Source organism: Fringilla coelebs, assembly GCF_963513975.1.
Source record: "Fringilla coelebs genome assembly, chromosome: 6".
Taxonomy (NCBI): Eukaryota; Metazoa; Chordata; class Aves; order Passeriformes; family Fringillidae; genus Fringilla; species Fringilla coelebs.
Window position 1 is genome coordinate 8,442,983 of NC_140034.1, and position 58,982 is coordinate 8,501,964.

At 44.4% G+C, this 58,982-nt stretch overlaps 1 protein-coding gene across 1 annotated transcript; it reads left to right on the forward strand.

Moving 5' to 3' along the window:
* Positions 1–14,183: 14,183 nt before the first annotated feature.
* On the forward strand, positions 14,184–41,835 carry GPR132 (G protein-coupled receptor 132; the record flags this gene model as incomplete). Its single annotated transcript, XM_084207979.1, is given in 11 exon segments — positions 14,184–14,316; positions 18,100–18,224; positions 18,883–19,029; positions 24,365–24,475; positions 25,857–25,862; positions 27,605–27,714; positions 28,782–28,904; positions 29,208–29,313; positions 33,505–33,529; positions 33,532–33,590; positions 40,708–41,835. Coding segments are annotated over 11 exon segments (2,073 nt in total).
* Positions 41,836–58,982: the final 17,147 nt, after the last annotated feature.

The following is a 58,982-nucleotide window of genomic DNA, read 5'->3' on the forward strand; positions in this document are numbered from 1 at the left end:
ATTTATACACAGGAACAAAGTACATTCCACTAACCCCTTGTGGCATAACTCCACATGCTGACTGCTAAGCCCTGGAAAGGTGTACTGAATGTATGACAGAGAGCTTTTTATAGGTATTGAATACCCACTGTACATCAGCTCAGGAATACCCTTTCAAAATTCTCTGTGCTATCATGTCTTTGGGAATATGAAAGGCAGACCTTTCAACAACCTCATTCCCTCTGAGTCTAATCTTGATCCTGTTGAGAGGGATAGGTGCCAGATAACCGTATCTGTGGAAATGAAGATAAGAGGGCTGTGCATATCATAAGCAGCTGTACTGCTTGAATTATGGCCTTGGACAGATGCAGTGACAATAACAGGACTGCACTAATAGGTGAATGACTCGTTTACCTGCCTGGTATCTTTCAAAGACATCAAATTGGGCTTCATTACTGGAAAATTCCTCAGGACATAAAATGAGTCAAGAACAAGTGTGTTATCTCAAAATCACCCCTCTGACAATGCAATACAGTGGGCATCTCACAAGGGGAGGTTAACCTAAGTGATGCCTCTGTGCAGCTCACAAAAGGCACTGGGGCTGAAACAAGATGTCAAAGCAACCTTTCAGCTGAAGAATAGAAGGATCCTTCAGAGAGGATTTGGGTGTTTGGGTCTGTCTACTGCTGGAATGCCTTTAAGACAAAAGGTTGGTGCCCAAAGTGCAATTCAACATTTTTGCTTTGATTGTCACCTTTTTCATATTCCCATCAAAGGATACATGATGCCCCCTCCAGTTCACAGCTGGTACATTGGTTTCAAAACCCTCTGAACTGCACTTTTAATCTTGGTAGAAGCTTCTTCCACCTGCCTGCCCCAAAAGTGTTTTACTGTATGCACAGCTGTGACTGCAGTTCCATCTGGCATTCACCCACCTGAGTGTTTTCTCTGAGACTTCAGGGTGAAAAAAAGCTGCCCACACAATTGTGTCTTCACAGAGCATCAAGGCCCTGATCTCCAGGAGGGGATTCTGGTAAGACCACGTTGTGATTTGGTCATGAGGAGCAGAGCGGGTACAGCAATGCCATTTGAAGTCCCAGCCTCTAAGGACAGAGGCTGTGATGCCATCCCACCTCGTTTGTAGAGACTGACCAATGCATTTTCCAGCTTTTGTAGTTCCTCCTCATACTGTGCTGGCACAGACTGATTCAGAAAGCCTTGGCAAAAGAGAGCAGGAAAAGTAGCCCTTCTTAACCCAGTTTACTTGACAGTTTCCATAACAACTTGACACAGCTATTTATAACACAGGAGAATATCGTTTCCCTCTCATCATTTTTAGAACCTTTGTTGCCATATCAACCTCAGCACCACGTAGCAGAGCACAGCCCCTTTCAATTCTCTTGTTCGCTCAGAAAGAAACTTTCAATGAATTGAGATTCAGTTGGTCTCAGAAAGACCCTTGAGAGGCTTACAAGCCATTTAAAGCATGATTCAAGCCCTAATTTAAATGAATTTTTTCCTGTGTGACTTATCTGCACCAGGTGGGTGGGATCAACTGCAGTGGCAAGCAACAACGAGGACAGGGTGCAGAAGCAAACCAGCATCCCCATTGTCTGGGGCAGCAAAACAAGGGAAGGATATGGCAGCTTCTTACTCTCTCTGTGATAGGTGAGGAAGGAAAAACTGATTTTGAAATGTCAGAGTTTCAAAGGCTAACAAAGTGTTAGCATTCCCCATTTTTGGGAGGGTTATTGGGTGTCAGGGAGTTCCAGCACAGGGCAAGGTCGGGATGCAGTGAAAGTCAAGACAGGTAGAAAAGTGGCAGAAGACAAGAACCAGGGGAGACACCATGCTCCCAGAGGAGGAGAGGAACATTCTCTTGGTGGTCTCAGGTACTGGATTAATTCCCCACAATGCCAAACACCAGAAAGCAACCTTGAAGGATCAAGACAACCCCAAAGCATAACTGAGGTGGGGATTAGGTGTCTCCCACTGCCTCTCTTTGGAGGATGCAGTGGTGCTCAGGCATTCAGTTGAATCCTTACAGCCAAGTAAAATGAAGCTGGGCCTCAGTTTTTCTCCAAGGCTGTTTTCCTGGCTCCTGCTAGCAGGTCCAGTTCATCACTTGCACAGCCACAGTCAGTCTGGGGAAGTTCAGCTTTGGCAACCCATGACACCCAATCCATCCTTCCAGGTCAGAATAGAATTAATTTAAAAATACTCATGCAATGTCCAATCAGGAGTATCTATAATCCACCTGACACCTTGGGCTGACTATGCAGCACTCCAAGAACCTTTTGGCTGCCCTGCTTTGTGTCACTCACACTTCCTCCTCCTGCTGAGAGCTGGCAGGTCTGCTGCCCGTGCCCTGACACCTCACTGTCTCAGCCTACTGTGTTTGCCATTCTCCCAAGATGCTTCTCTTTAAAATAGGTGTCCCCCATCTCCCCTCCTTGTGAGATCTGGAGGTGTCCATGCATTCCCTGGAATAAGCATTCACTTGGCAGAGTAATTTCATACAAATAAGGCAACCACTTGAGGCAGTTCCAGTGACTTGGTCTGCCTTCCACCAGCAGAAATACACACAGCAGCATTTTTAAGAACCAGCGTGGGTTCCTGGTTTGCATTAGTCCTATTGCTCTGTCTTGTTTTAATCACCTCAGTATTTCTAGAGGGTCTCCAGCGAGGCTGAGGAGCGTGTTAGCAGCTCCAGCACAGCTGGATTTAGCTGCCTGTGTCAGCAGAAGAGAACCTTGGCCTCAGGGATGTGTTCTGTCCTGTAGCAGTGCTGAACACAGACTCTCCAGCTTTATTAATAGCAGCCCTATTATTTAACATGGTGTTCCACCACCCCCTTGGACTGGGGACAATGGGAAATGGCACTTACATGTTTAAATCTGTGGCACGCTGGGCTGTTTGAATGTGTGTGATTCACTGTCAGACACTGCTATGGCAGGCACTGCAGGCAAAATAAAACAGACTGGTTGTGCATCATCTATATGTGTTCTGCACCTAAGCTGTTTGAAATGCATCCTGCCCAGCCTCTGCTTGCAGAAGCCATAAATGAGCTCCATAAATGTGTCTTTTAAAGCATTCTTGGTGGGACCTTGGGAAGTTCCAGCCTGGTGCTTTTAGCCATAACCCCAGAGGCTGTGAGGAGCTCTCTCCTCTCCTGCCTGTGGGCACTTGGAGGTCGTCTGGTTGGCTACTGGAAGGGAACAGCTCTAGGTATGTACTGAAAGAGGTCATTTGATTCCTAAACCCAGCAGTTAGCATCCACACTTTGTCAAAATGGAAAGTTTTGGAGTTTCGGAATTTTTTTTTTCCACGTTGACTTTAGTTTAGCCCTGAGAAATCTGGGAAGCCCTGAAAGTTTGAAACTTGCACTGCTCACATTCCTCCAGCATCTGTCTTGGCTGATTGGTATTCCTGGATTTCATTTTTGTCCCCTCTCCTCTAACCCCTGCTCAATGTGCAGTAGAATTGATTCTATCTAAAGTCACTGCTTTCAAGGGGAGAATTCCCACTTGAAAAGCTGTACCCTGAACATGTGAGTGTTAGCATTGAAATTGTCATTCTGAAAGCTGTGACATTTGCTGAAAACTTGTGGCTAGCCCTACAAATGGACCTATGTAAGACTTTTCTAACTTGATTTGCTTTATTCAGACTGTATCTCCAGTCCTGGAACAGAAAAGGTCCTAAGAAAAACGTGTGCAGTTATTCCTTTAGCATCCTCAGCCCAAACACACGTGCCTCTTTCTTGAGGAAAACCTGTCTGGGAGGAGACTGGGGCAGAGGCAAATTACTCTGCTGCTAACATCACTTTGAAAGATGGAAATTCTCTGATCCAGATTAGGATTTCTTCAAAACTGAACAATGCCTGCAAAAGAGAAGTGATAAAACCTTAAAGAGTGTTCCCTGGCAATTCCCAGCCCAGCAACATGCTCTGCCTCTATTGCTGTTCAAATAGTGTCTTGCTCTCTGCTGCTTGCTTTCAGTGTGAAATTAGACCTTACACACAGTACCTCTTTTTGTACTTGTCTGCAGAAAATGATTCTCCATTTGCATTCACATGACAGTGATAATTACCATTTTGCAGAGAAGTCCATTTGTCTGAAAGCTGTGGCAAAATCTCAGCCTTTCCCTCAGCCCTCCATGGCACACACAGGCTTCTGCTCAGGGCACTCACACAGACACCATCTAATCCAGTTTTCCTTTCCTAGCCTGGCCTTCCTGGCCCTGCTGGGAGCTCAAAGCCATCCAAGAGAGCCTTTTCTTTGGGAAGCTTCAGGGAAATGTGGTGGCACTGTAGCCCCTCTGTCACCTCACAACCTGGGACGTGCCCTCCCTGCCGTGATGGCCACCACACAGGACCTTCGGAGACACCAAGCTCTCTCCACCTGTTGCTGACCAAAAATCTCATCCATAAACCTCCCAGATCTTGTGCTCATTTCCTCAGTGACCACCTGGGCCCTTTGGCTCCTGCCCTCCTGCTGCACATCCCAGCCAGCCCAGCAAGGCACCATCTCTGAGCCAAAGCTGCACAGCTCCCACCTGCCAGCCTTTGCCCTTGCTGTGTCAGCTGGACTCTGTATCTTTGGTTATCTACACCTAAAACAAAGAAAATGCTCCAAACGCCAGGCCAGAGCCTGGCACACTTTAACATGCTCCATCCCATTTATTTTACAGCACTTTAATGCCTCTCTCAGTTGTCTCACTACAGAGACTTCAGGCAGAGTGGAGCCGTGTTCCTTAGCAACTCACAGTACACACGACAAAATTAACCCAAACACTTTTGTTTATTAACTCTTAATAAGGAGCAAACAAAACAGCAACCTGAGAGTTTCACAACAAGAATGCTTTCCATTTTGGGTGCTTTACTAAGATTACAGACGACAATGTTATCTTGGGTGTTCTGTGGGGATTTTTTTAGCCCTTTTGTGAAGGCCTATTTGAAGCACAAAAGTCATCCCCTCCCTCCCCAATGCTGGGAGTTTCTATAATGGAAACACTCCATGTAATAATAGAAAAATTAAAAGACTACTGGAGCTAATAAGCTCTAGCTGATGCCTGCTTGGCACTGCACAATCCAAGTTTGGAGGATGGAGATGTGAATGTTATCCCCAGACACCGGATAAATTGCAGGGGAAGGGTTTTCAGTCTGCTGGGATTTACTCCAGGCTCTTCAGAAAATGTGACCTTATGTTACTCTGCCTGCTACCCCAACCCTTGAAATACAGTCCTGCTTCAGAGACATTTTATGAGAATAAAAATATTAACACATGCAAAGCAGCACAGGCTTAATTGGAAGAGATATTTAAGCAGCTAACTAAATATTTCAGCAGCAGCTGGGTGTCTGCAGATCTGGTGTTCAGGTGCTCTGGAGCCAAACCTGTTCCTAAGGAGACAATTGAGGAAATCACCTGTGGAATATGTTGGTTTATGTCCATCACAAAAAGTGACTGGATGTATTCTTTTTGTGATTTCTGTCATGGAGAGTTTAAAAAAAAAATTATTTGCTTTTCAAAAACATGTAAAACTTGCCAGGCTTTACCAAAGGATGAAAGTCCCTTGCTGTCTCAGGAGATTTGGAAGAAGGGCTACTGCCAAGAATTCAGGCCTAGGAGAAACTTCTACGAGATTATTTCCAGATATGAAACCCTTTTCCTGCTGTGCTGCTGAGCCCTCCCTGTCCAACGCTTCGTGGCAAGTGCTGATAATGAAAGTGCTGAGGCTCCCTCCCAAGAACTGGCCACACCAGCTGAGCCAGGCAGCCCTTTCCGGCCTTTATGGAGAAGAATAAGTGACTTGGGCACTCTTGTGAGAAACTACTGGGACACCAGCAACAGCATCTACAGGTTCTTGTGGAAGCAGAATGCAGATTCTTATCACGCTCCATTTATTTAGCAAGTAATGACAAATGAATTCCTCGGAAACTTGCTCCTGGTAATCCCAGAGCACGGAGCACGGGGTGGTCAGAGGCACGTACTCCCAAGGCCAGCTCTTCCTGCTGGTGGGAGGGTGAGAGGGAGAGGGACTGGAAGGGGAGCAGGGGATGAGGGAGAAGGTCCACTCATCCCTGCAGCTGGGCTCTGTCTCTTCAGTGGGTTTCTGCCCAGATGCAAGTGAGGAGGGTGCTGGAGGATACACCAATATACCCTCACTTGATGCAATGTGGTGTACAAACAAACAGGCACAGAGAGCCTGACAAGATTGTTTATCTTATCTTATCTTGTCCAGGTCATCCTCTGTCCTACACAAGAATTTTTTCCTTTTTGTACATTTTCAAGTGTGCTAAACCTCAGTGGATGCAAGCATTTCCCTTAGGAAGTCTTTCACAAGTGGCTTGCTTTCCCTGCCAGGAGGTTTTGCACAGATTGCAGTGACAGCCCCATGGCTGGGTGTTCTCAGCAGGAAAAGGAGAGGGGTGAGTTCAACTACACAGCTGGACAGTTTAGATCCCTGCTAAAACTGATCTGCAGCCTTGCTCACCTCCTCACCCAAAATTTCTGATAACATCTTCCAAGGCTCCCTGAGCAAAGAGTGTTTCCTCTTTCATCAGCACTCAGTGCAAAGTGGGAACAATCTCTCTGGGAAGGCACAGAGGCAGCAATTCAGGCTGTTCCTGCATACTGAGTGTAAGGCTCATCCCTCTCCTTAGTGCTGCTCAGGTTTGTGGGCTGCACACCCATGGACTCTTCACACTCTGCACCTCCTTATAAATTTGTTACTGGCAGCTATCACATCCTGGAGTGTATCACCAAAATTTGTCCTACCCAGTTGCATGGAATAGGCAAGGGCCTTGATGTTTTCCCCTGGAGCTTGCCATCTCTGAACCACTATAGCCTTGGCACAGTCCTGCTGTGATTTTTCCTCCATGGAACACCAGGTCAGCTTTGCTCCTACATCTCAGGTAAGAGCACATCCCTCCTTCCCCTCGTCTTCTCTCTGAGCTCCACATCCCCTGTGGTTCTTGACATTTGAATGAAGACATCTCTGGGGCACACTAGGCTCAGGTCTGCTGCCTGTCAGTAACAAAATCTTGGCAAACTGAACCTAAAATCAAACCTGAGGAAGTTTTCAGCTTTTTCTCTCCAGGACTGACATGTCTATGTTGGCACAACACAGCTCTGCCACAGCTGACAGCGACAGGCTGACCTAGCACGTCTACAACTGCAGCAGCAAAAGCTTGAGGCTATGGCTCTTTTCTGAGGACAGAAAGAAATAATGACCATCTCTCCCTGACACAGGCTGGGCTGCAGCTTTCTGACCTCAGCTGGATGCTCAAGTCAACTGGCAGCTGCTGGTTGTTGAGTGTTGATGCTCTATGACAGAGCACGAGAATCAAACTCCGCAGCTTATGAACCAAACTTGGCATTGATTTTCAACCTCTCCTGGCCTCCACAACATGAAATGAGACCATTTAGATGTGGAGCCATCCATCCATCCATCCATCCATCCATCCATGCATCCATCCATCCATCCATCCATCCATCCATCCATCATCCATCCATCATCCATCCATCCATCCATCCATCCATCCATCCATCCATCCATCCATCCATCCTCCATCTATCCATCCATCCATCCATCCATCCATCCATCCATCCATCCATCCTGCAGTTAAGTGTGGCTGTGGCAGGCAGGGCTCAGGACCTCAGCCTTGAGCTCTGCTCCTGCTGGTGCCAGTGTGCACAGGCTGTGAAAGGAGAGAGCTGAGAGGGTCATTTAAAAGCAGTTCAGTGTGTTTTCTTGCTCAGCTCCCTCACCATCACCAGCAGAGAAGAGAAGGAGCAAAAAATCCAGCCACTGTTCTGTCACCAAATCAGCATTTGAGAAGAGAAAGGAGAGCTTTCTTTGAAGCATTGCTGAAGAAAAGGACAGGATAACCTGGGGAAAGAAGGGGTCTTCCCCCAGAATCAAAAACACCTTACCTACATCCACTCATCAAGGTTTTTTTTTCTTTCTATTTTTGAATTTTTCCCCTTTTTTCCTGTGCACTTTCTCCAAGAGGAAAGGTGGAAGCTGACACTGCCTCAGCCCAGTTTAAACTGTTTTTCCTCCACAGCTCCCTCAGCCCCACCCATCTAACTCTAGGTCTTGCAGCAAAAAGACTTGGACACACATGAAGGCAGATTTGAACCATTGCCTTTGATAGTTACAGGGTCTGCTTGTGCCAACTAGGCTTAATACAAAGGTTCCTAATAAAATTTGCATCATCCATGTCCCTCCTGGCATAGACAGCACCTACAGAAGTCCCTCTTGGCCCAGCTCAGAGGGACATTTGCAAGTTTGGTTCAGTCTCCTGCCAAACCCTTCTCTTGTAGAGTTTGAGGAATGCTGGGATGTTCAAGCCAGCCCCAAGCACATTTATAGTCTGTTCATCACCAAAACTGTTCTGGTGGAAATGCCTAAACCAGTGAAAAATGTCTCCTGGGACTGGGTAGATGATTCTCCTCCACCCTTTTACCTTTCTTCCTTTCTTTGTCCGGGGCCCTGGTCAGCTCTGGCTCAGCACCATCAGACACGTGCACACACAGCTGGGCCAGGAGGGGAAATGAATCATTTGCAGTGGGAGATCTGGACTGCAGGATTCTTATCTTGAAAAATAAACATGCACATCTCCAGGAGCCTGGTGGAGGGAAAAAATCTTGGCCAACTCAAGTACTTCCAGACAAGATTTCTTTGGGGTCAGGAGCAAGACTAGTTTCCTACTCATCATTATCTCCCTCACCAAAAAAATAATTAAAAAAAAATGTTTAAAACATTAAAAAATCAACCTGTATACCAACCTTTTCAACTGTGAAATAGGCAAAGTGGGAACAGGGAGATGAGACAGCCCCTACAATACCAGTATCTTCAGGCAGGATATCCTCTGTGTTGTGAACTTGAGGCATCTTTCAGGTTCCCAAAAGCTGGCAGGCTGCAGACATTGTATCAAATTGGATTAAATGGGTAAGGATTCCTGATATGAATGTCATTGTGGCTGCTGTGTACAAGCAAACACTATATAGACAATGCTCTAAAAACCCAACAGGTCCTCTGAGAACTTAGAGCTTCTCAAGGCAAAATTAATTAAGAAGTAATGAACTGAGCTTTTGACACCACAGTGAAAGTGTTGCTGCAGGCACAAACACTAAGAAAAGGGTGCTTTTGACTGATTTTTAATTAGAATTTAATAGTGCCCTGAAGTTACATCTCTCATAAAAAAAAAAAAAAGCTTATCTAGTTCTATGCGATGAACAATTCAAATTAGATTTTAACATATGCAAATAACTGGTCTGAAAGATCTGCATGGGAGTCATAAAGATAGTACAGGTTAAGTCCTTGACCCTTTACAGTAGATTTTTCTTTAACTGATCCATCATCCAGTTTGTTTGCAATTAAACATTGGAATTAATGGAGTTTAAAGGAAGTACTGAAAAGCCTTGTGAAATGCAGACTTTAGCTGAGGTAAATTAGCACAGCCCATTGATTTTAACCACATTAACTATCTCACTGGAGTGTGCAGATCTTAACTATATGCAATATTTCCAAGTCATGGCCAGTCCCAAGTCCCCAGTCAGACTGAATGGCCTCTCACTCTCCAAGATGTCCCATTAAATATTGCTCAGCACATACAAGCCTGCCCACAAAGTCACCCAGACTGCCCAAACAATGTCAAGCTGGAAAACAGAGTGTGTCAGGATAACCCCATGGGCTCCTGGAGTGGCTTGGCCAAGGTTTGTACCCCTGAGACATTTGCAGGTATGCTGCTGCTACTGATAGCATCAACAAACCCATCTGAGCAAGAGCCCACAGGGTATGGCCCGAGATGAGTTACTGTGAGAGGAGGCCAACAAAATACTTTCATTCATCCTGAGCAAACAGCTCCTTTCACTGCTCTGCACGCAGGAGAACATCTGTATCATGGAAATCTAACTTACTCTTCTGTCTGGAATGCTGCACTCCTCTCGATAAACGCCCCCCCTGCCCCAAGACGAACAACGTCACGCAATGCTAAGCAGGAAAATTAAATAAAATGTGATTGCCCTCAAATGCAGAGATTACAATTTAGCTGCTTTCCAAATGCATCTCCAACTCATTCAGAGGCAAAACACAGCTGTTTAGATGGTTAAAAACAAAGGCAAAACCCCATCCTCATCTTGCAGCGTCTGGTTGTGACGGAGCTTTTCACATGGGTAAGCAGAAAGCAGTGGAGCTGTCAGGACACACAGAATCTCACCTTCTGCCCAGGACAAGGGCCATTTGGGTACCTAACCTAAGTTCCATGGTTGTTTCTCTCCACTCACTGTACCTGAGGCTCTCTGTCCTGGATCAGAAGTGACCTGAATCACGTAGAGACCCTCTGCAGCCACACTGGCTGCAGTGCCAGCAGAAGGCTGGGTACAGCCCACAAGCTCTGCTCTGGTCTGCCATGCTCAGGTGTCTTGTCTGCACATTTCTCTCATCTTTAGGACTTCATTAAACCTAGGGGGAGCAATCTAAAGTGGTGCTTGTTGTGGTTTGGGGTTTTTTCCTTGCTTGTCTTTAATTACACAAGAATTTAAAGGTAGCATAGGAAGGCCATGCCAAGAAACTCTATCTATCAGCAGTTCCACATTGGCTAAGCACTGATTCTGCAGCTACTGGAAAGCAAGTTTGCACCTTCTCTTTGATGGGACCATGGTCCACCAGGAAGGTTTCTGTTTACACATAGGGAAACATCCTGTTGCCATCCTGCCTTTAGGACACAGCACAGGGACAGGTGTTGATGCCAGCAGCTTAAATGTCTAGGCTGTAATCTCTTCATGTGACCCCTGGCAGGTTGCATTCCCAAAGACAGAGGCTATCTAGGGATGAGGGAATGGGCAGGATGAGAGTTTCAGGTCATGGGAAGGTAATCCATGGGCAGATAATCCAGGCAGCACTGGGCAGGAAGCAGAAGTTTGCTCTGTTTGAGGGGATGCTGTGCATTTGGTTTGTTTCTGAAGCAGTGGTGTGCCAGGGGATCATGCTTCACCTGGTTGTGTGGTATATGAAGTCTTTCCCCTCTTTCAATCCTGTTACATCAGTACCCATCCCCATCTGTGGTGAACTCCCTACAAATACTTTTCTAGAGACAACTTTTGCTTTTACACCCATGGGACTTTTCCACTCTTCATTCAGGTTTGATGCTGAAATAGAGGCAGTGATTTTCATTCAGACCAACTCTGTTATCTCAGTGCTTATAGAGACCCAGACCAGTCCCAAACTTTGGTTGGCTGTTTCTTTTAATCTTCTATCCCAGATCACTCCTCTGACCCTTCTCCCAGCAGTCCTTGGCCATTTTGCTCCTTATTCATAGAATCACAGACTAGAGTGGGAAGACATCCACTTTAACACCAACATCATCCAGTCCAACTGTTCATGCCAGGCTCACAAACCCTGCTATTTACCAAGGAAACACAGGGCATCCCAGCACACAGCACTGAGAGCAGCATCATCCAAACCCCTGGGTAGCTGAGCTATCAAGGTGAGTCCTTTGGGAACAGAGAAGGACATGGGTATAAATCTGACCTTGGGAAGCTTTTGGGCGGCAAGGACAGCTGGGAAAGCTCATGGGTAAATCACTCTCTTTTGGTGTTTACTGCAACCTCTCATCACTGGTTTATAATTTCTGCTTAGCTCAGACAAGGAAGAATGTATGGGGGCTTGACAGGCAGATGATGATAAGAGCTCCTCGGCGTTTTCTCTGCATCACCCCCAGCTCGATGTTTGGAGAGTGCCTGAAGTGGGTGTTTGTTTCAAAGGGGCAAAGCAGCTCCTCAAGCAGTTTTATGGCTTTGTAATTTATTTACCAAGGCAAGCTCAGGTCAGTCACACTATCTATTTCTTTTTTAATGAGGTGCTGTTTATTTTTCACTCTCATGTTCTGGATGGATTGAGACACAAGGAGGTCAAACAACTTCTCCACAAAGTCTCCAGGGCTTCCAAAGCAAAGTCATTCCTCCTTTTAATGTGTTAAGCAAGGAGTTTGACTTGAAATCAGGGGAATTGCAAACATGTTTAAAGGTGCTTAAAACCTTCCTAACAAGGAGCCTACATGAGAGCCTTGGTTTTCTGTGTACTACTGAGTTTTAACACCTGTGCAGCTCCGCTCATTTCTGCCAAGTGTCACAGCCAGCTGAGGTGATGTAAGGATATCCTTTGGGGAAGATCTGCAAAGAAACAATTTTCATTAGGTCCACTACTGATCTGGATAAATTCAGATACTCCTGCAGTTTTCCAAGTCTGAAATAGAAGCTTCTAAACTTAGGCTGGAGTTTTCTTCTTCAGGCCTGGGCACTTGCCTTTCTGTTCAAATATACCAAATGGGAAATACTCATTTTCCACACCTTGCCTCCTCTTTAAAATTGTTTCAACAGACTGGGGAATTGAGAGAACCTTTGCTGGAGGCTTATTTCAAGAAGAAACACTTTTTCTTTCCCCCTTTCTTTTTGCAAAATGAGCAAACCCAATCTGAGACTAAAACAAAATCACCTCAGATGGTCTTGCACACTCAGGTCATTAAAGAAAAGTACCAGGTGAAAAACAATAGAGACTGGTGTCACTTAGAGTGGCAAACCACAGAGGCAGACTTAGGTCTGTGCTGTGGTGGTGCCTGTGGGCCACAGATGTGCACAATGTTCAGTGCTGCACAGCAGCAAACCTGCAGACAAGTGTCTGTGCTCACCCCTGAGGCACACGGATGTTGGAACTCTGAAGGCTGAAAGCTTGGAGCTTTCTGAATTTAAGGGTGCCAGCCCTCAAGTAAACACCTTGTTTGACCTGAGACCTTGGAAAAGGCTTCAAAATGTAAGTGACAGCACAGAAACAGTGTATGTGTGTGGTGTGGGTTGTATTGTGCAATCTCACAAGGTGAAAAAACTTAGATTTGGGGTTTTAGTACATGGTAATATATGGGAGCCAAGGTGGAGAATTTTGGGTGTGGATTAGATGTCTTTTTGCACCTTCTTCTTCCTTCTTCTTCACGGATCTGGGTGATTTTCTCAAATTGAATGAAAGATGTCCATGTTGTGGGTTTAGGTGATCATAATTGGGTTAGAAACATAAATAATATAGATGTCAACTGTTTATTGGATAATTGGGACTTAAATAGCCTTGAACAGACACCATGTTAGGTCACTTACTTGACTTGTTAGAGAGAGCTCACATCTTGTGGGTTTGTAATAGATAAGGATAATAAACTTCAGAGTGAGACTTCAAAAACAACATCTCCTGAGTTTTATTCACCCTGACCTTGGAGCAAGAAAGAGCCTGAAATTCCAACACACAGCCACCCCAGGGATCTCCCAGTTAAGATTTGGCTGTCCAGCCCTCTGCCAGAGGTACAAGAAAACTAAGGGGCTGAAGTTTGTAGGAAATGAGCTAACTGGGTAAGGCACAAGAATAAACCATGGAGAACATCAGTGAGCTGACCAGGTGTTTTATTCACTTGGCTCCAGTGTGTATCTTGGGGAGGTATCATTAAAGATTTACCCTGTGGTTTTGCTCTTCCACCAGAACCTGCTGGAACCTGGTGGAACCTCAACCTCCAGTTGAGGCTGGAGAGAGACAAAGAGCTGGATGGACACTTCTGATCCTCCAGGCTTCGTGTCAGGTACCTTCCCACAGAGACATCTCACCTCTTAATCAGTAGTTAAGGGGCTTGAAGATTTTGCTCTTGGTTTTCCTTCTCTTGTTTCATGGAAATGCCCAAATGAGCAGGCCCTGGATGGTCCTGGGAAGGGGGGTCTCAGCCTCTCCTGGTGGAGCTGGTCCAACTTGTGCTGCTGGTTAGCTGTTCAGTGGAGCAGGAACCGATAACTTGACTTTCCCACATTACACATATGAGTGTCCTGACCATGGGAAAACAGAGTCCATCTTCCACTTCTCTCTGGTCCAGTGAATCTTTAATTATTTATACCACATGGAACAGCTTCAGCAGGAGACTTTGAGACCAGACCCCAGAGGATCTAACAGTTGGATGCTCACAGCAGGTTTTCAGGACATGGGAGGCTCCACATGGGAAATAGAAGTTCAGTCTGGGTTTCCAACAGCCTGAGAGAAGGCTTAGACCAGTGCCATCTGTTTCCAGGGAACAACACTGGTGTGCTGAGAAAGCTTATGGGATATAGCCACTTACAGAGCTTCTTGCACCCTGTAAGTTTAGAGGATGAACTCTTGGTCAAATCAGGAGGACGATGGACTTCCCGTTTGTGTCCGTGGGCTGGGAAGTCATCAAGCAGGATTTAGGCACGATCATTTCAGCCCAGCCAAGCTTTAGGCTGGTTTGCATTTATCAGCACGTCAGGAACGCAAACACTCCAGAGCTAGGTGGGACAGACACCCCACATTAGACAATTAGACACCTACCTACCTTAATCTGCAATAACTCCACCACATAAAGATGCAGAAATGTTATTAAAGTGATTGGGAATATACAGTTAAAACAGAGAGGAGGGAAGGATATAAAGGCCCACACAATGCAATGTTCCTGCAGCACGGGCCTGTTCTTGGGTTGTATATCACAGGGAGAGGTTTTATTAGAGCTCATTCAATTTTAAAGCCTTAATGGCACCTTCTGTGCCGTGTGATTGGTACAAGAAGGAGAGCTCGGGAAGACGCTAATGCAGCAGGACAGAAGGCAGCTCCACTGCAGTGCTGGCGGCTGGGAGATGAACTCCGGGCTGCCGAGCATCCGCGGGATTAGCGTGACATCGTCTGGCCAGAGCCGGTACCTCCAGCCGAGGCTGCAGCATCCCCCGGCTGGCACAGCCCCACCGGAGGAGCGGGGAATTGCGAGGGGAATTCACTGTTCCTGGTGCCTTGCAGGAGAGCGTGGGAGTGTGACAGTCAGGAGCAGCAAATAAAGCCACACAGTGCGGCAAAGTCGGTGTAACCAAGCTGTAAGCGACTCAAAAATTCAGATTCTCACTTTGTACTCATTGCTTCTGCTGTGGCTAAACCTGCCTGCTGGGTCTGCTGTTCTGCTCTTTCTTCTTTCTTTTCTCTAATTTTCCCCATGCCTGGCTTTTTTCAAACTTCAACGTTTTAGCAATCAGTTGACACTTTTTCTGTTTCTGCTTCTTTTCCATCTCCAGCCACACTTTGCAGACCAGGTGAGACACGCAGCCTGGAGGCTGCAGCATCATGGCCAGGAGCAGGAGTCAGTGCCAGCAGGCCAATGAAGGTACTCTGAGGCAGATGTTCTGTGCCTGACTTGAACCTTTGCATTTAGAAACCAACAATCCATCTGTAAGGTGTTTCTCTATTATCATTATTGCATTGTTGGGGTTTTTTTTTTAGGGTCACCAGGGCTGAAATTTTCAAAACATGTTTGATGGTGTTGCACATCTGAAACTTGGACTCCTTGGATGTCAAAGGCCTAAATGCACTTGGGCTCCTCTTCTCTGAGCCACACACACAGAGCTGTAATCTGAAACTGTGTATGCCTGTAACCAGGTCAGGCAGACAGCATAGGAGTTCATTTGCCTGACTCACTAACTTCCTTGCCAAGAGAACATGAAATTTTCATGACACTGCAAAGTAGCTGATCCACAGCCTCTTAAATGTTGCTGCTCCAGAGATTTTATACTCAGGAAGCACCCTGAATAATTGATCTGCTTTGGGGATACAGGATGATTGATTGATTGATTGATTGATTGATTGATTGATTGTAGTGGTGGTGTTAGTGGTGGTTTAGGAAAAATATTTTAACTGATTTGGGGAAAATAAAGTCTGTATAAAACCTTGGGTGGGATGAGACCACGTGCCAGCTCTAAAAATCTAGGACAAAGCATGGGAAGGTAATGCCTGGTTGTGATTTTAAGCTCGTCTCTGGGCCAGGGGAATTGTCTCCATCCTTGGAAATGGAATCCTCACCAATCCATATTTTTAATATGACAGGTGTCAATCACTCAAATGAAGCTACTGCTCCCCAAGATTACTCTGTCCAAAAACTTTGAAATGACAGCTGAAAGTGACCTCTCAGAATCGTTCACAGCTTTGTAGGCTTTGGGGTATTCTTTTAAATTTGTGGCCTCACTGGGTTTTTTCTTGAAAACACTAGTGAAAGAAAGTGAACGACCCAGGCAGTGAATCTGAGTGTTATGCCTCCTTTTCAAAGCACCTGGGGAGAACAACAAAGGCCTCAAAGTCTAAATGCTGGCACTGCTCTTCCCCACATTTTTCTCATTGTTGGCTCAAGCCACAGCCACAGAGGCACATGAGCCCGTTCTCTGTATCCCACTTTTGCAGCCTAAAGCTCACAGGGGCCTCCCAGACTTTGCTGACTGTACCCACACTCTCAGACCTTTTTCTGGTCAAGATGGAACATTTCCCAAGAGCAAGGTCATCCAGACAGGCACAGCCAAGAGGAGCTGTGGCTCTGAGGAGGGGATCAAGAGGACAGCCTGATGGCTCAGGAGTGCCCATTCCAAGCTGGATGGGGCTTTCAGCAAGCTGCTGTAGGGGAAGGTGTCCCTGCCCATGGCAGGGGGTTAAAACAAGATGATCTTTAAGGTCTCTTCCAACCCAACCATTCCATGATTCTGTGCCTGGAAGACGACATCCATTCTGTAGGAACAGTATTTGTAGAGTGGGCCTGGGCCATTCCTGAATTCCTATGGTTTGAGAGGTTCAGACAAAACATCACCAATCAGTCAGAGGCTTCGAAGGCACGTTACAAGCTGAGTCTTGCTTTCACACCCAGTGGGGCCCAGACTGGGCTGCTTTATTATTCAAACACACTACATCTTAGTCATGTTATTTTTTCAACATGGAAACAGCTACATTCCATCTACAAGCAGAAAGGTTGGATGTGCAGCCTGAACAGCCAAGGCATGTCTGAATTTGCCTCTTTTAAACTCCTTGATAACTTTCTCTATCCCTGAGTACCTTGAATAGTTTTACAATGAGTGACTCAAAAAAAAACCAAGACGCTATCCCTGACTGCACAAGCTGTGAAGGGTTCTCTTTGGATAAATACATTGTTATGACTTTTCTGTGCCATCCCCGAGTCCCCTGCATGGAAGTGTGTGAGATCCCTTCAGTCAAGCAGGGACAAGAGAATCTCAGCATGGACAACAAGCATTTGAGGGTTTTTATTGAGGCAGCCAGGTTGGCACAACACAGGGGAAATGTAAATGAGCACCAGCTTAGAGCTCACACACCAACAGCGTGCATGGGCTCCTCACCATCACTGAGGGGACTCTGTAATAAATAGCCAAGGAAAAAGTTAAAAACAGCTTGATGGCAGCAGCAGGTAGCTCTGTTGAGCTGCTCCTGGCCCGGTGTGAGGTTTCCTCCCCAGAGGCTTCCTGGGCAGAGCTGTGCTTCTCCATCTGTGGGAATTGTTTGGACATGTGGAAACAAATACATGGCCATGAGGAGAGAAGAGCTGTGATTATCCATGAGCAGTAAAGAAGCAAAGTAGCAAAGCACTGAAGAGGTAAAATTTCTACTTTTAAGAAGTAAATAAAATTAGAGTTTTTACTTTTAAGTATTGGAAGTTCTCTTTCCCACCAAATGCAGGCTACATTCACACTGCACATTATCATGCAGCTTTGCAGACCTGGAGTTGTGACCCTGGCAAGATGGCAGGGTGGGGACAGCCCTGGCTGTAGGTGCTAGGATCCAACCATCCAGGAGGTCCTGAATGGGGGCACACAAGCTGGCAGACAGACAGACAGACAGACAGACAGACAGACAGAAAACCCAGTTCCCATCGGACATGTGCTTTCCCAGTGACTACTCCATTTCCCAGACAGAGAGGAGCTAGAAAATTTCTTTTGGAGTTTTGATGCTCAGAAGAAACCAACCACAAACCAGTTTTGATGCATGTGAGAGAGCTCTCAGCAGGGCCTTGGGAAATTCTCTGAGTCAATGGGAAGACACCATGGGGCCACCAGTCACAGGGATGGAGGGAAACCCCACAAAACTCCCTCCTGGGGGGAGCTCCTGGGTCCATTTCCTCAAAGCCCTGGAGTAGCTCTCCCAGCCCTTTCCCCATTCGGGGAATGTGTTCTCAGCTCTCTTGTAGCCACATCTCATTTCCAAAAACTGTGGTTTCATGCTTCACCTCCCAGGACAACTGATAGTGCTTGTCCACCTGCCCAGTATCTATTTCCAAGTTCCTCCTTACCATTTTCATCTCTGAGGAGAAGCTAACAAATCCAGTGGTGACTCCATCCAGATCCTCCCTGGTGAACCTTCAGCCCAGTCTGCTCCAGGAGCTGGGCTTGGTGTCTGCCCCTCACATCAGCTCTGCAGGCCTTGCCAGTGAAGGTGCCATCACCATTTGCCAGTCCCTCCTCTGGCAGACTGATCCCAATTTCCCATCACAGTAACCACTTTACTGAGCAGGCTATTTTCATCTGCCCCACTATTCTGACCTCTCTGTAACTGTGAGTTCTTGCATGGCCCTTGCATGTTCTTGCAGGAAGAGCAGCTCAAAGACTGCTCTTCCTACACAAACCTTTCTTTTAGACCCATTGCCATTCCTATTAGTGCCTTCTTTCACTTTCATGACAAATTCACTCTCCTTTTCTTCTCCTGTCTCCTTAACTTCTCCTTGCAGTCAGATTCAATAACTCCTACCTTTGCCTACAGCATCACCATTCTGGGGCTTTTCTCATCTTGCCCACACTAATACATCCTGCCCACACCTCCTTCACCATCCCCACCTTCAGCAGCACAAAATTCTTCTCCCTCAACTTCCCATCCCAAATTTCATGGCTGTAGAAACACCCTTTACCTCCCTGCACCTGTCTTTTCTTTTTGTGCCTACTCTGGCTGCAATACCTACAGTTCTGTCCTGACTTTCTAGACATGGCACAATGATGACTCTCCTCCATCCTTCCATTCCTTACCATTCTCTCTGACCCTCTCCACACCACCTAGCGCAGCATCCATGGGATCTGGTCTCTCTCTGCCTCAGCAGCCCCCTGCCTGAACACAGAAGATGCTTTCACCTGGCTCAAGATTTCCATTACATTCCCCCAGCCCATTCCAGGCTCTGCAGCCAGAAGCAAGGATATCTTCACCTGGGTGAGTTCTGAGTGGACTTGGCTGCCCTGCAATGGGATGGAGCTGGGAGACAGCAGCTGGGATGGTGCTGCTGGACACTGTCCTGCCATGCTCTGCAGCAGCTCCACAGTGGGAAAGCTCTCTGGCCCAGGGTGGTTCTCACTTTGCCCCATACACACTCACTGTTACTGTCTTGTACTCTCCTCGCTTCCTCCTTCTGGAAAGACATTCCCACCACTACAGCTTGTTTCACAACCACTTTCCCTCAACCCAGATACTAGAGATGATGTTTCATTTTTCATTACTGTAACAGCAATGTGAGTCACTTCACTTGTCAATATTCACGTGTATCAACAGATCAGCAAAACTGTTCTTGAAACATCCTAAAACTGAAGATTTTTCTCATGAGCATTCAGGTCTTTCTTGTTTTCATCCTTCTAGAGTAGACACAAAATAATAGCCTGAAAACACACCCAAAAAAAATTGTATTTGACTGAATTCTGATGTACCAAAGCAAAACAGGAGAGCTGATGAATAAGCTGTGGATAGCCAGCACAATGGGTATGAGGCAAACAGATTTGGTTTTGCTTGTCTCCTGTCTTTGAGGAAGAGAGGTAACATCAGAAACAGGGAAAAAAAATATTGTCACATGTGGGTTGCCCCCATTTTCAGAGAGAGCCATAGAGGGCTGGTTAGAGCAGCAAGAACAAATAAACGCTGCCAAGAAAGCGTGTGTCATGCAACTCCACACACAGACAGCTGCTTGCTGAATGAATGATGAAAGCACTGAATGACGAAAAAAGAGAACTTGTGGTCAATTATATCGCTGCTAGAAGGGCCAGTAAGAAATGAGAGGAACAGAGAGTTACTTGTGATGGAATTTGATGCAGCTGATGTCACAGAAGCCTGGTGAGATGACTGTTCTGATACTGAAATAAAACAGTTGATTAGGAAGGGCAGACTGGGGGTGGCTCTGTTCAGCACCACTGTGGACTTGTGAGCTGCTAGGTCAGATTTACAAGATGCTCAGCAGAACAGGGAGAATATCTGCAGAACGATCTGCTACAGACCACCAGACAAAGTCACTGACTCAAATGCAGCATGATTGTACTTTAAACCCATTATTCATTTAACCCTCATCCAATTTGTGGACAGAAGAGTTCTTTATGCACAGAGAGCTTCACGTGGGAGACACACACTAGAGATGTAAGTAGCCAATAGCAAACCAGCATTTGGGTGGTACAGGTGAATTCTGTAACCCATGAGGGTCACACCCATGGTGAGAGCGTTCATTGCAACATAACGTGGTGAACTAAATTCTGGGTAGAAAGTTTGTTGACCTCTGAATGCCAGGCATCATTGTGACCTGATTGTGACCTGATTATTTACCTGCCCTAAACACTCAGCATTAAAAAGGTACATTCTCTAGCTCAAAGGAAAATTACTATCCGGGTTCATTGCTAGACAAAATGTGGGTAGAAGAACCCAGATGAAAGTTCAGGCCTTTGATGAAGGGTTTATCAGATGGTCAAAAAGTCGGGATTTCCAAGCCTAGAGTGCAAACAGATCAACTAAAAATCTCATCCTGGTTCAGCAGCAAAGTGAAGGAATCAATGTCAAACTGAAAAGCAAAATCACAGCTGTGAAAGGGGGAAACAGCTGCCAGTTAACATAAAATAGAAGTAACTGAGAGAAATTAGTAAGTAAAATTAGGACTGTATAGAAACACCTAAGAACAGAGCAAAGAAAGTCCTTTTTCTTCTACTAAGAACAAAAGGAGCTTAAAAATAATGCATGAATATCACTAGAGAGGGAATAGTAATGTAAAAAAGTACTAAATAGATATTTGTCTGTATTCAGAAAGAAGTGGGACCATGTACACATATAACACAGGGTTGTTGATGGACATTTTGGCTCAGTTACATCAAGAGTCTCATAAGCAAGATCTACTAGGGAAAAATATTTAAAATAAGCACTATGGCTAATTAGCATTTCCAAAAGAGATGACATGATCTCTCTCCCACTTAATTTTGAAGAAGTGCTCATAGTGTATCAATACTCCAAATGGGTAAAGAGGATGAATGGGCTAAGTACAGTCAAACAGAAATGAACAGGAAATGATAACTGGCATCTTTCAAAGAACAAGAATTACTTGCCAGAGTTTTGGTTTTGATGAGTTTGGCCCAGACATGACAGATTCAGGGTTTTCCAAGGCTGTACCAGGGAACAATGCTGTGTCCTGTAAAATACTCAAAGTTATCCCATAATTGATGTGAGGGATGGAGAAGTGAGAGACTGCAAATACTAATGAATGGTCACAGCACAGGATCCCAGTACAGCACTATGAGAAAAGGGAATAAAGAAGGCATGAGTACACTGTGTGAGATGTAGGGAAATTGTTTCCACACTCATGCATAGCAGTAGAAAGATCACTGCTGAAACAGTCCCTGATGTGCAGACTGCTGGAGTGAGGGAGCAGCTCTGGGGAGGGGACACTGGGAGCTGCCCCCCCTACACTGCTTTTCCCCAGAAGCTGCTTTAAGCCACCACTGGAGGCTGAATTTTGAACTAGGCAAACCTTTGGTTGCCCAGGAAAGCCACTCTTGCTGCCTTCTGTTGTCTGCACACTTTCCACGTGTGCAGTTTTCAAAGGAATCTAAAAAGAGGAAACCATGAACTACCTGCAATAGCAACCTGCAAAGACCAGAGCAAACACCACCCTGTGTGAGGTTCAGGACTCACTCTGCTCTTTGGTCTTTTATTTGCTTTGTCCATCACATTAAATCTCTTCTCAGTCTATTGTGACTGCATGTAGGCTAACTGCACAAATACTTTCACAAAACACCACTTGCATCTTGAGTTCCTAGCTATCACCACAGGCTCCTAACTGTGCCAGCACAGTTCTGGCCTTCAGCATGACCTTTGGCAGGGTGCATGGGCAGCAGGCATGTTTCAGACCCAGCTGTCAGGGCTGGTTTTCCATTTGATCCATTACAGTTGTCTGTTAAAAGATAAAAATAAACTCAGCACCAGAGACTGGGACTTCCTTCTGAGAGCTGAGTTCCCCAGCCACAGTCAGTTCCCCAACTGCTTCCCTTCTGAAACACTGATGTATTTTCCCCATACTTGGCCTGCTTTTGGTGGGAGAGGTACAGCTCTCACCCTCTTCCAGCCCTCCTCTCTTCATCATGCCCTTTCTCCAGAGCAACCCAGATCCCTGTAGGAACCCACAGGAACCTGACATTGGCTGGGGAGTCATGGAATCATAGATATGGATTTATCCAGCTGTTTGCTGGACATTTTGTCCAGAAGGATCCTGTGAGAGACATTGTCAAAAGCTTTACTGGAATCCAAAATTATTACATCAACTGGCTTCCCTTGCTCAAGGATTATTATTATGACTGGCTACCTTGTCATAAAAAGAAATTAAGTTTCTCAAGCAGGACTTTCCTTCATGAACCTGTGCTGGCTGTGGCTGGTGTCTGCCTTGTCTTCCAAGTGCTTTTCAATAACTCCCAGATTAGTCTCCATAATTTTACCAGGCACTAAAGTGAGACTGCTGAGGTGCTTTACTGCTCAGCACTGGCTTGTAGGAAAATTCCTCTGCAGGTATCTCAGGACCACAGAAGACAAAATGTGTGATTGCTAAAGAGGAAGCAGACTGTGGTTTAAGTGTGGTCTAGAAAAGGGGGGTTCATGATGAGTGTCTGACATTGTGCTAAGAATGGCTTCCAGGAGGAATGGCTGCCATTTTTTGTACCTTGAATTTACACAGGAGAAAACACCAGGAACTAAAGACTGCTTTGCTTTAGGTGGGAAGGTTGAAATAGGTGTGTTCCTTATGTATTAAGCAGGTGTATTCCTTTTCTATCAACAACACGCTGTGTTTGCTGGGTCCAGACTGGAAGAAAGGAGAGATTTCACCAGGGCTCTTTGATAACTGGGATGAAACACCAAACACATCAGGGGACTGGTGGGGTCTCCATCCTTTGCATCTCCAGAGCAAGGCTGCCCATCTCTGCAGGAGATGCTTTAACCCAGCAGGACCTCTGCAGACTCAGCACAGAGCCCAGACTCAGCAGCCACATGCTGGCAGGGATCTCCCAGTCACAGCCCTGGCCCACTGCTGCACATGCTGGGAATCCAAGGGAGGTTTGGTGAGAAGGGGATTGTTTGGGCTGGTTTTTCTTTTGAACCCTATAATAACACTGCTCACGTCTGGTTGTGCACACTCTTTAAAGAGCTGGGATTCCCCCTTCTGATAGCAGCTACACAGCAGCCACGCTTTTCTTTAATCTCCACCAAGCTATTATTTCAACATACCACCCACACAGCCAGATGAAAAAGCACTGGTAAAAGGGTGGTGCTGTTTTGTTCTTTCCTTCTCAGAAGAAAACCAAGGCTTAGAAGAAAAGCTCAGATCTGTCTATGTACTAACTCCTCCTTTCCGTCTGGAATTTCCCATCAGTTGTACCATAAACAAACTCCCTTCAAATATGCTAAAATAAAGTGAACTGAAATTCAGTAGCAGACACAGAATGAGGGACTACTTGTAATCTGGTGGTTACCAAAGAATGATCAAGAGCTGATAATCTGATTTTTCATGTTAGACTGTTTAAATTTCTTATTCAATAAAGTAATAATTCACTTTATAAATTAGGTTGCATTTGAATACAGCTTTTCATTTGATTTTGTGATTGAGCTTGATAAGGTTTTTAACAGAGAGACGTTGCTCCTTCATTCCCAAATAATGGATTTGAAGAACAAATACCAGCATGTTATTGCCACTTTTCAAAAGGATTTAGACATGATTACAGATTATTTATTGTTTTGTTGTGCTATCATTGATGTTTCTACTAAGACCCCTTCTAGCATGAGACACAAAATGGTGTCCTAACAGAAAATGTCATTGCTAGGAGAAAGGGCACAAATCTTAGATTATCTCATAATTTTTTTGACAACGAACCACTATAAGGGAACCACAGAACAGTAGCAAGATGTCTTTTTTATGAACAGTACAGCAGCTTTCATTCTCTCCTCCTGTTTTGCTCCCTTTGGATTGCTAAGAAGTTTTTTAGACAAAGAGGCCTGGTGTCCACTGTGTCCATTTTATTAATAATTTTTTTAAGTAAACTTTCAAAGCAAAAAGATTAGCTGACATATCCCTGGCTGTCCTTCCACCAGAGAGCAGACAGAAGCAGGATGGATTAGGAGACCTGCTGAGAAGGACTTTGGGGTGCTGAAAGCCAACCATGTCCTCAGCAGCAGGTCAAGGTAGGGGATTCTGTCCCTCTGCTCCACGCTGGTGAGACCCCACCTGCAGTGCCTGCTGGACACCTAACTCTGGGTGTCCCAGCACCAGAGGGATGTGGATCTCTTGGAGCAGGAGGCCACGAAGATGGTCAAGGTGCTGGAGCACCTCTGCTATGAAGACAGACTGGAGAAAGTTGTAGATGTTCAGCCTGGAGTAAAGAAGGTTCCAGGGAGACCTTCCAGTGCCTGAAGGGGCTGCAAGGGAGCTGGAGAAGACTTTTTACAAGGGCATGGCGTGACAGGACAAGGGATAATGGATTCACACTGTCAGAGGGCAGGTTTAGGTACTGAGAAGAAATTCTTTACTGTGAGGGTGCTGAGGCCCTGGCACAGGTTGCCCAGAGCAGCTGTGGCTGCCCCATCCCTGGGAGTGTTCAAGGCCAGGCTGGATGGGGCTTGGAGCAACCTGTTTTCCTGGTCTTTAAAGAAGTCCTGAGCAAAGGGACTGCCTGGCTGCGCAATGTCAGGTTTCTCCAGGGCACCCAAAACCAGGTGCAGGACACCAGTGGCTGTTCCTGCAGCTACCTGCAGACATTCACATCCATCTCCCTGCAGAAGACATGAGCTTGTTTATCATTGCCTAGAGCCCTCACTGACAGCTAGGCATGTATCTCAAACATCCTGAAAACAAGCAGAGAAAAGACACTGCGTTCTTTCTGAAGAAGAGAATCCATCTTCTTTCTTCTTCTGTTCCTCAAAGTGCCAGGATGTCACCCAAGCTGATCAGGCACCTCAGACAGGAAGATGCCTCTGCAGAGGAATGGAGACATTTTTAATGGGTGAGCTTGCATTTTTGTGTTCTTTAGTGCTTGGTAGCATAACAAGACACCCTTTTTTTTTCACCCATGTATTTGCTGTGTGTATTCCATAAGCTCCAGGATGACTCCTGACAGTGATCCTGTTTGCTTGGGACCTGAGCAGTGATGCTGGCACAGCACACTATGACACTTCCATTCAGTCAGGCATTTGGTTCTGGAAAATTGTAGGATTTCCATGTCTCATTATATGTAGATATCTATAGTTGGTTTGTTGGGTTTTTTTGGTTTTTTTTTAATTTGTGATAATAACTGGGTCTCTTACAGTATCTTTTTGCCACTTCATCTCAAAATATCTGCAAAGGAAGTCTTTAAAAGAATTCACAGATGTCTTCTAAACAGAGAAAACTAAAATTCAGAGATGAGATTAATGAAAAGAGACCACAGGATGAGTCCAGAACTGAGCTGTATCTGTTTTCTTCCCATTATTTGACAGCACACGCTACCAAAGCTGGCAGAGAATTATAAAATATTTGCATTTCTTAAAATGTTGAAACCTGGAGGTTTGGCTGAGCAGAGGTTTCATGCAAAAACATCCCACATCTGGGTAGCCTGGAGTGCACAGAGTTGTGGTGGCAAGGTCCACCTGCTTCCACTCTGCAAAGTCACTCCAGAAAAGCTACCACAGGAATCACTCTCACGCACCACAAACAGACAGACAGACAGACAAAATTTCCCATCCCCAGTGTCACGTGTTAAAATGTGTCTGTTCCACCCCAGCACCAGGTGAGGCTTCAACATCTGTCTTTCCATGAGGAATTTTATTTACAAAATGATTGAAGCTGCTAGTGTCAGGAGAAAATGTGATGGAAGGGATGATTTTTGATGTCAGAGAATCTTTCCAATTTACATGGTTGCTTCACAAATTAATCTTCTAAAAGTATATTCCCAGCACCAAGGAGGGCATGGAAATTGTGCTTGGAAAACGAGGCTGTAAATTCATTGTTTAAGTGAAAGCAAACTGCTGAACACAGAACAAAATCTCAGATGTCTATAGGAAGACCAATTTGTAGCAAGATATATTTATATTGAAAAAAATGTGCCAGAGCTCAAAAGTCAGTGCTTTCAAGGGTGATTTCCAGTAGATTTTTCTGTTGCCTATTCTGTTATTATGATGGAGTAAGAGGATCTGAAAAACTGGTGGGAAAGGAGGGGGAAAAGCTTGGATTTTCTCTCTCCTTGGGGTGTATACATACTTAGAAATCTCAAGGAAGACCATACTTCCTCTTTCAGACTGTATCAGAATTTATCTGAGAAAAAGTGAAGCAAATATCTCCAAATATATGCCCCACTAAATCTTTCACTTCAGTTGGAGGCTTAATATCAAACCTTAATCAGGTAATTTCCTTTCTTCAAAACATTAAGTTGCTTATAACAATACATTTTTTGAACTCTTTACTGAAAGTGTTCAAAAAATGTGTGATTGTGGAACTTAGGGACAAGGTTTGGTGGTAAACTTGGCAGTGCTGGGTTAACAGTTGGACTGCATGTTCTTAGAGGTCATTTCCAGCCTAAACGATTCTATTCTATGATTCCAGCAGAGTCTTTCATACCCACCAGCACCCCCCCAAAAGACTCAGAGGAGATGCCTCAAAAAAGACATCAGAGGGAACCATCCAGCTGCAGGAGATGGTTCCATGGCCTGGCCACTGCAGAGTGGAATCATCACCCAGCTCACCACCCACATATGAGCCTCAGTTTCCCCACTGGAGGTCAGTGACACAAAGGAAGTGACCAAATTAAGAAACAAATAATTGTAAAGTAGAGCCTGCCTGTCACAGTCACATTTTCTGAAAAATCCCTTTGCCCCAGATATTCTCCTGAGAAGTTGAGAAGCTTCAGAGAAAAGGGAAAACAAATTCTTATCTCATTTGCTTCTCCTGTGTTGTGCTCACATGTGGAATGTGTTTGGAGATTGTTTATCCAACTGGTGATTGTTTCATTGGTTTCATGTGAATTGTTTTGACTTACTGGCCTATCAGGGTCAAGCTGTGTCGAGACTCTGAAAGAGTCATGAGTTTTCTTTAATATCTTTTTACCCTTCTGTAAGTATCTTTTCTGTATTCTTTAGTATGGCTTAGTTTAGTATTCTTTAATATAATATAGTATCATAAAAAAGTAAATTAGCCTTCTAAGAGCATGGAGTCAGATTCATCATTCCTTCCTGCTACAGGACACCCTGCAAATACAATACCTGCCCAGGTCTGTGAGCTCCCCCTGAGGTGCAGTCAGGTGGACCCCAAAAACTCTGGCAAAGGCTCACACAAGTCACTTGTGCACAAAGGTTCTGCAGAGAGACTTGCTGCTGGCAGGAGTGTGCATCCCACTGCTGGCTGAGGCTAATGCCAAGGGAGGGTTCACCCCAAAGGAAGTCACAGAGACCTCTGGAATCTTCTTTTCTTGAGAAAATCTGAGCAAGAGAGCACAGGGCTCACAACTCTACCCTCTGTGACTCCTCCATCACACAGCTGAAGTTCAGATCAGCAGCTCAGGAACTGATAATAAGGTCTGTCATGCCCAGGATGATTCCAGCTGTACACATCAGAGAATTCTCAATGCAGAAGGACCCCAAGATGATGTAAGTTGCCCATTTTTATAACCAGACATCCTTTTGAACCAAAGGGCTCACAATCCTGAGTGTCCATGTGTGACTGCAGGCCTCCACAATACACCATGCTCAGGAGAAAGCCCAGCACATGAAGTCCTGTTCCCAATGAAACCTCCCAGCCCCTTTTGTTGTCCTCTTGCCTTTTTCCTCCCCCTCCGTTCCATTTCCTTTTCCTGTGTGCTTACATGGCAGCACATATAAATCAGTACATCAAACCATTTACAGAGCATTATTTCAATGTTATCTCTGTTCTGCAAAACATTTCCTGCCTTCCTGTCTGCGGCTTTTCTCCAAGGTGCCCCTCAGTGCTGAGCCCAGCACAGACATGCTAAGGTCACCCACAGGCACCTGCCAGCTCTGTGTCATCCTCCCCCAGCAGAGTACCAGTTTCCTAAGGCCACCCACCTCTGGGGCTTTGGTGCAGCTCTACCAGGTGGACAGCTGGGATCTTTGCCTTGGAGAGCTGGCAGAAAGGGTCCCTGACCACAGCAGGAGGAGCTGATGCAATGCAAACACCAAATCCCTTTGAATCCCTGCTGCATCAGCCAGGTCCAGCCTGGCTGCAGAGCAAACTGAAGGAGGCTAAGGTAAGAACAATGGTCAAAAATATTTGGACTCACAGAGTGTTTGAATGAGATTTGGTTTATCTGAACCCCAGGTTTGTCCCAGGCACTGCTGTGTATGTCAATTTCTTGTTCTTCAGCCACTCTGCTCCCTCAGGATTTGGAATGGGAGGATGAATTTTAAGACTTTGTTTCCATGGTTGACACAGTTTTTGTATTAACCTGAGATTCAATACCCAAAAATACAAGTCCTGCAGCAGCACAGAGCTAGGGGTAGCCATATTAGGTGTTTGCGCAAGATGCAAAACCAGCTTGAACTCTTCTCTGATCTGTGAGAGCTAAACCAATCTCAGGTCTTGGCCCAGCACTGCCACTGCTTTGAGTTTGTAAAAAAATTCTAATTGAGTATTCTCTGAACCGCACCCTTTTCCTCCCCATGTGCTAACTGTAACCTTTCTGCCCCTGTGGGTGTAGAGTTTCTCAGTATAAGAGAAGAGTTTCTGATAAGAAAAGAAAGCCAGACAGATCTGTCACAGGGCTGCACGTGCGGCGTGAGCGGCAGAGCCGAGCCCGGCGCAGCTTGGCAGGTAGTGACGGGTACTTGCTAACTCATTATGCTTTCAGTGTCCTTTTATTCTGACAGCTGGAGCTGAACAAAAGGACAAAGTGGATGGGCTGGGATGCTTGGGAACACACATGTTCAGAGATTGAATTCAAAGTTTGGAGCCAAATTCCCTGAGCTGCAGCAGCACACTCGTGTCTCAGCTTTGGCCACACCACTGGCAGCAGTGTCCCAAAGAAGCTGTTAGATACAGTCCCACCTCGTCCCAAGGACCCTAAGGTACAGACTGGCACCTCTCCCTTCTTACCACTCAGAGGGTAAAGCTGTTGTTGCTCCAGAGAAGCCAGTGGTGCCAAAGGTCTCTCAGAAGCTCTGTGTGACAACCAGCTGTGCTCTGCCAGCGAGCCCCTGACAGGGAGCATATCAATCCCAGCATGTGACAGGGTAGGACTGTCAAACACAGACAGAGCTTTCTTCTTCAGAGTGAGAGACCTGTCCTTGATGAGGGCATGATCAACCACCTTCAACTTAGTGGATTTCCACCCCTGAGGCGCACAGTGCATCACTACACCCGTGAAAAAGGAGAACTGCCAAATTTCTACACACCACTCACAAAACCAGGCAAACTTAAAGCAGGAGGGCTTTCCAACACAGACATGAAATGCAAGCATTTATGCAGCCTCACTAAGCAGCAGCAATCTTACTGTACAATCTCACCCATCACGTGGAGGAAAGCCACCTAACCAAAAATCTTAGCAACTGACAGCCCCATATTGTTAATTTCCAGCAGCAGGACTTGCCTGCAGACTGCATGCTATGGATTGGGTGTGCATGGTCAGACAGCAATCCTTGTAAGCTCTGCGCTGGGCTCAGCTCAATGGTTTTGCCACTCAGCTGGCCTGGCTGCCAGGGTGGCACATGCCTGCACCTCATGTGTGAGAGAAACACCCAGCAGGTAGGAAGTGACTGTGAGGCAGCTGAGCTTCGGTTTTAGAAGAGTTTGACACGCTTTTAACATTCTGTGGCTGATCTTGATATAGACTGAAAAAAGCACCAAGGCCAGCTTTTGTCCCTGTGCCAGACCAACAGCATCACAGGCACTGTCACAGACAGCCCAAGCTACTGAGATTCTTTGCTAGGCACAGTGTTGGATCACACCAGTGCAGTAGCACTCATACAGTGATTTGGGCACAGGAGCACAGAGCAGAATTCAGTGCTCAGTGCTTCTCAGCCCCTGGACACTGCTGTCCTAGAGACTCTTGGCCGCTTTCTTGCCTTGTTCATGATTAAGAAAGTCCTTTTTGCCATCCTGTATATGCTGCACTCCCCAGATAGGTCAGCAGCTCTGTTCCCATTCAGTGCACTGCCTGATAACAGGCAAAGAGACAGACATTTGGCTGTTTTTTAAGACCTGTACTTCACGATACTGTTTTCATTTCCTCACTTCCCATGCTGCAAATCTAAAGCCATATTCTCTCATTTTCCAAAAAAAAGAACCTTGGTTACCTACACAAAAGATGCACAACTGTACAGAATTGTCTTCCTGGGTAATCTTTTGCAATATACGACCACAACCCTGTATTCGGTTGCAGGTGGAGAAAGGAGGGGCAGATGATCTCACATTTCCTCCATTTATAGATTCTTGTTGGTCACAACCAGGGGAAGATGACATCAACACAGAGCATTTTCATGTGCAGTGGAACAGAGAAATATCTTACCTGTTTTTCTCTTGGTAGTTTCTAAATGAAAGAAAAGGGGAGTGAAAAACACAAGGCTCAAAGTCTTTCAGACACATTGGATTCCATCAGCTTTCCAGGTATTTCTGTTCACTGATCAGTGGTGTATAAGCAATTTCTCTATCATGGTGCTGTGAAAATTTAAAAAGAAAAAAAAAATCTGTGTTATGTAGAACTGAGTTAAAACAGGGCTGGACCCTTTTCTCTCTTATTTTTTGGACAGTCACTGTACCTCAGCAGGAAAATGATGAAGAGTGCATAAAAGACATCACTTATGCAGCTTACCTTGCTTGAACACACAACCTAAAGGCAACTATCTAAATAGCACCCAGAAATTAAATTGCAGAAAGAAATATTCTCAAAATGCCCAATCTGAACTCACTGAGGGTTAAAATAAACATTTCATCCATTTACTTCTGTTGGATTTGGCCAGAGAGTTTCTGCACTCTGCTTTAAATGGTTCTTCATCTGATTTTTTTTACTGACTAGGTGAGATATCAGTACAATGCAGCTCAGACCAAAATTTATATTGCTGCCCTGCTTGTATTATCTCTACCAAAACCAGAGTAAACTTACTTGTCACGTTTGTTTTGGTCTTGCCACCCACAGAAGGTCTACCTCAGTGTTCATCTCCAGTCACAGAAGATCTTATCAAAAGTTTTTGAAAGCATCTTCCAACATGAAATCTTGCATCAGTCATCATCTTGCAAGAGAATGGTTGTGGGTGATGCCAGCTGGGGCTGTACTACGGAGAGAAGCATGAAGAAGATAAATAGCAATATTTTTCAAGTCTGACTGAGAGATTCAAAGGCACAGAGATATCTCATCTTTCATTTCCCTATGGAAGACCATGCCATTTTCAAAGTTTCATCATTAAATCCAGTTGGAAAATGCAAATGGGTCTCTGACTATCCTAAACCCAACATCAGGGAGAAAACAATCAGGCAGGTATTTGACCCCACAGCTGATTGCAGCCAAATGGGAAGCGTGAGCTGGAACATCACAAATACCACAGAGGAGCCCCTGGTCTCTGTGAAAATTCCAGTTCTCCAGGTCTGAGAGCACTCTGCTCTTTTCTATCCCACATGTCTGAATGAAAGACAGAGACAAATCAGCTGCAGTCATCTCAGAAACATTATTCCTTTATTGTGATTTCCTTTGGGTTTTATTTCTACACAGAGAAGGAACAACATGAAATCACACATTTGAGGCAGTGCACAGACAGGTTCCAGCAATATGTCCAGTCAAGCTGCGCTGGTACAGACAGAAATTTCACCTATTCTCCTCCACAGATGGAAACCAGCTTCAGCCTCTTTTTTCCCCAATTCCTTCTGGTTCCTGAGAATAAATTGCTCTTTCAAAAAGACCCATCTCCAGAAACCTTCTCCAGAACAGAACAAAAGTAACTTTTTTACACCAGAATGAAAGTACATATCAAGCATTTCTTTATTTTTCAGTAGAAATGTTTCACTTTCAATACAGATACCAAAAGTAAATTCAGTTCTCTGGTAACCTTAGGTTGCCACCCTACAGTTCCCTCCTGTCCCACCTTAGCCCTCAGCAGTCTGCAAGCACTGACAGACCCTCATGGGGTCCTGTAGCACCTCACTGCAAGTGGCACTGGCAGGAGTTGATGGAGACATTGCCTGAAAACTTGATAAATCTGGTCATAACTGACTTTGACTGAATCACACACAGGTGTCACAAACTGGCACTGTAACATTGGGGTCTTCTTCCTCCCTCTCATAAAGCCTTAACTAGGGCACTTGGTAGAGATGATATGCTCCTTCTTATCAATCCTCTTTGCTATTAAGGAACTCCTGCAACTCAATTCTACTTCTAGAAGGTGTTTAAACCACCATCAAATCTTCTTTAGCATTCTCAGCCTTTTCTATCCCAGCTGGCAGCAGAATATCCCTCCTATCACCACACCATTTATTGGGCACTGTTTCCCATTATTCAATACCCAGCCAATTCACACATATTCAGGTGAGCCAATCCCCAGAGTGGGAATTACCTCCACTGTAGGAATCAGCATCTCCCACAGGTGCTCTGCCCTGAGGAGCCACAGTGCTTGGGGCAGTTCATCAGACCCCTGTCTCTCTGGGGCATGTTTGCAGTGAGTCAGGTGCATGTCCAGAACAGGAGCCCAAAACAGAGCCTGGCAGTCACCAAAGCAACCTCCCACCCGCTGTAGAACCTCCCACACTTGAGCAATTCTGTTCAAGTGACAGAATTTGACAGCAAACTCTTAATTTTTAAGGCTGCTTCTCCTCCTAGGTGCTCTGCTGGCACTTGGCAGCCCCTGCTTTCTGTGCACCCCCAGCTAACAGGGACACACTTTTGGGGACTCTGATGAAGTTGAGACCACAGAACCTCTTTTAGCTCACAGCACTTAGGACTGCACGTGGTACTGCCAGCTACTTCCTGCAGCTCTGTCAGAGCAGCCTCTGAGCACGGCACGAGCTGGAGCACTCCATCGTCTTCTCTGTAAAACCAGGGCAAAAAAAGAAAAAAAAAAAGGTAAGTGTTCCCTCTCTGAGTCAAGGCATTGCTTCTATTTGGCAGCATTTTCCTTTGTTCTGTTTTGGTCACTGTTTCTCCATGCCGTGTGTCTCTGCTCAAGAAATGCAGATTGTGTTGATGCCTCACCATAGTCTAAATCTCCTTGTGACTGATGTAGTTGCTGGGTCTGTATTAATTAATTGCAGTTGATGTACCCCCTCCTACCTGTCTTCCTTATGAATTCCCTTTTCTATAAAAAACATATTTCTCTTAGAAATCAACTTTAGCTCCAGTCAGGGATAGATGATTACTAGGATTGAAGGATTTTGGCAGAATAGAGATTGCTGTGAAGTGAGCTTTAGCTATTACTGCAGTGCATGAGCCATGAATACAGAATTATAATAGAAATATGAATGCTGGGGTTTTTTCAGGAGAATTCACATCCAGCCTTTCCTCTCACCCTTACTCTGCTGGAAAAGCTAGGCAGGCATTTAATTGTCAAGTTTACCTGCTGGTCTATAAAGACTAATTGGATACATGAAATTCCTTCTTTTTCTACACATTTTATTCACACAGCTCTGCTGATATCTTGCACTCAGGGATGCGGGGGCTAACCGGAGTTTAAATTAACTTTTTTTTGGTCAAATATTTTCAGAGTTGATTGACTACTTTTCCAAAGACCAAAGAGCATCTGAGTTTATTTTAAACCTGTCCTTCTCATAATCCCATTTAGATCTGCTGCTGCCCCTAAAACAGCAGCTCTTTAACTTCCAGCAACTTCATTGTGGGGAAGAGGGGTGTAGGGGAGAAACAAAAAAAAAATCAAAAGAAAGCAAAAAAACCACAAACCCCATCCCCCCCCCCCCAAAAAAAACCCCAAAAACAAAACAAACAAAAAAACCTTATTCTGCTCATTAGTACACAATGGGCAAAACTGATTTTCTTCTGAGAAGTTTTCCAAAGTTCTCTACACAGGACACTATATTTAAAGAAATTTAATTTGAGTTGGGCACCCCCTCTGCAGAGATTTCTGCCTGAAAGTGCAGATGGTTCTTTCAGGTTCAGCATTTCCCAAGCCTCTTGGGAGACAATGACCTTACAGCCTCACCACAATCATAGAAATAATTTTGCTGCCAAGTGTCAGGATGCTTTGGGAAATGTCTACTAGCTGGGATTTTTACATTAAAAACTTCCAGGATAAACCCTAAGTGTGCCAACAAACAAAGATGCTCATTGTGGTAGGTGTATAAAGAGCCAGAAGAGATCAGAGATGAGGATTCAGACAAAACACCACTGATTCAGCAGAAGTGAGTGTGCCCACAGAGATGTCAGAGGTGTGTACATGCAAAGAGGAATCTTTGAGCGTCACAGGGTTTTTTTGTATCACTAACGACTTAAGGGGAAAGCCCTGCTGTTGGTATGGTAAGGTAGCTACAGGAGGTGACCTAGATGTCAATAAGGAAAATGGAAGTTCTTCAATTAGTTGAGAGCAAATCAGAGGACAAAAAGGAACAAAGAAATTGTGTTTCACAGTAAATGGAGAAGGAGGAAATATTTGTGTTCACATCACTGTTAAATACTATTTGTAGGCGCTGTTAAAAATAGGATTGTTTCAAGTAAAAAAGGCACTGTGGTTTTTGCAAGGCTTTACAAATCCTACTTGCTCAGAGACTTCCACTTTAGACAAAAGTAAAATAATTTTAAGATAAAATGACCTAGACTAGTCAGTAGTAGCCATTATGTCAGCGAGCACTGGTCTAACAGATCATTAAATTATTTTGGGCAACTCTTTGCTCTGTTTTTCCTCAGCACCATCTTTAGTACTGATGATGCCACCACAGCAGCTTCCATACAGACCCATGCGGGCAGGGCCAAGGCTCCTGTCGGAGAGATAATCTACTGCCACAAAATCAAAGCCTAACACTATCTTCAGATTTTCCTACTCCTGGAAAGAGAAGCCATCCTATCTGTGCTCACTCTTTGCAGCACAGTTAAGCCATGTTCTGACTGGGGGATTTAACAGGGATGAAAGAGACAAATGCATTTTGGGGTGGCAGAGAGAGCCTATGATCTCTGTGACTGTAATGATTGCAGTGAAGGTGTCAGTGCAGGAAAGAGGGGACACTTGTGGGAGTTTGATCAGATGTGTTTGGTTATGAATATGTTCATCAACTCCACCTGAACAGTTTCTATCCCAGAGATGATTTTGAGTCACAGTAAGTTGGGGTGGGCATGGCTCTGGACTGGCTCTTTCTAGCTCTTAGTGTGCTTCTAACTGCAGGTGCCAAAGGTTTGGCATGAGTCTCCTGTTTGAAGGCCTGGAGGCCAAGAATAAGGAGGATGATATCCATAAGTAGCTTCTGGGGAAATCCTAAAGTCTGACGGATAACAGCACACCCCTTTTTAAGGGGAACAGTGGTGGGTTTGGACATAGGTCTTGGTGCTTCTTTGTTCAGCTGCTTGAAGTCAAATTTTCCTTAAATCTGGCAATAAAACACATTCATCTCTAAGTGTTGTCAGCACAACCAGACCTCCTCACCTTGCTAAAACATCCTGTTCCCTGATATCCCAGCCTGTTCTCCAACATCCCAGCCTGTTCTTTTAATAATCCAGAGCAGTATCCATCCACTTCTATACCCTTAGAGCCAAATCTGCTGGTACTTGTCTGTGCTTCAGCATCCTTGAGCATCCTGATGAAGGAGAGAGGAATGGGAATCACCACTCTCATCCTCTTCTTCTAAAACTTCATAGCTCCAGCACAAGCCAGTAGGAAAGTTTGGTCAGCTGGGTTTCCAAATGGGCCCCTTCTTTAACAGAAGCTATGCACAATTAGCCCCCAATGTCAAGGCCACCAATTAAGCTGCAATAGCTTTAGGGAATCATTGAGTGCTTGGTGGTTTCAGGTGTGGTGAGGTGTGAAGCAGAGCTGCTCTCACTTGCACACTTTCACTGCTGCTGCTTCAACACCTACACTTACCTCAGCCTTTCGACTTGACAGGCTTTACAGTTTAGCTTCAAATCTATGACAGCTTTTCTCGGCTTCCTGATGCTTCTCCTGGCCATGGGGCCATTCCTATGGCTCTGGGATCTTTTCCACGCAAGCTGGTAGGTACCAGAGAGTAAATCTGCCCTGCAATAGCTGCACTCTGATGCTCTCAGTGCAGCTGAGAAACTTTGCTAGGTGAGAAGTCCCAAAATCCTGACTCCTAGCCTTTGAATCATGAGACCAAAGTCCCCTGGTACAGGTGGATTTTGGGGTCTGTTTTTCACCAGTGAATTTCCCCTACCTACAATGTTTAAGCAATTTTACCTGCTTTTATATACCTGATCTTAAACCCAGTACAAGGATCTTTTGTCAACATTTCTCTCCCGCCCACCAGACATTCTTCTCTCCTGTGCAGTCCCTCTCCAGGTAGCATGGCACTAGGACACCCAGATTAAGGAAGTATCACTTTTTAAAACCGGGCCTTTGTCAAATCTAAATTATGACAGTTCCCCTTATAATACCACAGCTGCCCATTTTAGCAAATTAGCACATTTAGTACCATTGTGGGATTTCTAGGGTGGAAAGGGGGAAGGGGATGTATGGATTTATGTAAAAACCTGCACTGAGGTATTTAAAAATCTACAGTCATTGAGAGTTCAGATCTATGAACAGTGTTATCTTGAGGTAAATCAAGTATCTTTCCATCCTCAGGAAAGATTGCTGAGCTCCTCACCTCCTGAAAGGCAATTGATTAATAAATAACTTCTCTCTTCTACCATATCTCTTCTTTATTTTTATATTTATTATTATCTTCATTTTAATATCTTTGTAAGACTGCTTCTATCTGCATTATATCTCATATCTGCAGAATAGAATTAAATACAAAGGCTGAATAACTAACCCCAGGGTCTTGCTACTTTCAGCCTACAAATGCTGAAACTTGTTTTAACCAGCACTAGGCAAAAGAGGAGTTACCTCCACCAGTGGAAGAAAGATATTTTAGGATAGACTTGTGCTCAGGCTGGATTCCCAGGATAGCTTTAAAACAATTTTTTTTTTCTATACAGTTTTGAAACTATATAGTGCCAAGATTATATATTCATATATTATGTTCAAATTTGAAACCAAGTTGCTTGAAAATACATGGGTTTATGTTCAAATTTCAAACTATACAGCTTCAAATCCCGTTGTGTTGCATGTGTCAGTAAAAATTATTGGTCTGATGGGTAACCAAGTGCAGCCATGGCTGTTTCCCCTTTTTATGCTGAGATTTGCTTATAGGAGTGACTTCATTTACTAATTTGTTTAGTAATAATGGAAAAAATATTCACTGACTTGCTGGGCATATGGGCCTATTCAAAGACACCATAAACACTTTTCCTTCCTTCAAGAACAGCAGAGCAAATAGCACAGCAATTTCTTAGTTTTGAGTTAAGCGACACAAAGGTTTATCAGTTGATAATTTAAAGGCAATTATTTTAAGTTCTGCATGAGAAGAAGCCCAGGTTCAGACATTGGAGGAGTGCCATGGCTGGTGACAAGCACTGTAGGCGGCACAAATGTCACATCTGGGAACTCATGTGTTTCAATATAGATTTGAGTGTCCAACTGACGTCCTGCTGGCACACTCGTGTCAAACGCTTCCAGCACCACACTCTTCCAAGGAAAGCACACAGAATCCCTCAGGAGAAACTCTTTCACTGAAGGCTGATTTATGCTTTGAGACACTCGGTTGTTTTCCTCTACAGATATTGGGGACAGGAAGGAAAGTGTGAAGGGAAAGTTTGTTTTCATTTTAACCATCAGAGAGGTTATTTCACGTTGTTTCTAATATCCACATAAAGGCCTCAAAACTTTCAGCTCTAGCAGTAATGCCTGGAAGAGACAGATGATCAGAAAAATTTTAGAAAATAAAATATAGATTAATTAATGTGCTTTGCTCATGTAATTGTACTCATGTTATGGATTTCACTCTGTCCTTTTTTTCTTCTGTCCCTGTGTACATCAGGTGAGTTACTCCAAAGACTTTCAACCAGTCTCTGTCCAACTATTTTGCTGTTTTTGATTTATCCTTCTCTGCCTGGTACCAATAAGTGCAATTTTCCTTTTTTTTTTACTTTTTCTAATAGTGGTTATTTTTATCACTCCAACTTTCAACAGTTTCATATGAGCAGTTCATACACAAAAAAACAAAAACAACAACAACAAAAAAAAAGACAAAGTAAAGTCTTTTGCTTTCCTGCTTGTTTTCATTTCCCTTTTTTTACACTTCAGTGTTACTGAAAAGACTTTTCTTGAGAAAAGATTAATGCAACTGGCCCAAATGAGCAGCAGGAGCCACTGCATTTTAAGAGTATGAAAAGTAATTATCTAGTTGTCTAACAGCATGGACACAGCATAAGAATATTAGAAATGGAAGAGTATAAATACAGGGCAGGCATCCAGGAAATCTTGGCAGATTCCCAGTGATTTTTGCTCAGGTGCTTCGTGACCTCTTTGTCCGGGAAGATGAGATGTTTTGCACGTCTTGAAGGGGAGAAAAGCGCACGTGGTAACTGCGGTGTGTCTCGTGCAGTGGCTCTCACGGAGCAAGAAGCCTCAGAGTGCTGACAAAAATACATTGAGCTGCTGATGCAAAACACAGCTGCTCTAACACCTATGATTGGTGAGACCTAGCAGATCAGGATAGGCCACAAAAAGGTGAAAACAGCTACTGTGGAGAGACTTACTCAACTGAAGGATTCAGGGCAGCAAAGGTAACTCATTGCAACAGTTTGTGTCTCACAAATGTGTTCTTGGATATCCTTGCTCATCCTTGCCATCATCACTAGATTTTATCCCTTATAAATGCTTCAAAATTGCTGGGTGTGATAAATCTCTTGAGTTCTGGTGTTCAAACCAAAACTGTTCATCACATATATTAATAGAAAATGGCACCTAGTTTTTTTCACTGGTGTAATTGTTACTGTTTTTCACTTGAATTAGTATTTGAGGTGAAGGTTAGCTTCGACATCTCAGAGGAAGACAGAACTGGGAATTGTCTGGGCTGAGCCAAGCATCAAACTATTAAACTCTAAAGGTCTGGGAAGATAGGAATGTGCTTACAATTGAAAGGGGCGTAGAGGCACAGAGAAGTTGACTTTAGTCACAGGGTGGATGATTGTGGTGTTACTTCCTTCCCCTTAAGGGTGTATCAACACAAGAGAAAATGTCACGGGGAGAAATGTCATAAATTGTCTGCAGAGTGCTGCTTTGTGTTTTCAGTTTGAGAGGAAAACCTCTCTGCAGGCCTGGAGAACTGAGTGGAGGCAAGTGAAGCTCTGAACTGGGGGTGGATGCAGTGGCCAGTGGAGAAGACTCTTTCCTGGACAGAGCTCAGAGCCTGGAGAAGGTGAGGAGTGGAGCAAATGGGTGGCCTCCTCTCCTCCTTCCTTATATTGGGCTGGGACTTAGAGCACTCCTCCAAAGCTCCAAAGTTGACAGGCCAAAGCTTCGGGACAGTCCTTCAGCACCTGATTCTCTTTTGAAGTGTAGGTCCATGCCCACGGTTGCGCTTTGTCAGCTGAGGTGTCGTGCTTGGTGCTGACAGCCTTTTACAAGTGAAGGTCTCTTCGGCTCAGCCCCTGCCTTGTGGCTTAGTCCATATGCCGAACACCAAGGAAAAGTGCCTGCTCCAGGCAGGTAGCTTAGAAAGTCACAGGCATCTCCTTCCTGAGGCTCCAAGACTTTCTGTGGTGTGCAGGTGTACAGCAGCTCCCACACCACTAGGCATGTTTTGAGTCAAGGACAAGCTCTGTATATCAGTTCACAGACGAGATCTGGGCAGAGAACTACTGCTGACTCTGAAATCACCTTTTTTATCCCCTTTACACAGCAGATTGGTAGGTGGCCCAGAAGAGATCCCTCCTCCTCCACCAAAGGTGGAGGCAGCAAAAACGCATCACCACCAGCCCTCCCTTATTGCAACCACTGTGTTTGCTCAGAAGTTAACACCAGCTCAACCACCCTCTGTGTTAAGAACCTTTTTCAATAGCCAACCTAAACCTCCCCTGACACCACTTCAGGCTATTCCCTCAGGTCCTGTCAGTGGCCTGAGTACTGTGCCATTTTCTCCACACAACAGTGAGGACACTTCTCTAGTCATTCTGAAGATGGGACAATACTGAACCCAGCTTTTTTTTTTTTCAAATACGTCTAAGCTGGTCCACAACTTCATATTCATCTGCCTTACTTCTGTAGGCTGATCCCCTTGTGAGATTTTGGGTGCAGGCGATACTTGGCATGAGGAATGATGGAAGTTTTAGCATTTACAGTATGATTTTAGAATGGGAACTGAGAAAAAGAAGATGGATGGTTTTATGTCCAGGGACAAAACTTCAGATCCCCCTTGAGAGAGCTTCCACACAGCCACCATAATGCAGTCCAGCTCTCAGAGGTGGAGGAATGTAGCCCTCTCTTTCTCAGCTCATGTCTCAGGAGGAAACTTTTAAACATCCTCCATTCCACTTGCTCCACAAACATGTCAAGTAGACACTTACAAAACCATCACCTTTACTGATATACTTTTAAGTGATGCAATGCTAACTTTCCACCTTGTCTTCTGATTCTCAGGAAATATCAGCTGGAAAAAGAATAATGGAACGCTGTCTACACGAAAATTGTAGCTCCACTTGCCCAGAAATTCCTTATAAAGAGAGTCAGACACTCCTGGTTGCTGTTTACAGCATTGTTTTTGCAATAGGCATTCCAGCAAATTGCTTAACTTCTCTGCTTACGTTTGTACAAATCCAAAGGAATATAGTAGTTGCCATCTACGTTTTCAGTTTATCATTGTGTGACCTGATGTATTTAAGTACCTTGCCTGTATGGATTATCTATGTGAGAAACGGGCACAACTGGACCATGAGTGACACTGCTTGCAGGATAACAGGATTCATCTTTTTCTGCAGTATCTACATCAGCATTCTGCTTTTGTGTTGCATCTCTGTGGATCGTTACATGGCACTGGTGTATCCTCTGGAATCAAGGGGGAGAAGACAACAGAAAAAGGCCACCATCATTGTCTGTTTTCTCTTTGCTGTGGTTGCAGGAATCCACACTCCAGTATTTTTTATGGAAGATAAGCGAAACTGTACAAAGGTGAACACCTGCTTTGAGACAGTGCCTCTTGACACATTATTGGCTCATCTCAGCTTTGCAAGATTTCTGTTTGGATTTGCCATACCCTTCGGAATCCTGATTTTTACAAACTGCAAAATTCTGAAAGCTATAAAAAGAAGCAGCAGCTTGACTTGTCATGAGAAAGCCAAAGTGAAGCGTGTGGCTATTACCATTATTGTTATTTTCTTGATCTGTTTTGCTCCATATCATGTGGTTCTCGTAATAAGAGCCACATACTTCATACTTCATCAGGACTGCCCATGTCCGTTTGAAAATAAGATATATTCAGTTTCTACAGTATTTCTGTGTTTAGGCACTGCAAATGGTGTTGCTGATCCAATCATCTACGTTCTGGTCAGTGGAAACGTCAGAAAAGACTGTTATAGGAGCCTGAGAAGATGGAGATGGAACTCATCCAAGGTAAATTCATCCACTGATCACAATACTGACAACATAAAATTGGAAATGCTAAAAGAATCAGAGGAAGGGGGGCAAAGAAAAGAAAACACAGAAATAACAGATTCATCTGACAATCAGAAGGCCTGTACCAGTGGCAGAGACCAGGAAAGTGGCAGCTAGCTGCTGGAGCAAATAAGAAGTTCCCAATGCCAGCTGCAGGACACAAGTTTTTACGCGCTGACATCATCTTGCATATCCTGCATGGGCCGCTAACTCCTTGAGGACACCATGGGAGCAATAATTCACATTTCTGTTTGTCACCTGCAATAGACTTTCCCCATCAGTATCACTGATGAAAATACTGCTTTGCTCAGGATATGTGAAATAAACTAAGTAATTTACTTTAACTCAAATTGGGATCTTAAAAGTTTGAGGGTTTTTGGACTGACTCTCTCATATGAAATAAAACCAGTTTTATCTTCTGAGCAGAATTCTAAAAAAGCATTGCAGAGAAGAACAATATACTGTTCTTAATGTTGTAATTTTTGCTTCTTGAGGAGGTCCATGTTCCAGCTCTCATACATGTGCTCTGCTGTTACCGTTTGTGGTTAACCAGTGGAAAATATTAAAAATGAGTCAACATTTTCCTCCTACTCTAGTATATGGCCTCAGGTACATAATTCCAGGAGAATTAGATGACAAAAAAAAATGCCTGATAACACAGACCAACAGTACTGCTGCTGCATTAGTCAAGATCCGCACTGCCCTGAAATTCTTAAAATGTCTAATTCTAATGGTTGATAGTTTCCAATTAGTAAATTTTACTTGTTTTGCAGTAAGACCTAGAATGCACTGAAATATACAGAAAATGTAAACATTTCCAAGTGGAGTCGGGGACTGCTTTTATGCCATCTCCAAGCATTTGTTGAACTCTTGTTTCGTTTCTGACTAAGCTAACCCTTCCCTTTTGTTACTGACCCCACTTTTACAGTGTAGGAGTCTGCAGAAGCTATGGGTAGGCTCACGGATGGTGTGGAAGGTTGGCAGTCTGGAGAGCACAGTCCTTCCTCCCCACAGCTGGGAACTCCCTCAGACGTGCTGGGGCAAATTTCACTGTTGCTGCTGCCACTTCTATTATTAATAACTTGTTGATTGTAGTACCTTGTGCCTTCTAACAAGTATTCAAAAAAGAAGAATGATACAAATCTGGCAATGTTTATCTAAAGAACTTTCTCATATTTTTATGTGATTCAACAGACAGATCATGAACCAGTTTGAGTACGAGTTTGTAGATGTTTCATAGCATCATTCCATTTAATCTGTGGTGTTGCATTTCTGTGACATGTTGAAATTGTTACTGACATTGACATTTCTGCATTGAATTAACGTTAACCAGTCTTATTGTAAATACAATACTTTTTATCTTAAAACTGCCACAGGTATCTTTGTATGTTATGGTTTATTCTTATATATTCTTACATTTTTTAAAGAACCATTATGCCAAAATTATGTATCCTCAATTTATTATATTTATTTCATATTTCATTTTTTAATTATTGAATGACTCCTCTGGTATTTATACGTGAAATGGCTTTGTTGTCAAAAGTAGCCTACATAAAACTAAAATGGAGATTGTTTCTTAAAAGAACGTGACATTCTGTTGTGGTGTTAATTAAAAAATTCTGTATTTCTATTTTTATATGCATCTCAGAGATCAAATTCTCTAAGGTATCATGGAGAGACCTGCAAGGTGCTGAGTATCTGTAACTTTCAATTGCTAAAGAATTCTGCAGCAGCCGTAGAACATAGCTGCTGACAGACCCTGCCAGCCAGAGCACTGATGACCCATCTCTGCAGATGCACATGCAAACCACCTCGACCTCAGGATTTTCATAGTCTGAAATCAAACCTTAACGAAAAACAGCAGTGAATTTAGAAGCACCAAGAGGTACAGGCTTCTGAACTGATTGACATGGATGTAAGCTAGCTATTGACCTTGATGAATTTAAACATCTCTGATCATTTTCCTCTGAGAAGAAAGGAGTGTTGAGGGAGGGGATTGTCTTGCTCTGGGCTGAGCTGGTGCGGCCTCACCTCAAGCCCTGTACGCAGTTTTAGGAGCCAGCACATAAAAATGGCATTAAGCTGCGGCTCTCCTGCGGTCACAGAGCGTTGGAACGCCAGCGAGCAAAGCTCCCAGAGTGACCGGAGGGACACCCAGGACAGGCTGCCCCGGAGCTCCCACCGAGGCCTCCCAGGGGCAGTGGGTGCAGCGGCGTGGGCGACACCGCCAGGCTGCCGAGGGAAAGAGCCGAAGGAGAGGACGCTGGTACGCAGTCCAACGAGGCCTGATTCACAACACGAGTCGGGGACGAATGATAAGGGTACAGCGGCCCGGCTAAGGTTTTTAAAGGAGGCTACTTTAGGGGGTGGAAACATCATATAACCAATGGGAGAACACTCGGGGAGGAGCACGGCATCTAACAAGACCAATGAGGTTAAATCGGGGAGGGGAGAAGCCTCTAAAACAAATCAACTGTTAGAGCCAGGGCATCGAACATTCGGGAACAAAAGGGGTGGATCTAGGTTGATGGGCAAATGAAGGGGACAGCACAACATGGATTGACAGGTCCGTCTGAGGGAAGGAAGGAAGGCAGGAGCGGGGAAACAGGCACGCTGAGGGGCTGAGGGGCAGCCATGTGGCGGGAAAACTTCGGGGTAAACAACTTGGGAGAAACCATTATGAGGGGATAAAATGGGGTACAAGGATCAAACCATTTCGCTTAATTAACATTGAACCACTAACTGTTGCAATTGAAACAGCTATAGAACTCATAAAACACACTGCCACATCAAGCTATTAGAGAACAACCAGAGAAGGGCCATGAGGATGGTGAAAGCTCTGGAGGGGAGGATATGAGGAGTGTCTGAGGTCACTTGATCTGTTCAGCCTGGACACTGAGGGCAGACCTCCTCATGGTGGGGATCAAGGGAGCGGGCACTGGTCTCTTCTCTGGGATGACAGGGACAGGACCTGAGGGATGTCCTGAAGCTGATTAGGCCAGATGTTAGAAAAAGGTTCTTCACCCAGAGGGTGGCTGGGCACTGGAACAGACACCCCAGGGAAGTGGTCACAACACCAACCCTGAGAGAGTTCAAGGAGCATTTGGACAATGCTCTCACGTACACAATGTGGTTCTTCGTTGCCCTGCACAGAGTCGGGAGTTGGGACTTGATGATCCTTGTGGGTCTCTTCCAACTCAGGCTGTTCTACAGTTCTGTGAGCCAACAGTGGAACCCAGTAGCACAGATGCAGGGGCCAGGGATTATAAGCGTCGGATGCAACAACTGCAATTCTTCTGCCTTAATGAAGCTGCATGCTGTTCTAAATTACTGTGTTATTCTGCATCTTCTCTTAATGAAAATCCTTGGAATTTCTTTGTTCAGACACACTCTGAAACAAAAGCTTTGGAAGTGACAAAGATTTATGCATCCTGATCTAACTTAAAAATTTACCTAGATAATCTTCAGAGGGGCTTTCCAAGCTAAAATATTCTTTGATAGATTACTGAAGGGGTTAGAGGCCTGGTACCAAGCAATGTATCCACATGGGAAAACTGCAAATGCTGACTTCTTTGGATAAACAGAAAAGCAGCTTTATGGCTCAGTGAGGACATCAAGAAACATTCCATGTTGTTAAAATATTCCACCAGATAAAGTGACTGTTTCTTGTCTGGTAATTCAAGCACACAATCTATTTTTTGTCAGACAGTATCTGACTGTGCCACTCAGGCAAAGGAAAGGTCTCAGCACTGGCACAAGTGTGAGATACACAGCAAAGGGCACATCTTTATTCAGAGCATATCTGAGCGATGGATTGATTGTGTGGGTCTTTCCACCCTTTCCTCCTGCAGAGACACCACCAGTGAGCCCACAGGGACTGCTTCTGCTGTGAAGAAAGGTTCACCTGCTACATCAGATCTGCAGTTCTCAACACAGCCATCTGGATCTGTACCCATACGGATCTGGCTCCCAACTTCCCCAACTCAGTCCAAGCTAAAGATGAGCTGGAGAGAGTACAAAACAAAACCAAGGCTGTGCCTCCCAATTTAATCTTAAAATGGCCAGGTGTCCACACATAAGGTGTAGAGCAGATAAGCTGCTCACTAGTGTAAGGGGGTGGGATTAGAAAATTTCACTCTTTCATACTTAGCATTTCATCAGGTATAATTTCCATCATTTGACTAAAAGAGTGGGCTACTATATAAATAAAACATTATTTTATTTTTACATGTGTCTCAGACACTTATACCTGGGAGATAAGCTCATTGCTGATTATTTTAAGTATGACTATAAAACACAAAGTGAATAATTTCTGTCTACGAACTAGAGGTGGCCAAACTAGTTTTTGCAGACAATATATGTGATATGTTTGCTTATTCATCAATTTCAAGTTGTATCTGAAGACTGCATTTTTTTTTTAAGTAAATGTTTAGGGTAACTCACTTATAAAACTCTGTTCCTGACTAAGAATTGTTTTCATGTTCTGTATTAAATTTTGCCACAAGAGGATTGGTACAATTTTGCTACAAATCTGGCAAAACCCCACGGGAATGAACTCAGACTCTCCACGTGTGACAAGTTTCTTCTGCACTTGGTCCCCTTGTGACTGTACATGTAAAGACATTGGGCTGTACTCATGTACAACCTAATGTCAAATTTCTGCTGGGGGGGTGAGTGATGAAATCTAACTCGGAACCAGGCTTCCAGAAATACCCACAACCTAATGGCTTCTCTTAGTGAGGATATTGTCATTCTACAGCTCAGGCTGTGGGACTGGTCCTCTAGGAAACTTCCTCTGAACAGTGAAATGATGCCAAAGTTCCCTGACAGTTTGGAAAGCCCATCTTTTCAAACCAGCACAAACTATCAGTAGCAAATAAGAGTGGGGGGACTGCATCAAAGAGATGCAAAGTTTTTTTTACTTCTTAGGCATGCAGGGAAGCATACAGGTGCCAGCATCCTCAGAGCTGGATCTCCCAGCATGTCTTCTGCAGCCAGGTCTGGAGGATGTTCTCTCCATCTCTTCAGTGCCTGCTGGAAGTGGGTGGTTTGCATGGCATTACTCTCCCTCCTTCCCTGCAAAATGAACCTCTGCACAGGAGAGGGCGCTTCTACTTGCAGCAGGGATGCAGCACGGCCTCAAAGTGACAAGAATGTGATGCACAAAAAGAGAAATGTTATCCCAAACTGGACTAATACTTACACCCTGGTAAAAGCTGTTAGTAGCTGACATCATGAGCTGTTGGTAAGAAAGGATAGGGCTCTGAACTCATTATGTCTAATCTGTAATTCTCACCACTGATAACTCCTAGGATGTTATTACTCTATCCTGTAAGAAATGCTCAGAGGTGATGAAGCAAAAACCAGCCTTTCAGACAGAAAGTCTGCTGAGGAGATATTGTAAGACATGGTAAAAATTTTACAAAACATCACATGAATATTGTCTACAAGAGCAACCTCTCCCTGCACCATGAAATGATCCATCCTGTTTGGTAGTCTCTGTCAGTGACAGTGCCTCTGCATTTCAGCCCATGATCACAGAGCATCCCTCTATGTTCAAAGGTCTGTCTTGAAATACTTTCTTGAGGGCAATGAAGAATCAAAGAGAAGAGAGATACTGTGGGAAAAGGGTGCTGTATGATATACAAAGTCCTTAAAAACCTTGTAAACCTTAAGTCACAGGTGTTCTGAACAAATATGCAAATACCCATGTTCAGAAAGCTATTTAGAAATGCAGCAGCCTGTATCACAGTTCCCCATCTGTAAAATGTGACATTTCTTCCCTTGAGCATTGTCTGGCTCCTCAGTTTAAAATACAAGTCTTTGCAGGAGATACTAGAAAGCATGAGCAGGTGTGTCTGTGCATATTCAGAGCTTATTGCAATGGAGCAGAGAACAGGGTTGAAGCCAATCAGAGCAAAAAGAAGAAAGAAAAAAGAAGCAAAAACATTTTAATTAGTCAGCACTTTCAGGGTCAGATTCAAAGTACTTTATTTGCTTCTATTTATGCTGGGGCGTCAAAAAAAAAAAAAAAAACCAAAAAAACGCAGACTTTCATTTTAACTTTGTGTCTCCTTCTGGTAACATGGGCATTAGAGCATTGGGGATTTTGCTGGGATTTTCCTCACTGTGATATTCTGGTGTTTGGAGCTGTCTTGTTGTTTTCAAAAGAGTGATCTGCAGAGTTGATTTCCAGACTGGAAACAGTGCCAAACACTCACAAGGCTCATACTACCTGTCTAGGTACAGGACTGAAGACACCACTAGCACTATTGCAATGCTGTACACAGGAGGCCACCAGCAATAATCTCTAAAATTCCTAGTTTGTGAAGATCTATCCATGTGGACTCTGCCTCTCAAGCTCTTCCCTTCCTGACATTACTTTCATGAGTTTGTAAGCACTTTCTTAGCACCAGTTTTCTGGGATGAAGTCTCTGACAGTGTGAGTCTGACGCACTTGAGACAACAGTACTATTACCTATTGATTTGATTAACTGGGGGCAGGGGTTGCCTTTCTTAAATATTGTCAAGAAGATGAGGCTCACACTACCCACTGCAGGTAGCTTTCATTCATATTTGACATTTATAGGTGATGGGGCATGGTGTTTGATACAGGACATTTGATAAGGTATAAAAAATCCTGTGATTTTCTGTTTAGCCGCTTGTATGGTTTCTAACAGTCTCTAATTCTTTTGTTCAAATCCTCCCTAAAAAAAGGCTCTCAGTGGAATGGTGCATCACTGCATCACTGACAGGTACAGCTGTATCCCAAAGGCGACAAATGCACAAGTTTCACACTTAACTCAGGACTGGATGGAGTGATATGGAAAAGGGAAGGAAAAAAGTACATTAAACAGCATCTCCTTGGTGATACTCAAGGAGTATCACCAAATCTTGCTGTCTTGACTTGGGGGAATGGCCCACCAGCAAAAGTTATGAGATTCTAGACAGGCCAAGAACAAATCTGAAGTTTCAGCAGAAACAAGAAGAGGACAGATGAGGATCTTCCTCTGTAAACAGTGGTGTGAGGCAGATACAGGCAGACCGTAAAGTCAGAAAAGTTTGATGGGAAACTAAAGGTCAGAGGGCAACTTCAGTTTACACAAAATCAGAATTGAAAGGTGTGTGTGATTTTATAACTCAGCACGGGGCTTTCCCTAGAGAGGCTGAGTGGACACTTCTTGATTTTTTTAAAGAATGAGTCACTGCCTTTTCTGACCAGAAATATTCCCCTCTCACAAGAGTGAGAAAGCTGGAAATTATACTAAATGTTTCTCTTTTTGTCATCCTAGAATTCAGTTTCAGATACTAGAACAAGTTCTTAGTCATATTTCAAGATAAGAAAATAACATTGTACAAGAAATCCCAGAAAGTTGGTTTTTTTTTTCTTTTTTCTTTTTTCTTTTTTTTTTTTTTAACCTCTGGAAATACTAAAACCCATTCGAAATAAATCAATGTGAAATTAAACCAAAGCCATGAAAATAGCCATCCTCCTTCTCCCTTAAGGCTATGGAAAATTAAATGTGAATCTGAACTTTTTTTTACTGGACCATAGTTTCAGATCATAATGACTTCAACCCCTCAAATTTGGAGAATTTGGGGAGTTTTTAATTTAGAAATGTAGTTTGGGCATAATGTTCCATTATGTAGGGCAATATTAATGTATAACCCTGACTTGTCCATCCTTCAGCACCATATCTGGTTGAATAGCATGAAGAAAAATTTTTATGAAAGCAACACATCATTGAAATATTCTACATATCAGTCAACTATGAGTTGTGTCTCTACTGCCTCTATTCTGAATCACATAGAATTTTTATCTCAGAAATAACACCGAGCGGTTAATTCACACTTTTCTATGCTTCCAGATTTGTTTATGATAAATTTCTTTGTGTTTTCCAGTGCAATTCAAGCTCTGACCCCTTTTAAGTCAGAGTATAATGTTTTTCCAGTAGTTCAATGTAGTCACAAGAGGGCACCAGACTCTACCCTATTTCTCCTGCTGAGCGTGGTGAACTTCACAGTGAAAGAAAAAAAACATTAGTACCTCTTATATCCCTAAAGTTCACATCCTGTAAACATAATCTGTAAGACTTTGTGCTGCTCCTAGGTAGAACAGTCTGTACAGAGGAGTGTGCTTGTGTGCTTATCCTCACCATACAAATAGCTGTTGAGCCAGACACAAGATCAGGCTATAATATTTATCCAAATATGGCAGAAACACAACGTTTTTTCAAGGATGGCTACAAACAAGCTGAGAAACAAGAAGAAAACTAAACAAAACAAAAACTAAACAAAACAAAACAAAAACAAAAAACAAAACAAAACAAAAAACCAGCGAAATCACGGGGGAGAAGGAGCCAATTCCTTTGCATTAAAATTAAAAAATGGAGGATGATGGAACTTGTTAGGATGTGTCCATGATCCCCTGGAGAGGATGTAAGTGGCAGGAGGCAGGCAGACCATCTAAGGCATTCAGCTGAGCCCCATGCAGTATCTAAACACCCAGCAAATTCTAAACAACTCTTTGATGAGCCCCACTTTGCCTCTCCGCCTCGGCAAACCTCTCTCCACATCATCCTGCACCACTGCTCACAGCAGCTCCTGTGACTTTAACCCAAGTCTGTTGGCATTTGGTGCTACTTGTAAGTAACACCAATTAAAGATTTATTATTCCATTAATATGAGACGTGTTGAAATGATTGCTGGGAAACCACTGGCTACTGGCAGACCACCAGGAGACAGGAGTTAACATTCCTTTACTGCTACAAAAGTCAAGGCTGTCATTCCCATCGAGGTGCAGGACCAGAGCAGAGAACAAGACCAGCCTGTTATCACCATTCATAGTCATGCTTCTAATTGGGTTTACCCTTTAAACACATGTGTTAGCAATCATTCTCTTAGGAAAAACAAAAATCACATTTTTAATATGCCTTTTCATGCCTTAGTTTACCTACTTCTTATCCTCACTTTTTGATACTCTTATTAAATTGTAATTCTTTTGTTCCTACTATAATTTATATTTTTACAAACTATGGAATTCTGCTAAGCCACCAGCAAATCAACATCAGCAATAATTTGAGGCCACAGTACATTTTCGTCTTCCTATTGATTCATCAGACTCTCAAATAAAATTTGGAAACTATCCAAACACTCCAATAAGCCATCACAGCTGCCTTCTATTCTTCAAGGCTCATACAGGGTCATTTCAATTTGCAGATAAAGCATTCATTTCTATAACCAGCATATTTCTCTTACTGATGCTTCATTTTATTTTCTTTGTTATTTATGATGGGTCTAAAGAAAATCACATTTCTGGTTTGGAAAATGTAAAACAACTAATGCTGTCAACAGACTATTACTGAAGTCTCAACCACTAGAATTATTATTGCAAATTAAACTCAGTGTTCTTATTTTTCTACTTTTCCCCCATAGATTTCCTGGTCCAAATGCTTACCAACCTTAAAGTAAGCTTTAAAATAAATAACTACATCACATATTCCTAAAAGTTTTGTTAGTTTTAAGGGTGCTTTTGAATTATAACTCTCCAGTCTGCCATGACTGCAGAAATTAGTTTCCCACTGATATTGTAATTTTCAAGGACACGGATGGTAGGAACAGCACGGTGCCTCCTGAAAGGCTGGTTTCAGGAGCAAAACACTGCAATATCAAAAGATGCAGAACAGCAAAGGTGCAAGCTCAAATCTGGACCAAAAGATTTGAAAGCCACACTCTAATGTATGTTCAAAAACATACGAAAAAAGGAATTATTCATTAACTTCTTCAGCTTGCAACCACTCCAGGCTATTTTGTTCTTACAGTGTCTGTGGTTTCAAAGGAAGGTAGAGCTGATGGGGGAGAAAAGATCTTCACATGACCAGCACAAACACATTCATCAGAAACAGACTAGCTCCCGAGATGAAAATACTGTTCTTAGCTGGCTGAAAAGAAAGGAATACCTTGTGTACTGACAGGCTGCACATGGTTTTTCAGCCTGTGGGTGCTATTTAATAGTAGATGCTTAGTTGCTATAGCAACTGTCATAGCCTATGGTATTTATGCTTAGATACAGAACACATATTTTAAGCAGCACCAGATAACATGGCACTCAAGTATCCAAAATGTACATTTAAAAAATCCCTATTAAGAAGTAGGTGTGTTCTTCTAGTTATTAAAATTCCCTTCTAGGACAGCACTTTCACAACAACAAAACAATCCTGTCCCTCACCAACATAAACCTGAACTATCACAATGAGCTCCCTTAAAATAAAACCCCAAATGACATTCAGCACTTCAAAATCTATCTTTGCTGACTGCTGGTGCAACATTTGGAGACTTTTGCTGTTTGGTCCAGTGCATGGTGCTTTGTCACTAGAGGTTCCTATTGCCATTAACTTGGTATCATCTGGGCTTTGTTCCTCCCTGTCAATGTCCACTACCATACACTTTTCTCTTGCCATGGACAACACCTTCTCTGAACTGGCTGGCAACTGTAGATCCTGCTGAAAACACTGCTTTGTACTTTTATTTTTGTCACATCATCCTGGTAGAAAAGATTACAAACAAATACTGTAATGAGGGCACTCTTTCAGTGCCTTTTCACTGTAAGAGGAAACTCATAGTCACTGACTTCAACAGTGAGGGCCTGTGAGGGATCTTTAACTCCAACCAAACCACTTTATCCAGGCAGGCTAAGAGAGTTAGTGGACTACTGCAAGCCTGCTTCTCTGTGTCCTGTTTTCACTCTATTTCCTGTAATCAAAACATACAAATACTTCTTAGTGATTTATTATTGGTTCCATAAAGCTACTAGCTGGCTTAGGTAAAAACAGCAGTGCTGCTTTTAGCTCACAGAGTATCTTCATCTGTACAAGTTCTTACAAAGAACTCATTTCTTGGCTCATGTCACTCCTAATCCCCATGGCCTCCTACTAGATAGATCAGATACTCACAGCCATAAAACCCAAGGCCTGAGGCTGGTGGCCTGAGGCAGACAGATTTGTGTCTAGGAACAGAATGCTTTGCCATTGTTGTGCAGACAGGCGCACACCCCTCCCATCACCTGCCTACTACCACTGCTCAGTTTGTCAAACCCCCAGCTGAGCCAACAGTGCCATATTCAGACATGTATTAGCTGCTGCGTGGATTAGCTGGGGTGATGAGTGCTCTGACTGTGCTATTCTCATTTTGTAAGCCACTAACATTTGATGCCAGCATCAGGATCACCCAAAATCAACCTACAGTTAGCCCGTAAATGTTCACTCGCTTATCACAAACCTTTTGGTTTGTTTTACAGGCTCCAGTTGCCCACTGCTCTTTGTTTAATCCCTCCTACAGGCAGGAGTAACATCCAGGCTCGGAGCAGTGAAGGAGAAGCCTACCCTCACTGAAGGCTGAGAAGTTCCAGCCACCTTTGGTGATCCACACATTAACACATTGCAACGACCCAAAACCAATTTCTCTTGCATTCAGTGCACTGTGATTGCAGACTGAACACAGTGAAGTTGGATGCTGTACCTGACTTATGGGGCCCAGCTGAGCTGCTACTACAGGCTTGTTTCTTGAGGAACTGCCACATTTAATTACTCCTTAGCTGTTTTTCCATCTGCCTCTGATTTTTAGGGGAGCTCTGCTGCAGGAATGTGCTTGTCTGCAGAAGCACTCTGGACTGATTCATAATGCTGCCTATCTCAGAAGTAATCAGAATTTGCCAGGTTGGGCTTAAAGGAAACTATGTGTACTAGGAGTGGGCCTCCTGCCCTACTCTAGAGTGAAATTAAAAAGACAAACATATCTTAAATGCTTTAATCAAACAGTAATTATGAGAGAAACAATACAGACTCAGAACAAGTCCACGTTGTCTTTAGCAGGCAGAGGCAAGCAAGCCCCGTCCCCGTTCTGAACCAGTGGGATCACAGCCAAAAAAACTCTTCCAAACCACATGCAGTTGTGCTGGTAATGCACAGAGCTTGAGCTAACACACCTTGTCTCTCGAAAAAGTGTCGCCAGCCAGAGCAGAGCACTGCACTGGCGACAGCTCACAGCTTCCAGTTCAGAACTGAGTCATGTCTGGTTTTGTTGGGTTTGGGGGTTTTTTTGTCTTTTGAAAGGGTGGTGTCAGCCGTGCTCCCGGACACTGCGATTCTGTTAATTTCTGCGGTTTTATAAACATTATCCAGCTCTAAACAGCTTTCCCGTCACAGCCAATGTGTGAAAGACTGGCCAGCTCAGCAGGGGGCTGAGCAGCTTTGAGAAAGGAGCAGCAAAGCTGCCGAGACATCAAGCACAGCCCAGCACAGGCTTGCTCCAGACGGGAAGGAAGGGGGCTGGGCGGGAGGGAGCAGTGGCTGCTTTCCAACGCCCATGGCACGCAGGTCACACCACCCGGTACCAGCCACGGCCGGAGGAAGAAGCAGGCAGGGCTCCCGGCCTGCAGGCGGGCTGCGGGGTGGGGAGAGCCGGAGCTGGCTGCCGGCTCAGCTCCCGCAGCCGCGGATGCTCCGCTCGGGGAGGCGGCCCGGCTGGAGACACGCAACTCTCAGGGATTGAAGCCAAGCCCGTCCTTCCACCGAGCACGAGGCGTCCGCTGCCCAGCCAAGGGAAGGGAGCTCAAGGCAGCAGCTCCGCTCGACGCGGCCCTCCTGCTCTGAGGCTGGGGCTGCAGCTCAAATCACTCCCCCCATGTGCTAAGGATGGATTTACACCTCGGGCCTGGTTGGAAAGATCGAGGCAGTGACTGCTCCTGTTACACCAGCCCTGGTGCCTCCTGTTTCAAAGAGAGCATCCCATTCATATTTTATACAGGCTGCCAGTGCTTTTAAATCCCTTCAGAACTTCCACGCGCTCTGGAGATCTTGCTGCATGTCAGTGGTGACCCGGCTTCCCAGGAGAGACCTGCTGAGCTGATTTGCACCATTTCCCCATTACCCATGTTATTCACTTCCTCCACAAGCAGGCTGCTCTGCAGTGTCTTAATAGGTGCAATGCCTTCCAATTGTCTAGAAGCTTTGGGTATATGCTCTTGTGAGAAATGGATTTGTAAAGATTTCTTAAAACCTGGTAGAAAGCTCACACAATCTTACACATTTGTATGTAAACAAATGTGTAAGATTGTGTGTTAGATAAGGTGTGTTGATATAGGAAGGCTATAGAATAGAGATTATATTGTTGAGAGACATTGAACTACAAACAAGTTTCAACAAGTTTTAAAATATGGTCTTGTAAAAAGACTAGGTATTTTAAAGAATTCGAACAGTGAAAGATGTATTGTAGTAGGACTATGTCGGGTAAAAATATAAGCGATTAGTGTTAGAAGTAATAGTAGCTCTCCTGATGTTAGGAAAATTAATCCACAAACACCAGAGGTTTATGTCCAAAAAGAAGACAGTGGAGTCCTTTCTGGCTTTATTCAAATAAAGGGACAGGCCATGGGGGCATTCCCCTGGGATCTCTCAAATTTTTAGAGGACGCAGCCTCCTTTTTATCCTAATTTCCCGGCCGCATTTCCCTTCTCTCTTTCCCCATTGGCTGAGGTACTTGAGAGGTACAGACTCCCCGATGCGCCTGACACCAAAGATTTCCCTTTAATATATAACCCTCCTTTTTAATTTTTAATTCTTACGAAATTTAGGGGGTTTTCTTCCCCATTGTTTCTTTCATCTCTCAATGTCTAATTTTGTTTATCAGCAAACTTAAAGTTTATTTGTAAAAGCAAATATCTTTTTCCATTCAACAAGAGTGGAATCCTTCTCATTGTTTCTTTTATCTTCCAGAGCTAGTTTTATTTACCAGCAGACCCACAGCTTGTTTGTAAAGACAAATCTGTTGTTCGTCTCACTGATGATCCTGGCCAGTGATTCCCTCACTTTTTTCCTTTTCTTTGTAGGCAGTTACTTTCTTAATTTCCATTTCCCCTGTCAGGTAGTTTTGCAGACATCTCTTTCCTGCTCTCTTGTAAATACTTCAGGCTGAATAGTTTTGCAAAGATCTGTCCAGATTCTTCCATTTTCACTTTTTAAGTTTTGTTTCTCACATATGTGAGAGTTGCTTTCTGCTGAGAATAAAAAATGAAGAGACATCACTAGTTTCTCAGATTTTTAACGAAGATGGAGAATCTTTCACAATTTTTCTTTCACTGGTTTAGTCAGAAACTTAGATTATGTAATTCTTAAGCCATAAGACATCCTCCAGTTTCCCTGGAGAGGTTATTGGGGGGAAAAAACCCAAAAATATTGTGATCCTCTCACTGTAGCTACACAGAAAAAAAAGAAAAAAGCATAAGCAGATGAGACTCAAGTGCCATACTCTACATAGATGATGCTATCACTAGAAAGAGCAATGCAAATGAACTCTCCAAGCTGTGATCCTTCAGGGAACAGCCCCCACACTGCTTCGAAAGGGGCCTCCACGGAGACTCCAAGGTTCTTGCAGGATTTGTTGTGGGAATACCTATTTGAATTCCTGCTGAGCTGGGGCTGCCGGGGCCGTGGGAGGAGGGTCAGGCCCTGCTGCCGCCAGCTGCGGGAGGCGGTGGCCTGCGGGAGCAGCCGAGGCAGCAGAGCCTGGATCTGTCTGCTCCAGGAGTGTGCTGAGTGTCTGGAGTGATGGCTCCTGGAGTGACTAAGGCATCATCGTGACAAACCAGGCACTGCTTTAGGAAAGACTGTGCCCAACGGGAATGTATTTTTCCAGATATTTTTCACACTGACCAGCTTTTGTTTCGCAAGCAATTTAGAGATTACCAGGATTGCATCTTGGCTGACTGCATGTTGGGGATTACAATGTTAGAAATTAATTGTCTAGGGTTAAGTTTAATTGTAACTTGCTGACAGTTTAGCATGAGTGGGTACTGCTCAAAACTTGGTGTCAAGGAACTTTAAATGAACTTTGTCAGCACGTAGAGCTAAGCAGGGGAGTAAACAGAGAAAGACTGGGTATCTTCAGATAAGAGCTGAGATCCTGAAGGGCCCCAGGATGGAAGATAAGAACAATTATGGCCTGCCCACGTGGACATGGAGAAAGAATTCCATGAGGTGTTAGAAGACTCCAGACCATAAACCACCATTGGGCACAGGAAGATCAGGTGCACAGACTGTGGGGATATAAAGGCCCAGGGATTTCTTGGTTTGGGATTCCTCTCCAGAGGCACCACCTCAAGGTGAAGGAAATCAACTCCGGCTCGGAACCTAAGGTCCAAACTCTTCCTTAACATTGCAAAACTTTGGAGGTGACACAATTCACAGCTGAGTACCTGGACAAAGTCTTTGCACCATGTGAACAGCAGAAAATCTGGTATACAAATGTGTTTGAGGTTCTTGTTGGAGTGGCCAATATGGAGTACTCAGCTCTGAAAGCAGAAGCTCCTTGAAGCTTAAGGGACACCAGATACCAGTGTGGGAGCTGTGCGTTGTGTATGATAAGTCAGGAGAGTTTTACCAAACAGCACAAGCTGCAGAGCATGTCAGGCTCTTCTACCAGTGCATCTGGAGGACTGGGACAGGGAGAAGGAGGAGGGTAACTAGGATTACTTTGTGTGATGTGTGGAGCCTTGACTTAGGCTGCATTTTGACATCCGAGAACATGGTGAGATTCTGGGCTTGTAGCTGATTGTGGTAAAGACCTAGAAATACAGTTTCACCATAATCCACGGACAGCTGTAAATGCCTGTTATGAAGGAGGCACAGTCATCATCTGCCCTGGTCACTGTGTTCTAGAGAGCCTGTTCTGCAGTGCTGATTCAGTTGAAACTCAAAGGGTTATGCCTTTTATGTTGTGAAAAAATAAACAGAAGAAAGGAGACATCTTCCTTGACTGTACAGAACCCAGTAAAAAGACCTCCAGTTTGAAGTGAGTGCCACATGAAGTTCTGAAGGGGATTTTAAATGTCCATCATGGGAAAACCACCCTGGAGAATTGTGTGTTACAACATGAAACCAGAGGCATAACAGGGCAGACATCAGCCAAGCTATTAATGAAAAACTCAGATCTGTGTGATGCCAAGGGTGCTGGTGTGGAAACATAGCCAGGTAGTGCATGCACTCTGTTGAGCAATGCTGCAAGAAGGGAATACTTATAGACAATTTCTTAGATGAATATTATGACATTTCCCGAGGTAACCATGGTCAATAATGTGATCCAAAATAATAAAGGATATAGTGTGGCCCTGGTCAGATCAGTGATGGTCTCTGATGTAAAGGATGCTTCAAGCAGCCAGAACAAAAGGGAACACAGGCCACCCAGTCGGGGGATGGCCAACCTGTGCAGAGGCTTCAGGCATGAACAATTACCTGAATGCACAGCTTCAGCAGAGAGCTGACATTTCTGAGCAAACTGAAAGCAACTATGAAATTGCAAATTAACTTGGGGCTACTTCTACAAAGAAGAGCCAGATGAAGCGAAAAGAGATGACTGAGTCTTGTCCCAAAAGTAGATCTTGTTTTGCTATGGAAATGTCATTTCCTCCTGCTTTACTGTATGACGCCACAGCTCTCCTGTTTCCCAGCCTTTCCTACAGAACCTCAGCCGCAAGCCCCGCCGATCCAGCTCCGGCTGCCTATCCCACCCTTTCTTCAGTTCCTTCCCCTCCCCGTCCCGCCGCGCCCGGGGGCGGGAGGCAGCAGCTGCCGCCTCTGCGGCGCTCCGGCAGCCCGGGCCAGCCGCCCCTCCTTCCCCCGGGCTGCTCCGGAGCAGCCGGCACGTAGCTGCTGGGCCGGGAGAGCGACCGAGAGACGCTGGGGCGGCCTAAGTGGTTGCAGATGTGCAGCTGCATCGGGCTGGGGTCACAGCGGCAAGGTTTGGGCAGGGGGTTTCGCTCAGCAGGGCGGCGGCAGCTTTAGGACAGAATGAGTTAGGTTGGAAACAACTGCTGAGATCGAGTCCTGTCAAACGAGACCTTGTCAACTAGACCACGGCACTAAGGACCACGTCCAGTCTTCCTTCAGCACCTCCAGGGATGGTGACTCCACCACCTCCCTGGGCAGCCCATTCCAGTGCCTAATCACCTTTTCTGTGAGGAAATTCTTCCTAAAGTCCAGCCTTAACTCCCTACAGCACAGCTTAAGGCCATGTTCTCTCTTGCCCTGTCACTCATTCCCTGGGAGCAGAGCCCAAACCCCACCTGGCTGCACCCTCCTGTCAGAAAATTGTAGAGCGATAAAGTCCCTCCTGAGCCTCATCTTCTCCAGGCTAAACACCCATAAGCTGCCTCAGCTGTTTCTCATAAAACTTGTGCTCCAGACCCTTCACCAGCTCTGGTCTCTTCTCTG